This window comes from Stigmatopora nigra, chromosome 23 (assembly GCF_051989575.1).
Source record: "Stigmatopora nigra isolate UIUO_SnigA chromosome 23, RoL_Snig_1.1, whole genome shotgun sequence".
Classification (NCBI taxonomy): Eukaryota; Metazoa; Chordata; class Actinopteri; order Syngnathiformes; family Syngnathidae; genus Stigmatopora; species Stigmatopora nigra.
In genome coordinates, this window is record NC_135530.1 from 7868619 (window position 1) to 7940707 (window position 72089).

Sequence of the window (72089 nt, forward strand, 5' to 3'; positions counted from 1 at the left end):
CAAACCATAACCCAAACCATAACCCAAACCATAACCCAAACCATAACCCAAACCATAACCCAAACCATAACCCAAACCATAACCCAAACCATAACCCAAACCATAACCCAAACCATAACCCAAACCATAACCCAAACCATAACCCAAACCATAACCCAAACCATAACCCAAACCATAACCCAAACCATAACCCAAACCATAACCCAAACCATAACCCAAACCATAACCCAAACCATAACCCAAACCATAACCATAACCCTAACAGTAACCATAACCCAAACCATAACCCCTAACAATAACCCTAACCCAAACCATAACCTCAACCACATACAATAACCCTAACCCAACCCATAACCATAGCCATAACCCAAAACATAACCCCTAGCAATAACCCTAACCCAAACCATAACCCCAACCCCTAACAATAACCCTAACCCAAATCATAACCCAAACCATAACCCAAACCATAACCCAAACCATAACCCAAACCATAACCCAAACCATAACCCAAACCATAACCCAAACCATAACCCAAACCATAACCCAAACCATAACCCAAACCATAACCCAAACCATAACCCAAACCATAACCCCAACCCCTAAAAATAACCCTAACCCAACCCATAACCATAACCCAAAACATAACCCCTAGCAATAACCCTAACCCAAACCATAACCCCAACCCCTAACAATAACCCTAACCCAAACCATAACCCCAACCCCTAACAATAACCCTAACCTAAACCATAACCATAACCCTAACCCAAACCATAACCCCAACCATAACCAGATTCCCAACCAAAAACATAACCCCAACCAAAACCATATTCCCAACCATAGCCATAACTCCAACCATAACCCCAACCCTAACCATAACCCCAACCATAACTCCAACCATAACCATAACCATAACCCCAACCATAACCCTAACCATAACCCCAACCATAACCCCAACCATAACCCCAACCATAACCCCAACCATAACCCCAACCATAACCCCAACCATAACCCAAACCATAACCCCAACCCCTAACAATAACCCTAACCCAAACCATAACCCCTAACCCCTAACAATATCCCTAACCCAAACCATAACCCCTAATAATAACCCTAACCCAAACCATAACCCCAACCCCTAACAATAACCCTAACCTAAACCATAACCCCAACCATAACCATAACCCAAACCATAACCATAACCCAAAACATAACCCCTAACTCCTAACAATAACCCTAAACCAAACCATAACCCAAACCCCCAACAATAACCCTAACCCAAACCATAACCCCAGCATTAAACAAAACCCAAACCATAACCCCTAATCCCTTAAAATAACCCTAACCTAAACCATAACCCCTAAAAATAACCCTAACCCTAACCCAAACCATAACCCCAACCCCTAACAATAACTCTAACCCAAACCATAACCATAACCCTAACAGTAACCATAACCCAAACCATAACCCCTAACAATAACCCTAACCCAAACCATAACCCCAACCACAAACAATAACCCTAACCCAACCCAAAACCATAACCATAGCCCAAAACATAACCCCTAGCAATAACCCTAACCCAAACCATAACCCCAACCCCTAACAATAACCCTAACCCAAACCATAACCCCAACCCCTAACAATAACCCTAACCCAAACCATAACCCAAACCATAACCCCAACCCCTAACAATAACCCTAACCCAAACCATAACCATAACCCAAACCATAACCCCTAACAATAACCCTAACCCAAACCATAACCCCAACCACAAACAATAACCCTAACCCAACCCATAACCATAACCATAACCCAAAACATAACCCCTAGCAATAACCCTAACCCAAACCATAACCCCAACCCCTAACAATAACCCTAACCCTAACCCAAACCATAACCCAAACCATAACCCAAACCATAACCCAAACCATAACCCAAACCATAACCCAAACCATAACCCAAACCATAACCCAAACCATAACCCAAACCATATCCCAAACCATAACCCAAACCATAACCCAAACCATAACCCAAACCATAACCCAAACCATAACCCAAACCATAACCCAAACCATAACCCAAACCATAACCCAAACCATAACCCTAACAGTAACCATAACCCAAACCATAACCCCTAACAATAACCCTAACCCAAACCATAACCTCAACCACATACAATAACCCTAACCCAACCCATAACCATAGCCATAACCCAAAACATAACCCCTAGCAATAACCCTAACCCAAACCATAACCCCAACCCCTAACAATAACCCTAACCCAAACCATAACCCAAACCATAACCCAAACCATAACCCAAACCATAACCCAAACCATAACCCAAACCATAACCCAAACCATAACCCAAACCATAACCCAAACCATAACCCAAACCATAATCCAAACCATAACCCAAACCATAACCCAAACCATAACCCCAACCCCTAAAAATAACCCTAACCCAACCCATAACCATAACCCAAAACATTACCCCTAGCAATAACCCTAACCCAAACCATAACCCCAACCCCTAACAATAACCCTAACCCAAACCATAACCCCAACCCCTAACAATAACCCTAACCTAAACCATAACCATAACCCTAACCCAAACCATAACCCCAACCATAACCAGATTCCCAACCATAAACATAACCCCAACCAAAACCATATTCCCAACCATAGCCATAACTCCAACCATAACCCCAACCCTAACCATAACCCCAACCATAACTCCAACCATAACCATAACCATAACCCCAACCATAACCCTAACCATAACCCCAACCATAACCCCAACCATAACCCCAACCATAACCCCAACCATAACCCCAACCATAACCCCAACCATAACCCAAACCATAACCCCAACCCCTAACAATAACCCTAATCCAAACCATAACCCCTAACCCCTAACAATATCCCTAACCCAAACCATAACCCCTAATAATAACCCTAACCCAAACCATAACCCCAACCCCTAAGAATAACCCTAACCTAAACCATAACCCCAACCATAACCATAACCCAAACCATAACCATAACCCAAAACATAACCCCTAACTCCTAACAATAACCCTAAACCAAACCATAACCCAAACCCCCAACAATAACCCTAACCCAAACCATAACCCCAGCATTAAACAAAACCCAAACCATAACCCCTAATCCCTTAAAATAACCCTAACCTAAACCATAACCCCTAAAAATAACCCTAACCCTAACCCAAACCATAACCCCAACCCCTAACAATAACTCTAACCCAAACCATAACCATAACCCTAACAGTAACCATAACCCAAACCATAACCCCTAACAATAACCCTAACCCAAACCATAACCCCAAAGACAAACAATAACCCTAACCCAACCCAAAACCATAACCATAGCCCAAAACATAACCCCTAGCAACAACCCTAACCCAAACCATAACCCCAACCCCTAACAATAACCCTAACACAAACCATAACCCCAACCCCTAACAATAACCCTAACCCAAACCATAACCCAAACCATAACCCCAACCCCTAACAATAACCCTAACCCAAACCATAACCATAACCCAAACCATAACCCCTAACAATAACCCTAACCCAAACCATAACCCCAACCACAAAAAATAACCCTAACCCAACCCATAACCATAACCATAACCCAAAACATAACCCCTAGCAATAACCCTAACCCAAACCATAACCCCAACCCCTAACAATAACCCTAACCCTAACCCAAACCATAACCCAAACCATAACCCAAACCATAACCCAAACCATAACCCAAACCATAACCCAAACCATAACCCAAACCATAACCCAAACCATAACCCAAACCATAACCCAAACCATAACCCAAACCATAACCCAAACCATAACCCAAACCATAACCCAAACCATAACCCAAACCATAACCCAAACCATAACCCAAACCATAACCCAAACCATAACCCAAACCATAACCCAAACCATAACCCAAACCATAACCCAAACCATAACCCAAACCATAACCCAAACCATAACCCAAACCAGAACCCAAACCATAACCCAAACCATAACCCAAACCATAACCCAAACCATAACCCAAACCATAACCCAAACCCTAACCCTGACCCTAACCCTAACCCTAACCCAAACCCTAACCCAAACCATAACCCAAACCATAACCCAAACCATAACCCAAACCATAACCCAAACCATAACCCAAACCATAACCCAAACCATAACCCAAACCATAACCCAAACCATAACCCAAACCATAAACCAAACCATAACCCAAACCATAACCCAAACCATAACCCAAACCATAACCCAAACCATAACCCAAACCATAACCCAAACCATAACCCAAACCATAACCCAAACCATAACCCAAACCATAACCCAAACCATAACCCAAACCATAACCCAAACCATAACCCAAACCATAACCCAAACCATAACCCAAACCATAACCCAAACCATAACCCAAACCATAACCCAAACAAAAACCCAAACCATAACCCAAACCATAACCCAAACCATAACCCAAACCATAACCCAAACCATAACCCAAACCATAACCCAAACCATAACCCAAACCATAACCCAAACCATAACCCAAACCATAACCCAAACCATAACCCAAACCATAACCCAAACCATAACCCAAACCATAACCCAAACCATAACCCAAACCATAACCCATACCATAACCCAAACCATAACCCAAACCATAACCCAAACCGTAACCCAAACCATAACCCAAACCATAACCCAAACCATAACCCAAACCATAACCCAAACCATAACCCAAACCATAACCCAAACCATAACCCAAACCATAACCCAAACCATAACCCCAACCCCTAACAATAACCCTAACCTAAACCATAACCATAACCCTAACCCAAACCATAACCCCAACCATAACCAGATTCCAACCATAACCATAACCCCAACCAAAACCATATTCCCAACCATAGCCATAACCCCAACCATAACCCCAACCATAACCCCAACCATAACCCCAACCATAACCCCAACCATAACCCCAACCATAACCCCAACAATAACCATAACCCTAACCATAACCCCAACCATAACCCCAACCATAACCCCAACCATAACCCCAACCCTAACCCAAACCATAACCCCTAACAATATCCCGAACCCAAACCATAACCCCTAACAATAACCCTAACCCAAACCATAACCCCAACCATAACCATATCCCCAACAATAACCATAACCCAAACCATAACCCCTAAATCCTAAAAATAACGCTAACCCAAACCATAACCCCTAAATCCTAAAAATAACGCTAACCCAAACCATAACCCCAACCAAACCTTAACCATAACCGTAAACCAAACCATAACCCCTAAACCCTAACAATAACCCTAACACAAACTATTACCCTAACCCCTAACAATAACCCAAACCATAATCCCATCCATAACAGTAAACCCAACAATAACCATAACCCAAACCATAACCCCTAACCCCTAAAAATAACGCTAACCCAAACCATAACCCCAACCATAACCTTAACCATAACCGTAAACCAAACCATAACCCCTAAACCCTAACAATAACCCTAACACAAACTATTACCCCAACCCCTAACAATAACCCTAACCCAAACCATAACCCAAACCATAACCCAAACCATTACCCCAACCCCTAACAATAACCCTAACCCAAACCATAACCATAACCCAAAACATAACCCCTAGCAATAACCCTAACCCAAACCATAACCCCAACCCCTAAAAATAACCCTAACCCAAACCATAACCCAAACCATAACCCAAACCATAACCCAAACCATAACCCAAACCATAACCCAAACCATAACCCAAACCATAACCCAAACCATAACCCAAACCATAACCCAAACCATAACCCAAACCATAACCCAAACCATAACCCAAACCATAACCCAAACCATAACCCCAACCCCTAAAAATAACCCTAACCCAAACCATAACCCAAACCATAACCCAAACCATAACCCAAACCATAACCCAAAACATAACCCAAACCATAACCCCAACCCCTAAAAATAACCCTAACCCAACCCATAACCATAACCCAAAACATAACCCCTAGCAATAACCCTAACCCAAACCATAACCCCAACCCCTAACAATAACCCTAACCCAAACCATAACCCCAACCCCTAACAATAACCCTAACCTAAACCATAACCCTAACCCAAACCATAACCCCAACCATAACCAGATTCCCAACCATAAACATAACCCCAACCCCTAACAATAACCCTAACCCTAACCAAAACCATATTCCCAACCATAGCCATAACCCCAACCATAACCCCAACCCTAACCATAACCCCAACCATAACTCCAACCATAACCATAACCCCAACCATAACCCCAACCATAACCCCAACCATAACCCCAACCATAACCCCAACCATAACCCCAACCATAACCCCAACCATAACTCAAACCATAACCCCAACCCCTAACAATAACCCTAACCCAAACCATAACCCCTAACCCCTAACAATATCCCTAACCCAAACCATAACCCCTAATAATAACCCTAACCCAAACCATAACCCCAACCCCTAACAATAACCCTAACCTAAAACATAACCCCAACCATAACCATAACCCAAACCATAACCATAACCCAAAACATAACCCCTAACTCCTAACAATAACCCTAAACCAAACCATAACCCCAACCCCCAACAATAACCCTAACCCAAACCATAACCCCAGCCATAAACAAAACCCAAACCATAACCCCTAATCCCTTAAAATAACCCTAACCTAAACCATAACCCCTAAAAATAACCCTAACCCAAACCATAACCCCAACCCCTAACAATAACTCTAACCCAAACCATAACCATAACCCTAACAGTAACCATAACCCAAACCATAACCCCTAACAATAACCCTTACCCAAACCATAACCCCAACCACAAACAATAACCCTAACCCAACCCAAAACCATAACCATAGCCCAAAACATAACCCCTAGCAATAACCCTAACCCAAACCATAACCCCAACCCCTAACAATAACCCTAACCCAAACCATAACCCAAACCATAACCCCAACCCCTAACAATAACCCTAACCCAAACCATAACCAAAACCCAAACCATAACCCCTAACAATAACCCTAACCCAAACCATAACCCCAACCACAAACAATAACCCTAACCCAACCCATAACCATAACCCAAAACATAACCCCTAGCAATAACCCTAACCCAAACCATAACCCCAACCCCTAACAATAACCCTAACCCTAACCCAAACCATAACCCAAACCATAACCCAAACCATAACCCAAACCATAACCCAAACCATAACCCAAACCATAACCCAAACCATAACCCAAACCATAACCCAAACCATAACCCAAACCATAACCCAAACCATAACCCAAACCATAACCCAAACCATAACCCAAACCATAACCCCAACCCCTAACAATAAACCTAACCTAAACCATAACCATAACCCTAACCCCTAACAATAACTCTAACCCAAACCATAACCATAACCCTAACAGTAACCATAACCCAAACCATAACCCCTAACAATAACTGTTACGACTCCCCCTGGGGTATGATATACCAGAGAGTCGCAACTATCACAGCAGACAGGTTCGGTCAAAGATGAGTTCGGACACACACTGCAAGTAGCCTTCAGTTATTTTTATTTACAATAAAGTCAACAAAACAGACTACGGGATAACATAGGGGAAGCACGAGATATTAAAGTGGCACCCTCAAATAAACACGGTAAAACCCCCTCCCAGACAGGTGTTCAAATGAACACCCACAAAATACAGGAAATCAGACCGAAGGATGCCACTGTTAAACTGATGTAATATAATCTAGACAGGGGAATAACTGTGTCTAAATGCACAAACTATATGTATACCCATGGGTGTCTAAACTTATCTCAAGTCCCCCTATGCAACCCAAAATCATTAACAACACATACAAAATATAACGGAGTAACATACTCACAAGCCTGCAACTCAGCAAGGCAAGGGCCAGGGCAAGAAGGGGTGAACTGACTACTGAAAAGGCTTTTAAATAAGGGCAGGAGGGATGATTGGGGAATTAATTACAGCTGTGTTTGGCCTGGGCAGGGCTCTGTCACAGGGGTGGAGCCAGAGCTGGAGATAAAACACCTCCTACTGGTGTGTCCAGGCTGCCAGCCGTAACACCTCCCCCCTCAAGAGTCAACCTGTTGACGAAACCGAACCACCAACCTGTCCCAATCAATCAATACACTCCTGTTAAAACTCTCCTAAACTTGAGATAGGGCATTGTCCGGTGGGCGTCCGCGCCAGCCGATGACAAGGCGTGGCCGGTCTGGCGGGCGTCCGCGCCGGCCGGTGATGAGCCGTGGCCGATCTGGCGGGCGTCCATGCCAGCCAGAAACGAAACGAGGAAGAGGTCGGTCCGGCGGGCGTCCGCGCCAGCCGATGACAATGCGTGGCCGGTCTGGCGGGCGTCCGCGCCGGCCGGTGATGAGCCGTGGCCGATCTGGCGGGCATCCATGCCAGCCAGAAACGAGACGAGGAAGAGGTCGGTCCGGCGGGCGTCCGCGCCGGCCGGTGATGAGCCGTGGCCGATCTGGCGGGCGTCCATGCCAGCCAGAAACGAGACGAGGAAGAGGTCGGTCCGGCGGGCGTCCGCGCCAGCCGATGACAATGCCTGGCTGGTCTGGCGGGCGTCCGTGCCGGCCGGTGATGAGCCGTGGCCGATCTGGCGGGCGTCCATGCCAGCCAGAAACGAGACGAGGAAGAGGTCGGTCCGGCGGGCGTCCGCGCCAGCCGATGACAATGCCTGGCCGGTCTGGCGGGCGTCCGTGCCGGCCGGTGATGAGCCGTGGCCGATCTGGCGGGCGTCCATGCCAGCCAGAAACGAGACGAGGAAGTGGTCGGTCCGGAGGGCGTCCGCGCCGGCCGGTGATGAGCGGTGGCCGATCTGGCGGGCGTCCACGCCAGCCGAGGACAAGGCGTGGCCGGTCTGGTGGGCGTCCGCGCCGGTCCTTTAAGTCTTGGCCAAGCCCCCTTCCTTTAGGAGACACTAGAATTTTAGAACGGTCAGGCACCTTACCCTGGTTGTTCGGAGGGTCGCCAACTCCCTCGTCCAGGGGTGCCAGAGCTTTGCCGCTCTTGCAGTCGCCGGCACCATCATCCAGGGGCGCCGGAGCATTGCTACCACTTCTGGGCGGGCAGTCGCTGGCCAGAACGGTGCTGGGCAGAACAGTGCTAGAAAGAACTGTGCCTGGAAGGCCGGCCGGCACCGGAAGCCTGGTTAGTGGCTTCGGCACGGGTGCGACTGGCGGCCCCAGGGGCGACAGGAGTACTTTGCGTGGCCTCGGCACCGAAACTTGGGGTGCTTTCTGCAGGCTGATCTCCGCGGCGGACATTTTCTTCTTGCTTTGTTCTTTTTCAAGCCGCTCTTGCTCCAATTTTTTTCTTTCTAAATTTTCCTGCTCCAAAATATTTTCTCTTTCAATCAGTTCTTTTTCTTTTCGCTCTGCTTTCAAGGCCTTTTCTCTTTCTAGTCGATCTTGCTCTAAGGCCTTTTCTCTTTCTAGTCGATCTTGCTCCAAGGCTTTTTCTTTCTCTTGCCTCTTAAATTCCAAAACTCTTTCTTTCTCAAGCCGTTCTTGCTCAAGACGTGCTTTCTCTAAACGTGCAAACTCCAAAGCTTTTTCTCTCTCTTGCCTCTTAGATTCCAAAACTCTTTCTTTCTCAAGCCGTTCTTGCTCAAGACGTGCTTTCTCTAGACGTGCAAACTCCAAAGCTTTTTCTCTCGCAAGCCATTCTTGCTCCACACGTGCTTTCTCTACACGCTCTAACTCCAAAGCTTTTTCTTTTGCAAGCCATTCTTGAGCTACACGTGCTTTCTCTACACGCTCAAGCTCCAAAGCTTTTTTTTTCTCAAGCCATTCTTGAGCTACACGTGCTTTCTCTACACGCTCAAGCTCCAAAGCTTTTTCTTTTGCAAGCCATTCTTGAGCTACACGTGCTTTCTCTACACGCTCAAGCTCCAAAGCTTTTTTTTTCTCAAGCCAATCTTGAGCTACACGTGCTTTCTCTACACGCTCAAGCTCCAAAGCTTTTTCTTTCTCATGGCCAAACTCAGCCACGGCCTGTCCAGGCTTTAATTTGTGATTTCTGAACTTTTGGCGGTACGCCTCAGGCACCAGTTCGTAAACGCGCAACACTGCTCTATTTACCTTATCATATACCAACCTGTCTTCTATCGACAGTGTACTTAAAGCTTCAAGGCCTTTCCCTGACAGTTTCCTTTGTAAGACTAGAGCCCAGCCCTCTTCTGGCCATTTATTGGACAGTGCTATCCGTTCAAACGCACCAAACCACGCCTCGACGTTCGTCTCACTGAAAGGCTGTACAAGCGGAAGGCTTTCACTAACTTTAAACCCCCTACTTTCTACCATATTAGAACTCTTTAAGAGTTCAATCTCCCGCCTTTTTAGTTCAATCTCAAACTCCATTTTCTTGAGGGCCAGCTGATGAGCATACTCCCTATCCCTAGCCTCATTTTGCATACGTAATATCTTTAGAGCAATGGGGGCATTTTCCCCAATAGATACAGCACCATATCCCTCTGGTTTTCCTTTTAAACAAGCCCTGGGATTTATAACTAGAGCCTTTACATTCAAGGTGGCACCATCCCTGCCTACCTCATCTTTCTCCATCCTGCCTGATTCCTCAGAATCGACCAGAGACAGAGAGGAAACACCCGCAGATGCTCCTCCTGTGGCTTCTAAGTACTGCGCTGCTATTAATATATGGATAACCTCCTGCTTCAATTCAGCTAGCCTGGTAGTCCTGGACAGAGTGAACCCTAGATGAGCGGCAAGACCTAACAGATCTCTCTTCTTACATTGGTCAACCTGATCTACAGTGCCAAGTTAAAAAAAAGGAACTCTTCCGCATCAAAGTCCATCCTGCTAGTTACAGCACTACACTAGACTGAATGATAGCTATTAACTGTGCCTACCTCAACTCTGCTTGCCCAGCCTTCACCGGCCTACTGCACATGCAGTCCGTACCACCAATGACCAAACCGCTGCTGTGATAACAGATCTTAATGATCTCCCGGACGAGCCCCCACTTGTTACGACTCCCCCTGGGGTATGATATACCAGAGAGTCGCAACTATCACAGCAGACAGGTTCGGTCAAAGATGAGTTCGGACACACACTGCAAGTAGCCTTCAGTTATTTTTATTTACAATAAAGTCAACAAAACAGACTACGGGATAACATAGGGGAAGCACGAGATATTAAAGTGGCACCCTCAAATAAACACGGTAAAACCCCCTCCCAGACAGGTGTTCAAATGAACACCCACAAAATACAGGAAATCAGACCGAAGGATGCCACTGTTAAACTGATGTAATATAATCTAGACAGGGGAATAACTGTGTCTAAATGCACAAACTATATGTATACCCATGGGTGTCTAAACTTATCTCAAGTCCCCCTATGCAACCCAAAATCATTAACAACACATACAAAATATAACGGAGTAACATACTCACAAGCCTGCAACTCAGCAAGGCAAGGGCCAGGGCAAGAAGGGGTGAACTGACTACTGAAAAGGCTTTTAAATAAGGGCAGGAGGGATGATTGGGGAATTAATTACAGCTGTGTTTGGCCTGGGCAGGGCTCTGTCACAGGGGTGGAGCCAGAGCTGGAGATAAAACACCTCCTACTGGTGTGTCCAGGCTGCCAGCCGTAACAATAACCCTAACCCAAACCATAACCCCAACCACAAACAATAACCCTAACACAACTCATAACCATAGCCCAAAACATAACCCCTAGCAATAACCCTAACCCAAACCATAACCCCAACCCCTAACAATAACCCTAACCCAAACCATAACCCAAACCATAACCCAAACCATAACCCAAACCATTACCCCAACCCCTAACAATAACCCTAACCCAAACCATAACTATAACCCAAACCATAACCCCTAACAATAACCCTAACCCAAACCATAACCCTAACCCCAACCATAACCCCAACCACAAACAATAACCCTAACCCATCCCATAACCATAACCATAACCCAAAACATAACCCCTAGCAATAACCCTAACCCAAACCATAACCCCAACCCCTAACAATAACCCTAACCCAAACCATAACCCAAACCATAACCCCAACCCCTAACAATAAACCTAACCTAAAACATAACCATAACCCTAACCCCTAACAATAACTCTAACCCAAACCATAACCATAACCCTAACAGTAACCATAACCCAAACCATAACCCCTAACAATAACCCTAACCCAAACCATAACCCCAACCACAAACAATAACCCAAACCCAACCCATAACCATAACCCAAAACATAACCCCTACCAATAACCCTAACCCAAACCATAACCCCAACCCCTAACAATAACCCTAACCCAAACCATAACCCAAACCATAACCCAAACCATAACCCAAACCATAACCCAAACCATAACCCAAACCATAACCCAAACCATAACCCAAACCATAACCCAAACCATAACCCAAACCATAACCCAAACCATAACCCAAACCATAACCCAAACCATAACCCAAACCATAACCCAAACCATAACCCAAACCATAACCCAAACCATAACCCAAACCATAACCCAAACCATAACCCAAACCATAACCCAAACCATAACCCAAACCATAACCCAAACCATAACCCAAACCATAACCCAAACCATAACCCAAACCATAACCATAACCCTAACAGTAACCATAACCCAAACCATAACCCCTAACAATAACCCTAACCCAAACCATAACCCCAACCACATACAATAACCCTAACCCAACCCATAACCATAGCCATAACCCAAAACATAACCCCTAGCAATAACCCTAACCCAAACCATAACCCCAACCCCTAACAATAATCCTAACCCAAACCATAACCCAAACCATAACCCAAACCATAACCCAAACCATAACCCAAACCATAACCCAAACCATAACCCAAACCATAACCCCAACCCCTAAAAATAACCCTAACCCAACCCATAACCATAACCCAAAACATAACCCCTAGCAATAACCCTAACCCAAACCATAACCCCAACCCCTAACAATAACCCTAACCCAAACCATAACCCCAACCCCTAACAATAACCCTAATCTAAACCATAACCATAACCCTAACCCAAACCATAACCCCAACCATAACCAGATTCCCAACCATAAACATAACCCCAACCAAAACCATATTCCCAACCATAGCCATAACTCCAACCATAACCCCAACCCTAACCATAACCCCAACCATAACTCCAACCATAACCATAACCATAACCCCAACCATAACCCCAACCATAACCCCAACCATAACCCCAACCATAACCCCAACCATAACCCCAACCATAACCCCAACCATAACCCCAACCATAACCCCAACCATAACCCCAACCATAACCCCAACCATAACCCAAACCATAACCCCAACCCCTAACAATAACCCTAACCCAAACCATAACCCCTAACCCCTAACAATATCCCTAACCCAAACCATAACCCCTAATAATAACCCTAACCCAAACCATAACCCCAACCCCTAACAATAACCCTAACCTAAACCATAACCCCAACCATAACCATAACCCAAACCATAACCATAACCCAAAACATAACCCCTAACTCCTAACAATAACCCTAAACCAAACCATAACCCCAACCCCCAACAATAACCCTAACCCAAACCATAACCCCAGCCATAAACAAAACCCAAACCATAACCCCTAATCCCTTAAAATAACCCTAACCTAAACCATAACCCCTAAAAATAACCCTAACCCTAACCCAAACCATAACCCCAACCCCTAACAATAACCCTAACCCAAACCATAACCATAACCCTAACAGTAACCATAACCCAAACCATAACCCCTAACAATAACCCTAACCCAAACAATAACCCCAACCACAAACAATAACCCTAACCCTAACCCAACCCAAAACCATAACCATAGCCCAAAACATAACCCCTAGCAATAACCCTAACCCAAACCATAACCCATACCCCTAACAATAACCCTAACCCAAACCATAACCCAAACCATAACCCCAACCCCTAACAATAACCCTAACCCAAACCATAACCATAACCCAAACCATAACCCAAACCATAACCCAAACCATAACCCAAACCATAACCCAAACCATAACCCAAACCATAACCCAAACCATAACCCAAACCATAACCCCAACCCCTAACAATAACCCTAACCTAAACCATAACCATAACCCTAACCCCTAACAATAACTCTAACCCAAACCATAACCATAACCCTAACAGTAACCATAACCCAAACCATAACCCCTAACAATAACCCTAACCCAAACCATAACCCCAACCACAAACAATAACCCTAACACAACCCATAACCATAACCATAGCCCAAAACATAACCCCTAGCAATAACCCTAACCCAAATCATAACCCCAACCCCTAACAATAACCCTAACCCAAACCATAACCCAAACCACTACCCCAACCCCTAACAATAACCCTAACCCAAACCATAACCATAACCATAACCCAAACCATAACCCCTAACAATAACCCTAACCCAAACCATAACCCCAACCACAAACAATAACCCTAACCCATCCCATAACCATAACCATAACCATAACCCAAAACATAACCCCTAGCAATAACCCTAACCCAAACCATAACCCCAACCCCTAACAATAACCCTAACCCTAACCCAAACCATAACCCAAACCATAACCCCAACCCCTAACAATAAACCTAACCTAAACCATAACCATAACCCTAACCCCTAACAATAACTCTAACCCAAACCATAACCCTAACAGTAACCATAACCCAAACCATAACCCCTAACAATAACCCTAACCCAAACCATAACCCCAACCACAAACAATAACCCTAACCCAACCCATAACCATAACCCAAAACATAACCCCTACCAATAACCCTAACCCAAACCATAACCCCAACCCCTAACAATAACCCTAACCCAAACCATAACCCAAACCATAACCCAAACCATAACCCAAACCATAACCCAAACCATAACCCAAACCATAACCCAAACCATAACCCAAACCATAACCCAAACCATAACCCAAACCATAACCCAAACCATAACCCAAACCATAACCCAAACCATAACCCAAACCATAACCCAAACCATAACCCAAACCATAACCCAAACCATAACCCAAACCATAACCCAAACCATAACCCAAACCATAACCCAAACCATAACCCAAACCATAACCCAAACCATAACCCAAACCATAACCCAAACCATAACCCAAACCATAACCCAAACCATAACCCAAACCAAAACCCAAACCATAACCCAAACCATAACCCAAACCATAACCCAAACCATAACCCAAACCATAACCCAAACCATAACCCAAACCATAACCCAAACCATAACCCAAACCATAACCCAAACCATAACCCAAACCATAACCTAAACCATAACCCAAACCATAACCCAAACCATAACCCAAACCATAACCCAAACCATAACCCAAACCATAACCCAAACCATAACCCAAACCATAACCCAAACCATAACCCAAACCATAACCATAACCCTAACAGTAACCATAACCCAAACCATAACCCCTAACCCAAACCATAACCCCAACCACATACAATAACCCTAACCCAACCCATAACCATAACCATAACCCAAAACATAACCCCTGGCAATAACCCTAACCCAAACCATAACCCCAACCCCTAACAATAACCCTAACCCAAACCATAACCCAAACCATAACCCAAACCATAACCCAAACCATAACCCAAACCATAACCCAAACCATAACCCAAACCATAACCCAAACCATAACCCAAACCATAACCCAAACCATAACCCAAACCATAACCCCAACCCCTAAAAATAACCCTAACCCAACCCATAACCATAACCCAAAACATAACCCCTAGCAATAACCCTAACCCAAACCATAACCCCAACCCCTAACAATAACCCTAACCCAAACCATAACCCCAACCCCTAACAATAACCCTAACCTAAACCATAACCATAACCCTAACCCAAACCATAACCCCAACCCCTAACAATAACCCTAACCCAAACCATAACCCCAACCCCTAACAATAACCCTAACCTAAACCATAACCATAACCCTAACCCAAAACATAACCCCAACCATAACCAGATTCCCAACCATAACTCCAACCATAACCATAACCATAACCCCAACCATAACCCCAACCATAACCCCAACCATAACCCCAACCATAACCCCAACCATGACCCCAACCATAACCCCAACCATAACCCCAACCATAACCCCAACCATAACCCCAACCATAACCCCAACCATAACCCCAACCATAACCCCAACCATAACCCCAACCATAACCCAAACCATAACCCCAACCCCTAACAATAACCCTAACCCAAACCATAACCCCTAACCCCTAACAATATCCCTAACCCAAACCATAACCCCTAATAATAACCCTAACCCAAACCATAACCCCAACCCCTAACAATAACCCTAACCTAAACCATAACCACAACCATAACCATAACCCAAACCATAACCATAACCCAAAAAATAACCCCTAACTCCTAACAATAACCCTAAACCAAACCATAACCCCAACCCCCAACAATAACCCTAACCCAAACCATAACCCCAGCCATAAACAAAACCCAAACCATAACCCCTAATCCCTTAAAATAACCCTAAACTACACCATAACCCCTAAAAATAACCCTAACCCTAACCCAAACCATAACCCCAACCCCTAACAATAACTCTAACCCAAACCATAACCATAACCCTAACAGTAACCATAACCCAAACCATAACCCCTAACAATAACCCTAACCCAAACCATAACCCAAACCATAACCCCAACCACAAAAAATAACCCTAACCCAACCCAAAACCATAACCATAGCCCAAAACATATCCCCTAGCAATAACCCTAACCCAAACCATAACCCCAACCCCTAACAATAACCCTAACCCAAACCATAACCCAAACCATAACCCAAACCATAACCCCAACCCCTAACAATAACCCTAACCCAAACCATAACCATAACCCAAACCATAACCCCTAACAATAACCCTAACCCAAACCATAACCCCTAAAAATAACCCTAACCCAAACCATAACCCCAACCACAAACAATAACCCTAACCCAACCCATAACCATAACCATAACCCAAAACATAACCCCTAGCAATAACCCTAACCCAAACCATAACCCCAACCACTAACAATAACCCTAACCCTAACCCAAACCATAACCCCAACCCCTAACAATAACCCTAACCTGAACCATAACCATAACCCTAACCCCTAACAATAACTCTAACCCAAACCATAACCATAACCCTAACAGTAACCATAACCCCTAACAATAACCCTAACCCAAACCATAACCCCAACCACAAACAATAACCCTAACACAACCCATAACCATAACCATAGCCCAAAACATAACCCCTAGCAATAACCCTAACCCAAACCATAACCCCAACCCCTAACAATAACCCTAACCCAAACCATAACCCAAACCATAACCCCAACCCCTAACAATAACCCTAACCCAAACCATAACCATAACCCCTAACAATAACCCTAACCCAAACCATAACCCCAACCACAAACAATAACCCTAACCCATCCCATAACCATAACCCAAAACATAACCCCTAGCAATAACCCTAACCCAAACCATAACCCCAACCCCTAACAATAACCCTAACCCTAACCCTAACCCAAACCATAACCCCAACCCCTAACAATAACCCTAACCCTAACCCTAACCCAAACCATAACCCAAACCATAACCCAAACCATAACCCAAACCATAACCCAAACCATAACCCAAACCATAACCCCAACCCCTAACAATAAACCTAACCTAAACCATAACCATAACCCTAACCCCTAACAATAACTCTAACCCAAACCATAACCATAACCCTAACAGGTAACCATAACCCAAACCATAACCCCTAACAATAACCATAACCCAAACCATAACCCCTAACAATAACCCTAACCCAAACCATAACCCCAACCACAAACAATAACCCTAACCCAACCCATAGCCATAACCCAAAACATAACCCCTAGCAATAACCCTAACCCAAACCATAACCCCAACCCCTAACAATAACTCTAACCCAAACCATAACCATAACCCTAACAGTAACCATAACCCAAACCATAACCCCTAACAATAACCCTAACCCAAACCATAACCCCACCCACATACAATAACCCTAACCCAACCCATAACCATAACCATAACCCAAAACATAACCCCTAGCAATAACCCTAACCCAAACCATAACTCCAACCCCTAAAAATAACCCTAACCCAAACCATAACCCAAACCATAACCCAAACCATAACCCAAACCATAACCCAAACCATAACCCAAACCATAACCCAGACCATAACCCAAACCATAACCCAAACCATAACCCAAACCATAACCAAAACCATAACCCAAACCATAACCCAAACCATAACCCAAACCATAACCCAAACCATAACCCAAACCATAACCCAAACCATAACCCAAACCATAACCCAAACCATAACCCCAACCCCTAAAAATAACCCTAACCTAAACCATAACCCCAACCATAACCATAACCCAAACCATAACCATAACCCAAAACATAACCCCTAACTCCTAACAATAACCCTAAACCAAACCATAACCCCAACCCCCAACAATAACCCTAACCCAAACCATAACCCCAGCCATAAACAAAACCCAAACCATAACCCCTAATCCCTTAAAATAACCCTAACCTAAACCATAACCCCTAAAAATAACCCAAACCATAACCCCACCCCCTAACAATAACTCTAACCCAAACCATAACCATAACCCTAACAATAACCCTAACCCAAACCATAACCCAAACCATAACCCAAACCATAACCCCAACCCCTAACAATAACCCTAACCCAAACCATAACCATAACCCAAACCATAACCCCTAACAATAACCCTAACCCAAACCATAACCCCTAAAAATAACCCTAACCCAAACCATAACCCCAACCACAAACAATAACCCTAACCCAACCCATAACCATAACCATAACCCAAAACATAACCCCTAGCAATAACCCTAACCCAAACCATAACCCCAACCACTAACAATAACCCTAACCCTAACCCAAACCATAACCCCAACCCCTAACAATAACCCTAACCTGAACCATAACCATAACCCTAACCCCTAACAATAACTCTAACCCAAACCATAACCATAACCCTAACAGTAACCATAACCCCTAACAATAACCCTAACCCAAACCATAACCCCAACCACAAACAATAACCCTAACACAACCCATAACCATAACCATAGCCCAAAACATAACCCCTAGCAATAACCCTAACCCAAACCATAACCCCAACCCCTAACAATAACCCTAACCCAAACCATAACCCAAACCATAACCCCAACCCCTAACAATAACCCTAACCCAAACCATAACCATAACCCCTAACAATAACCCTAACCCAAACCATAACCCCAACCACAAACAATAACCCTAACCCATCCCATAACCATAACCCAAAACATAACCCCTAGCAATAACCCTAACCCAAACCATAACCCCAACCCCTAACAATAACCCTAACCCTAACCCTAACCCAAACCATAACCCCAACCCCTAACAATAACCCTAACCCTAACCCTAACCCAAACCATAACCCAAACCATAACCCAAACCATAACCCAAACCATAACCCAAACCATAACCCAAACCATAACCCCAACCCCTAACAATAAACCTAACCTAAACCATAACCATAACCCTAACCCCTAACAATAACTCTAACCCAAACCATAACCATAACCCTAACAGGTAACCATAACCCAAACCATAACCCCTAACAATAACCATAACCCAAACCATAACCCCTAACAATAACCCTAACCCAAACCATAACCCCAACCACAAACAATAACCCTAACCCAACCCATAGCCATAACCCAAAACATAACCCCTAGCAATAACCCTAACCCAAACCATAACCCCAACCCCTAACAATAACTCTAACCCAAACCATAACCATAACCCTAACAGTAACCATAACCCAAACCATAACCCCTAACAATAACCCTAACCCAAACCATAACCCCACCCACATACAATAACCCTAACCCAACCCATAACCATAACCATAACCCAAAACATAACCCCTAGCAATAACCCTAACCCAAACCATAACTCCAACCCCTAAAAATAACCCTAACCCAAACCATAACCCAAACCATAACCCAAACCATAACCCAAACCATAACCCAAACCATAACCCAAACCATAACCCAGACCATAACCCAAACCATAACCCAAACCATAACCCAAACCATAACCAAAACCATAACCCAAACCATAACCCAAACCATAACCCAAACCATAACCCAAACCATAACCCAAACCATAACCCAAACCATAACCCAAACCATAACCCCAACCCCTAAAAATAACCCTAACCTAAACCATAACCCCAACCATAACCATAACCCAAACCATAACCATAACCCAAAACATAACCCCTAACTCCTAACAATAACCCTAAACCAAACCATAACCCCAACCCCCAACAATAACCCTAACCCAAACCATAACCCCAGCCATAAACAAAACCCAAACCATAACCCCTAATCCCTTAAAATAACCCTAACCTAAACCATAACCCCTAAAAATAACCCAAACCATAACCCCACCCCCTAACAATAACTCTAACCCAAACCATAACCATAACCCTAACAGTAACCATAACCCAAACCATAACCCCTAACAATAACCCTAACCCAAACCGTAACCCCTACCACAAACAATAACCCTAACCCAACCCAAAACCATAACCATAGCCCAAAACATAACCCCTAGCAATAACCCTAACCCAAACCACAACCCCAACCCCTAACAATAACCCTAACCCAAACCATAACCCAAACCATAACCCAAACCATAACCCAAACCATAACCCAAACCATAACCCAAACCATAACCCAAACCATAACCTAAACCATAACCCAAACCATAACCCAAACCATAACCCAAACCATAACCCAAACCATAACCCAAACCATAACCCAAACCATAACCCAAACCATAACCCAAACCATAACCCAAACCATAACCCAAACCATAACCCAAACCATAACCCAAACCATAACCCAAACCATAACCCAAACCATAACCCAAACCATAACCCAAACCATAACCCAAACCATAACCCAAACCATAACCCAAACCATAACCCAAACCATAACCCAAACCATAACCCAAACCATAACCCAAACCATAACCCAAACCATAACCCAAACCATAACCCAAACCATAACCCAAACCATAACCCAAACCATAACCCAAACCATAACCCAAACCATAACCCAAACCATAACCCAAACCATAACCCCAACCCCTAAAAATAACCCTAACCCAACCCATAACCATAACCCAAAACATAACCCCTAGCAATAACCCTAACCCAAACAATAACCCCAACCCCTAACAATAACCCTAACCCAAACCATAACCCCAACCCCTAACAATAACCCTAACCTTAACCATAACCATAACCCTAACCCAAACCATAACCCCAACCATAACCAGATTCCCAACCATAAACATAACCCCAACCAAAACTATATTCCCAACCATAGCCATAACCCCAACCATAACCCCAACCCTAACCATAACCCCAACCATAACTCCAACCATAACCATAACCATAACCCCAACCATAACCCCAACCATAACCCCAACCATAACCCCAACCATAACCCCAACCATAACCCCAACCATAACCCCAACCATAACCCCAACCATAACCCCAACCATAACCCCAACCATAACCCCAACCATAGCCCCAACCATAACCCAAACCATAACCCCAACCCCTAACAATAACCCAAACCATAACCCCTAACCCCTAACAATATCCCTAACCCAAACCATAACCCCTAATAATAACCCTAACCCAAACCATAACCCCAACCCCTAACAATAACCCTAACCTAAACCATAACCCCAACCATAACCATAACCCAAACCATAACCATAACCCAAAACATAACCCCTAACTCCTAACAATAACCCTAAACCAAACCATAACCCCAACCCCCAACAATAACCCTAACCCAAACCATAACCCCAGCCATAAACAAAACCAAAACCATAACCCCTAGTCCCTTAAAATAACCCTAACCTAAACCATAACCCCTAAAAATAACCCTAACCCAAACCATAACCCCACCCCCTAACAATAACTCTAACCCAAACCATAACCATAACCCTAACAGTAACCATAACCCAAACCATAACCCCTAACAATAACCCTAACCCAAACCATAACCCCAACCACAAACAATAACCCAAACCCAACCCATAACCATAACCATAACCCAAAACATAACCCCTAGCAATAACCCTAACCCAAACCATAACCCCAACCCCTAACAATAACCCTAACCCTAACCCAAACCATAACCCAAACCATAACCCAAACCATAACCCAAACCATAACCCAAACCATAACCCAAACCATAACCCAAACCATAACCCAAACCATAACCCAAACCATAACCCAAACCATAACCCCAACCCCTAACAATAACCCTAACCTAAACCATAACCATAACCCTAACCCCTAACAATAACTCTAACCCAAACCATAACCATAACCCTAACAGTAACCATAACCCAAACCATAACCCCTAACAATAACCCTAACCCAAACCATAACCCCAACCACAAACAATAACCCTAACACAACCCATAACCATAGCCCAAAACATAACCCCTAGCAATAACCCTAACCCAAACCATAACCCCAACCCCTAACAATAACCCTAACCCAAACCATAACCCAAACCATAACCCAAACCATTACCCCAACCCCTAACAATAACCCTAACCCAAACCATAACCATAACCCAAACCATAACCCCTAACAATAACCCTAACCCAAACCATAACCCCAACCACAAACAATAACCCTAACCCATCCCATAACCATAACCATAACCATAACCCAAAACATAACCCCTAGCAATAACCCTAACCCAAACCATAACCCCAACCCCTAACAATAACCCTAACCCTAACCCAAACCATAACCCAAACCATAACCCCAACCCCTAACAATAAACCTAACCTAAACCATAACCATAACCCTAACCCCTAACAATAACTCTAACCCAAACCATAACCCTAACAGTAACCATAACCCAAACCATAACCCCTAACAATAACCCTAACCCAAACCATAACCCCAACCACAAACAATAACCCTAACCCAACCCATAACCATAACCCAAAACATAACCCCTACCAATAACCCTAACCCAAACCATAACCCCAACCCCTAACAATAACCCTAACCCAAACCATAACCCAAACCATAACCCAAACCATAACCCAAACCATAACCCCTAACCCAAACCATAACCATAACCCTAACAGTAACCATAACCCAAACCATAACCCCTAACCCAAACCATAACCCCAACCACATACAATAACCCTAACCCAACCCATAACCATAACCCAAAACATAACCCCTGGCAATAACCCTAACCCAAACCATAACCCCAACCCCTAACAATAACCCTAACCCAAACCATAACCCAAACCATAACCCAAACCATAACCCAAACCATAACCCAAACCATAACCCAAACCATAACCCAAACCATAACCTAAACCATAACCCAAACCATAACCCAAACCATAACCCAAACCATAACCCAAACCATAACCCAAACCATAACCCAAACCATAACCCAAACCATAACCCAAACCATAACCCAAACCATAACCCAAACCATAACCCAAACCATAACCCAAACCATAACCCACACCATAACCCAAACCATAACCCAAACCATAACCCAAACCATTACCCAAACCATAACCCAAACCATAACCCAAACCATAACCCCAACCCCTAAAAATAACCCTAACCCAACCCATAACCATAACCCAAAACATAACCCCTAGCAATAACCCTAACCCAAACAATAACCCCAACCCCTAACAATAACCCTAACCCAAACCATAACCCCAACCCCTAACAATAACCCTAACCTAAACCATAACCATAACCCTAACCCAAACCATAACCCCAACCATAACCAGATTCCCATCCATAAACATAACCCCAACCAAAACCATATTCCCAACCATAGCCATAACCCCAACCATAACCCAACCCTAACCATAACCCCAACCATAACTCCAAACATAACCATAACCATAACCCCAACCATAACCCCAACCATAACCCCAACCATAACCCCAACCATAACCCCAACCATAACCCCAACCATAACCCCAACCATAACCCCAACCATAACCCCAACCATAACCCCAACCATAACCCCAACCATAACCCCAACCATAACCCAAACCATAACCCCAACCCCTAACAATAACCCTAACCCAAACCCTAACCCCTAACCCCTAACAATATCCCTAACCCAAACCATAACCCCTAATAATAACCCTAACCCAAACCATAACCCCAACCCCTAACAATAACCCTAACCTAAACCATAACCCCAACCATAACCATAACCCAAACCATAACCATAACCCAAAACATAACCCCTAACTCCTAAGAATAACCCTAAACCAAACCATAACCCCAACCCCCAACAATAACCCTAACCCAAACCATAACCCCAGCCATAAACAAAACCCAAACCATAACCCCAGCCATAAACAAAACCCAAACCATAACCCCTAATCCCTTAAAATAACCCTAACCTAAACCATAACCCCTAAAAATAACCCTAACCCAAACCATAACCCCACCCCCTAACAATAACTCTAACCCAAACCATAACCATAACCCTAACAGTAACCATAACCCAAACCATAACCCCTAACAATAACCCTAACCCAAACCATGACCCCAACCACAATTAATAACCCTAACCCAACCACAAACAATAACCCTAACACAACCCATAACCATAACCATAGCCCAAAACATAACCCCTAGCAATAACCCTAACCCAAACCATAACCCCAACCCCCCTGGTTCTAATACAACCACTATTTTTGTCGCAGAATGCATGTTTTTGACACTATTTATGGTGGGAAATAGTCTCAGAACATCCCTGGATCTTTATTCTTACAGAGAATAGTGAAAATACATCCACCCACACAATCGACACTGATTGTGGGTAAAGCACCAACCAGAACCGACTGGGCCTGGTTCTAAACAACCACTTGTAAATAAAGTGCCCAAATTGAGGTCGTTGATTCGGGCATAACAGAATTTCTGAACATCCCTAGAATATTATTTTTATAAAGAATAATCAAAAATACATCCCCATCATCATTGGACACAATTTCTGGGTAAAAACACGAACCAGAACCGACTGGGCCTGGTTTTAATACAACCACTACTTGAACCGCAAAATGCCTGTTTTGGACACTGTTTGTGGTGGGAAATAGCTCCAGAACCATCCTGGATCATTATTGTTATACAAAATAGTGAAAATACATCCACTCACACAATAAACACAAATTCTGGGTAAAAGCACCAACCAAAACCGACTGGGCCTGTTTCTAAACCACCACTTGTAAATAAAGTGACCAAATGAAAGTAATTCATTCGGGCATAGCAGAACTTCTGAACATCGCTAGATGATTATTTCTTTACAGAATAGTCAAGTATACATCCCCATCATAATTGGACACAAGTTCCGTATACAAACACCCACCAGAACCGACTGGACCCTGTTATAATGCAACCACTATTTTGTATCGCCTGTTTTGGACACTGTTTATGGTGGGTGATAGCTCCAGAATCACCTAGAATGATGCCAATGAATGACTTACTTGAAATGGACGATTTTACACTATATACACAGGAACTATGTGTCTCTGACAGTGTGTTTGGCAGCAGGGGAACGTTTCAGTTTTTATAGCCTTAATGTGCTTTTCATGGCCTGATAATCACATTTTGGCCAAGTGTGATAGTTTTCATTGTAACTTAATTTCTATCACTTTGAACGATGCCAAATAAAAAACTTACTTGAATTGGACGATTTTTCACTATATACACAGTAACTGTGTCTCTGACAGTTTGTTTGGCAGCAAGGGAACTTTTCAGTTTTTATTGCCTTAATGTGCTTTTCATGCCCTGAAAATCACGTTTTGGCCAAGTATGATTGTTTTCATTATAACTTAATTTCTAGCCATGAGAACGATGCCAAATGGATAACTTACTTGAATTGGACGATTTTACACTATATACACAGTAACTATGTGTCTCTGACAGTTTGTTTGGCAGCAGGGGGACATGTAAGATTAGACAAAGTATCTTTGCAAAGGCTTGTTCATATTGTATACGTTTTTGTGAGTATAACAGCATCGTAGTCATCCTTATGGTGACATGTTAGCATAAACACCCAACTGTCTGACTGAATAAACAATCTTAGTCTTGTGATTGGGGTGACATGTCAGCACAAATACTCAACTGTCCGACACTGATCAATTACTTTTTGCGCTGCAAATGACTAAAATGTATCTGTCCAAAGTCCTAGTGAAAACTGTCAGTTTTTCCTGTATTTAAGACACACACACTGGTCATTCGACTAGAGTTGCAGGAACATCGCGTTGAACATGACCCTACTGTAGGAACATTACATGTCACCATGAAGTTCATGGGAGACCGGACGACAAGTGGTTAAACCAATTCTCACAGTTGCCCACTCAACGAATCATAATTAACCACATATATGCAAATGACCTAATGGACAACCCATTGCCCCCCGGACACATTGCCTATGGGGATGGATCATCATCCAAAACCCTGGATGGAGAAAAACACAACGTATATGCCGTGGTGACTCAAAAAGACAACCTCAAGACAGGACGACTCCCCGGCGACTGGTCTGCACAAGCCGCAGAAATAGTGGCACTGACAGAGGCATGTAGACTATTCCTAGAACAAGACTTGACGGTGGAAAGACACAGCCCAATCCCTGCTGAATTCCTAAGAGAAATGCAAAATCATGCCCCAGAAAAAGAGAAACTGCAATGGGAAACAGAAGGAGCCATTCAACACAAGAACGGACTCTATGCAGTAGAAAACAAGCCATGCGTGACACGATCATTGTTTGAAGTAATTGCCAAATTGAGCCATGGGGGGAGCCATGTCTCAACAGAAGGGATGATCAGTACAGTACAACAAACAATGCATGTTCCCAGAGGTCTCCAAACTTACTTCAATTTTTTTTGCAGAAACTGTCTAAACTGCTGTAGAGACAACTCTCAAGGCAACGAACGACCCAAGCATGGAACAAGGCAAACAGGAACATATCCCTTCGAGCTTCTGAACATGGATTTCATCAAACTGAACCAAAGTGCTGGACTCGTCGAACATACCATTAGAACAGTAAAACTCAGACTCAGAAAAACCATGGAAGACACAGAAAACGATGGCAAGAATGCCTGAGCCTGGTAGAAACGTACATGAAAATCATTCCAACAGCACAGGGATGCACACCATTTGAGGCAGTGAACGACAAACCCTTCCACTTAACAATGTGGGAAAAAGATCTGGTGGTAGAAGAGAAAGGAGAAACAGAATCCCTCACTAAGTGGTTATGCAAAATGTTCCAAGAAAGAACTGTGATGAATGCAAAATAATCTGCCGACATCTTCTCTGTCTCCCACAGAGGAGGTCCTGTCCCCAGGAGACGTGGTACTCGTCGAGGTGATAAAAAGAAAGTGCTGGTCTTCTCCACGTTGGGACGGACCTCACCGTGTGATTTTGGCCATCATCATCACCGCTCTGTGTTCAACCACATGGGGGGAACGTACCAGAACCTTGGTACACTCCCACTGGAGGAGAATGCCCCACTAGCTGGTTCAGGAAACGATCAGGGGCCCCCAGATCTGCATCCCATTAACCAAGACACCAATCGTCGTTCAAGTCCCTTTGCTCAGCCTACAGCTTACTCACTTGGGATTACACAGGACTGACTCCAGTTATTTTTATTGGTACCTACAAGCTCCCAGAGTCTGAGTGGTCTGGCCAGACACCTGGGACCAGGTCCTCCTCCATACAGGCTACAAAACCATCACATGGCCCCTTTCCAAAGAAGCTACCACCATGACCGCTAACTTCACCAAGTTAGCCACCACCATCAAAGATGGTAAACATATGCTAGAGCTCACGACCAATATCCAACAAAAAGGCTGCATCAACCTATGCCTCCGACCGGACCGACCAGGAAAAGGCCCCCTCTTTACTATCACCATCCGCACTACTAGCCAAGCCATGGTCCCCAAAGTGATTCGTGTGAACCCCTTCGTACAACCATCCGCCACACGCCTACTCAAAATCCGTCCGGCAGGAACACCTAAGCCTGAGTAGATACACCTTATTCTCGCCCATGTCCAAACACAGGAAGAAAACGACTACAACCCGATGATGAGGAACAGTTGGTACAGATACACCGCACTCACAGCCCGCGCCACAACCAATGAGTTGTTATGTCTGTTCCCTCATGCCTACTGCCGTAGCCCAACCACAGCTATGGTCCAACCGACAGAACGAAGAACTCGCCAACCTCACCTACAACTGTATCCTGGGTAATCTGAGAGAATCCTTCCAGCAAAGCTCGATCGCCTACATACCATGGTCGCAGTACCATTAGCAGCTACAGTCAATGGAAGGGAACAAGCACAGCCTCTTCGTGGCCCCTTCCATTCAACCAGACCTCTGGGCGAATGTGCTTCGTCAGGCGCGCACCCGACGACTCGGACCATCGGCCCGGTCAGGGAGCTGGCGCCACCGAGACCCTGGAGTCTCCCCCCCTCCCCTTTTTGAGATGGGGGGCCTGGTATCTGGCACTGGCCACCCGCCTCCTTGCCGGAGATGTCGAAACGAACCCGGGACCTGACGGACATTGCCACCACTGCCGCCGTCCGATCCGTCGCGGCCAACCTCCGCTCCATTGCTCCGCCCCTACCTGCCCCGCCCTATGCCACAAACAGTCGGCCTGCAGCGGCCTCTCCCGGCGGTTGCAGACCGGCCCTTGGAGGTGCGTGGCCCACGGAGGCCAACCTCCCGGCCCTTCCCCATCGGGAGGGCGGATTTGTTGCTTCTGCAACAAGGCATTCAAGACTGGGATCCGCTTCCTTGCTTGCGCGGAAACCAGTTGTGGAGCGACCCACCGCGGAACGCGCTGCCGTGGAGACACCCCCGAGGCGTCCCCATGGAGATGCCCACTGCACAGGCCCCGAATCGAGACAGTCGCCGGCCGCGTTGCGGCCGGCCTTGCAGTACAACCCCTGTCTGACTCCCAGCACAAAGTGAAATGCACCGGCTGCCAGCGTACCATCGCCAAGACGACCCAGCCCCTCACCTGTCGAGTCTGCAGAGCCCCCTACCACCGGTCCTGCTCAGGCACTACCCGTGATGCTGCGGCAACTATGAGGCCATCTGACACCTGGTCCTGCCCACAATGTGCCACCACCCCGACACCAGTTACCTCCCAACCCCAACCCAACCCCCCAAACCCCCTCCTACCCTTCCCAAAACCAAAGACGGACATCCCCGACGTAGCCAAGAGATCCACGCTGCGCATCTTGCAGTGGAATGCTGACGGCGTGAAGACAAAGTCTGCCGAGCTGGAAAAGCGGATGGTCGAAGGCAAGTACGACATTTGCTTGATCCAGGAAACCAAGCTGCGGGCCAAAGACTCCACCCCGACCTTCCCGGGGTGTGCTGTCGTCCGTGCCGACCGCCCCAAAGACCAACCCGGGGGCGGACTCATGACCCTGATCGAAGACGACCTCTCCTTCATGAACCTGGGCGCCTCCCTGCGGGGGCCTCCTGGAGTCATCCACGATCAAGGTACGTGTGACCCGGCACCGCTGGCTGACGGTGCACAACCTCTACGCACCCCCATGCCGAGATCCGGGACCAAATTCCGAACTGGACCTCACCTGGATCGGGGCGAACACCGACGTGATCATCGGCGGTGACCTAAACGCACACTCCGGCCTCTGGGACTACAACCAGCCAAGCGACAAGCGTGGGGCCGACATCGAGGACTGGCTGCTGAGGAACTCCATCACACTCCTTAACAACGGGTCGGCAACAAGGGTGAACCGAAGCACCGGCGGGCTTAGCACACCCGACCTCACGTTTGCCCACCCGCGGCTCGCCAACCATGCCGAATGGACTGTTGATGAGGACCTTGGATCCGACCACCTACCCTTGTCCATCTCAGTGGCCTGTGTCGTCCGCCCGTCGTGCCCGCCCCTACCAACGGCATGGTGGAACCACAAAGACGTCGACTGGGCAACCTTCACTCAAGACGTAGAAGATGCAGTACTGAGTTTTGGAACCAACACGCCCCCGCCGCTGACCAACCGCCTCTCCCGCTTCACGACCCTGTTGAAGGAGGTGGGGAAGCGCGTCGTTGGCAAATCCCGGAGAGGCAAGACGAGCAATACCTGGATGTCGGATGACGTGAGATCTGCTATCAAAGACCGCAATCGCCTACGCCGCTCCATAAGCACCCACAGAGAAGACTGGCTGGCCGCTTGCAGGAAAGTGAACTCACTCACCCGGTCGGCCAAGGAAGCAAAGTGGGCTGCCCTATTGGAGGACCTGGAGTTCAACCCGGACACCAGCAAAACGTGGCGTTTGATCCGCACTCTCAGCGGATCACCCGATAACTGCGCGCTCACTGAGTCCTTGCAACACAACGGCCGCCTCTACACCACCAATGTGGGGAAAGCCGATGTTTTTGCAAAGCACTATGCCGCAGTGTGCAGACTCTCCTTCTCCAAAGAAGAACGACACCGCATCCGAGAAGCGAAGCAACGGCTGGATGCCCCATCAGCTGACGGCGAGAGCTGCGCGGATTTCAGCGAGCGGGAGCTCAAAACTGCGATCCATCAGATGCGACCGACGGGCGCCCCAGGCCCGGACGATATCCCCCCATCCTTCATCAAGGCGCTGGGACCTGCGGCTAGGCGGGAACTCCTGGGAATCTTCAATGAATCCTTCAGATCCGGTTCCTGCCCGCAGGCATGGAGAGAGGCAACCATCCTACCTCTCAGGAAGACTGGCAAACCTGCCAGTGACATCTCTTCCTATCGTCCAATCAGCCTGACCTCGTGCGTGGTGAAGACCCTCGAGAGAATATCCACAACCGAGTGTACTACGAGGCAGAAACCGGAGGTTGGATCTGCAGAGAGCAGGCGGGCTTCCGCAAACTGAGGAGCTGCGAAGACCAGATCCTCCACGTCATGCAGACCATTAGCGACGGCTTCCAACGGAAAAAACCGCTCCGCGGAGTGATGGCCCTGCTGGACTACAGCAAAGCCTACGACCGTGTCTGGAAGGAGGATCTCCTCCTGACGGCGCTGGACGTAGGCATGCCAGCCCAAACTGCCCGGTGGTTAAAGAGCTTCCTCTCCGACCGCCGAGCCAGGGTCCTAATAAACGGGGAGCGGGGAAAGTCCGTTCCACTGCGCCAAGGTCTCCCCCAAGGCTCTGTCCTTGCACCCCTCCTCTTCGTGTTATACATCAACAACCTCCGAAGAGTCATCCCAGCAGGGGTCGACATCACGCTTTATGCCGACGATGTTGCCCTGCTGGCACAGAGTACACGCAAAGAAGACGCTGAGGCGGCGATCCAGAACGCAGTCGGAGCTGTCTGCGAGTGGAGCTGCAAAAAGAAGATGAAGTTGAACGCCTCGAAGAGTGAGGTCACTTTCTTCTCAACCGACCCAAGGGAGGCTTCCTGGACCCCGTCCATCACTGTGGGAACAACGAGCCTGCGCTTCAACCCCACCCCCAAATTCCTTGGGGTAAAGCTCGACAGGTGCCTGAGTTTCGGGCCACACGTGAAGGCCGTCACCAAGACAGTGGCTTCCCGAAACCGCATCCTTGCCTCTCTGACCACAAAAGACTGGGGTTGGCAGAAAAACAGCCTACGCTCTGTCCACCTTGCCCTTCAGCGGAGCGTCATGGACTATGCCGCCCCAGCATGGCAACCCTTCCTGTCGCGGTCCCGACTCGACGACCTTGGTCGCGCCCAGAACAGTGCCCTGCGCATCGTGACGGGCCAACTGAGGACTAAACCAGTCGAGGCGCTGCAGCTAGAAGCGGGCGTGTGCTCCTACTCCTCACGAGTAAACCAACTAGCAGCCATCTCCTTTGAAAAAGCCCTCCGCCTTCCTCCTGATCACCCTCGGCACGAACTTGCTACTAAGACAGTCGTGCACTGTCTCCAGCGTTCCAGCTGGCGCAAGACCGCGTCGGGAATTATGTCCGCCCTCCCCCACGCCCTGTCCAACCAACGAGAGGTCCTCCCGCCCCCCATCGAGTGCCCATGGGTGAACGACACCGACCTCTGGACGGTCTCTGCAACCCTTGGGAGTGCCACAAAACTCGATCCCCTGCCAGTCCTTCGGGAACGTGGCATCTCCGCCATCCGTGCAGTCGCACCAGAGGTCACCATCTACACCGACGGCTCTGCTACCGATGGAACAAGGGCCGGCGGGGTGGCAGTGATCGTCACCACTGGAGATCCGGCAGACCCAATCACCAAGCACTCAAAGCCGATGCGTGAGGCCCCTTTCACGTCCTCCTTCGAGGAAGAGAAGGCGGCCATGATGATGGCCCTGCAATGGCTAACTGACACGAACATAGCTGGTGACGTCGCAGTGTGCTCGGACAGTCAATCACTACTGACTGCCATCGCCAGCCACTCGGCCGACACCGGCGAAATCCGTCGTCTGCTGAACCAGCGCAGGGCTCGGACAGCCCTCCTGTGGACCCCAGGTCACTGCGGGTTGCCTGGGAACGAGATGGCAGACGCCCTAGCGAAGGAAGCCGCCTCCTCCAAGGTCGACGAGCCACGACCAATCTCATTCGCCCCAGCCAAGGCAGCCATCAGACGACTAATTCGCGACAATCCACCTAGACCGGATCATCGCGCAGCGGTCGTCTACCCAAAATATAACTGGCGCCTAGACTGTGCGCGCGTGAAGAACCGGAGCGACGCGGTTCTCATCGCCCGCCTCCGCTCGGGCCACCACCCAAGCCTGAGAGCCTACCGTCACCTTCTCAACCCCACCCTCGACCCAACCTGCCCCCTCTGCCGGGAAGAGACGCAAGACCTCGAACATTGGCTCCAGCGTTGTCCCGGCCTTTCTCCCCTCCGCCTCCAGATCTTCGGTGTCGCCTCACCCCCCCTGGACGTGCTGGTGACTGAGCCGTCGAAGGTGCTAGCGCTAGCCAGGCGTACCCTATGTTAGGGACACCTGGGCGCTGCCTCTACAACAACAACAACAGCTACAGTCAATACCGCAACGTATGTCCAGTGCAACAACCGGACAGACTGTTATTCATCCTGTTTCAACTTCAGCGGACCGGATCCGAAGACCCCTTTGGACCAAGTTCACGTCACCAGGTGCGCCGAGATCAGACACTTTCCTTCCCAATCATGGACAGTACTGGACCAAATATGGTGGCTCTGCGAATGGCAAGTGTATATGATCATCCCCACCAATACAACTGGGCTCTGTGTCCTACATCTGCATCCGACCACACGTACGTTCTAACAGCAGACTCGATTCCAACTGTCGACGCCAACCCACATCTACCCACCAGGCGTCAACGACGGAGCTTTGATTTCTTCCCCCATGATTCAGTTTGGGGCTCGGATGTCCCCCTCTAATACAAACACTGGTCAGTCTCCTCCAAAATCATGATGGCGGTGTTCCCCAGGGTAGGAACAGCGAAGAACACCCTACGTCTGGAAACAATTGACTACAGATTCCAGGCAATTACTTGTTGCCCTGCAAATGACTGAAACGTATCTGTCCAAAGTCTTAGGGACAACTGTCAGTTTTGCCTGTATTTAAGACACACTCACTGGTCATTCGACTAGAGTTGCAGTAACATCGCAGTGAACAGGACCCCACTGTAGGAACTCTCACTGTCCACTTTGCAGTCTGGTAATACATATTTTTTATTTAAATTTATCTCACTCTTTCTTAGCCTGCTCCTGAAGTTGTATTTTCAGACCTAACAAACATTTCAATTTTTTGCCCTAATGTGCGTTTCATGCGCTGAAAATCACGTTTTGGCCAAGTATCATAGTTTTCACTATAACTTAACTTAACCTAACCCTAACCCTAACCCTAACTCTAACTCTAACTCTAACTCTAACTCTAACCCTAACCCTAACCCTAACTTCCATCACTTAGAATGATATCAAATGAAAAACCTACTTAATTTGGACGATTATACACTATATACACAGTAACTATGTGTCACTGACAGTTTGTTTCGCAGCGGGGGAACATTTCAGTTTTTATTGCCTTAACGTGCGTTTCATGCGCTGAAAATCACGTTTTGGCCAAGTATCATAGTTTTCACTATAACTTAATTTCTAGCACTTAGAATGATGCTAAATGCAATACTTACTTGAATTGGAAGATTTTACACTATAGACACAGTAACTATGTGCCTCTGGCAGTTTGTTTCGCAGCAGGGGAAGATTTCAGTTTTTATTGCCTTAACGTGCGTTTCATGCGCTGAAAATCACGTTTTGGCCAAGTATCATAATTTTCACTATAACTTAATTTCTATCACTTAGAATGATGCTAAATGCAAAATTTACTTGAATTGGACGATTTTACACTATATACACAGTAACTATGTGCCTCTGACAGTTTGTTTCGCAGCAGGGGAACATTTCAGTTTTTATTGCCTTAACGTGCGTTTCATGCGCTGAAAATCATGTTTTGGCCGAGTATGATAGTTTTCACTATAACTTAATTTCTATCACTTAGAATGATGCTAAATGCAAAACTTACTTGAATTGGACTATTTTACACTATATACACAGTAACTATGTGTCTCTGACAGTTTGTTTCGCAGCAGGGGAACATTTCAGTTTTTATTGCCTTAACGTGCGTTTCATGCGCTGAAAATCATGTTTTGGCCCTGTATGATAGTTTTCACTATAACTTAATTTCTATCACTTAGAATGATGCTAAATGAATGTTAGGTTCATTAATAATTACCTTCGTCCGTAATTATCAATAACTGCAGGCAGACACCTTATTCAATTATTGACATTTAATTAAATAGAAATGGATAACAATGGGTAAAAGCCTCCGAAGGGGAGAGTCAGCAAGTGTCACCTTACAACTTCCGAACGTCTCCTCGAATAGACGTTTGCGTACGCCTCTTATTGCCATGAATCAAAACAATTTACAGAGTTGTTGATCATTCCATCACGTATGACTAAAAACAACATCTGGGACTACAATAACAATCAAAGTATTTTACCAATAGCAAAAACAGGAGACTAGACCTAACAACATTTAGATTAGAGTAATTATACAACTTCCTTGACCTAAGAATCATATAATATAATCATAATAATATAATGGTTACATACAGAAAAACCCGAAGTGCACGGTTACATAACGATAACAGCATTCTTGTTATTGGCCGAATAGCCCTGGCCTCGTCACCAAGGGCCCACCAAATCTCAAGGACCCAGATTGGGTGGATTGTTTGTATAACCATCCTGGAACAGGCCGTCCAGGTTAAAGATGACTTGGCAATACTCGTGACCTCGCAACACTTTGAAAATAGAAAGAGAATGATTTAACAAAGAAATTAAATAATACAAATATATTTATAATAGCAATACAGAATAAACCCAACAATGAAAAACTTACTTGAATTGGACGATAATACACTATATAAACAGTAACTATATGTCTGTGACAGTTTGTTTCGCAGCAGGGGAACATTTCAGTTTTTATTGCCTTAACGTGCGTTTCATGCGCTGAAAATCACGTTTTGGCCAAGTATCATAGTTTTCACTATAACTTAATTTCTAGCACTTAGAATGATGCCAAATGCAAAACTTATTTGAATTGGATGATTTTACACTATATACACAGTAACTAAGTGCCTCTGACAGTTTGTTTGGCAGCAGGGGAACATTTCAGTTTTTATTGCCCTAATGTGCTTTTCATGCGCTGAAAATCATGTTTAGGCCAAGTATCATAGTTTTCATTATAACTTAATATCTAGCCATTAGAATGATGCCAAATGAAAAACTTATTAAATTATAAAATTTGATGATATTACACTATGTATAGAGAGACATTTGTGTCTCTGACAGTTTTACACAGTTTTACAAGTTATGACTCCAGACTCTTAATTTACAATTTTGCCTTTATGGATACATAGCATCACCACCCCCTGAGTGGATCACTTACCTCTCACTGTCTTTCACTTACCTTCATTCAGCATGTAGGTGTTAGATCACCTTGTACCTAATGTCTATTCATATTACCTCACCCGAAGTTATTACACAGAAGGGATTGTGTTGTGTTACCCCAAGTTTAGAGTCCCAACGGATGTGAGAAACTTACAGCGTCTGTCTGCCAGAGAGCAGCAGCTGGAACCGATTGTGACCAGGGTGGCATGGGTCCCTGATCATGTCCCTGGCTCTGCTGAGGTAACGAGGGCTGGCCATGTCTTCCAGTGAGGGCAGAGTAGCCGACGATCTTCTGCGTAGTGGTGATACCTTTCTAAATAGCCTTTTTGTCTGCTGCCGTTCTTTCCGCGTACCACCAAATGTGCTTTTTATGCGCTGATAAGCACATTTTGGTCGAATATGAAAGTTTCCAAGTGTGCACTTGACCCTGGATGACCTGGAGAGTGACAGTTACTCCTGAAGTTGAACCCTTTTTTCATCCCACAATTCAAGGAAACAATTGCAAACCCTGTTAGCCAGCCTTTCTTATATTTCGCGAGGCAAACAAACAATTGCAAGGCCAACTAGTTAGTCTTTCTTAGATTCCACGATCTTTTAATTCAATTGTAAAACCAGTTTGGCTAGTCTACCTTGCATTCTACGATCTTATCAAACAAAGGTAAAACCAGTATGACCACATGGTAAGACAAGAATAAACAATTATTAAGCCAGTTAGCCAGTCCATCCCACAATTCCCTCCTTTTGTGTCTGTGAAAATATCGAAATATTGAAATGGCTGTTTCCATGAGCCAGAGAAGAACCAGTCAAGCCATCCTCGTTGTGAAACCGAATCTCCGGTCACAGCTCTCTGCATGTTCCTAATAGCCTGCAGGGCATCATGGACCGAGCAGGACATGCCGGCAGGGATGAAGGGGCAGCAGGAGTCTCCCACCATGGCACACACACAGCCCCGCTGGGTGGCCACTCCGTCAAGAGCAGGGCAGCCCTGGAAAATCACCTGGGCCATGGCGGCTACCCAGCCTGACTGATGCGCCGACACAGGCCCGGAACCTGCCTTCAATGGTCTTCAAATGCAGGGCGTTCCTTGCCGCTCCCACTCAAGGGAACTGAGCCATTACGATTTTGGATGAGACTGACCAGTATTTGTGTTTGAGGGACACATCCGAGCCACACACTGGATCATGGTCGTGAGCTCCGTCAATAATGTGCCCAAATGGAGGTCATTGATTCGGGAATAACAGAACTTCTGAAGATCCCTAGATGATTATTTTTATACATAATAATCAAAAATACATCCCCATCGTCAATGGATACAATTTTTCGGGTAATTTCACTAACCAGAACAGACTGGGCCTGGTTCTTATACAACCACTATTTTAATCCCAGAATGCCTGTTTTGGACACTGTTTATGGTGGGAAAATAGCTCCAGAACCATCCTGGATCATTATTTTTACACAGAATAGTGAAAATACATCCATCTACACATTCAACACTAATTATGGGTAGAAGCACCAACCAGAACCGACTGGGCCCGGTTCTAATACGACCACTATTTTAATCGCAAAATGCCTGTTTTGGACAATGTTTATGGTGGGAAACATTATTTTTTAAGAAAATAGTGAAAATACATCCATCTACACATTCAACACTAATTATGGGTAAATACACCAACCAGAACCGATTGGGCCTTGTTCTAATACAACCACTATTTTTATCGCAAAATGCTTTGGACACTATTGACGGTGGGAAATAATCCCAAAACATCCCTGCATCTTTAATTTTACACATAATAGTGAAAATGCATCCATCCACACAATTGACACTAAATCTGGGTAAAAGCGGCAACCAGAACCGACTGGGCCCGGTTCTAATACGACCACTATTTTAATCGCAAAATGCCTGTTTTGGACAATGTTTATGGTGGGAAACATTATTTTTATAGAAAATAGTGAAACTACATCCACCTACTCAACCAACACAAATTCTGGGTAAATACACCAACCAGAACCGATTGGGCCTTGTTCTAATACAACCACTATTTTTATCGCAAAATGTTTTGGACACTATTGACGGTGGGAAATATTCCCAAAACATCCCTACATCTTTAATTTTTCACATAATAGTGAAAATGCATCCATCCACACAATTGACACTAAATCTGGGTAAAAGCGGCAACCAGAACCGACTGGTCCCGGTTCTAATTCAACAACCATGCAAAATTAAGATCCATTGGAGGTTTTTTATTCTTGTATAAAAAAAGCCCCAAAACATCCCTGCAAGATTATTTTTAAACAGAATAGTAAAATATACATCCCAATCATCTTTGGACACAAGTTTCAGATATAAACAGCAACCAGACCCGACTGGACCCAGTTATAATGCAACTACTATTTTTTATCGCAAAATGCATGTTTTGGAGAAAATTAATGCTGGGAAATAGCCCTAGAACCATCCTGGATCTTTAATTTTAGACAGAATTGTGAAAATACATCCACCTACACAATCAATACTAACTCTGGGTATAAGACCCAACCAGAACCGACTGGGCTTGGTTCTAATACAACCACCATGCAAAATAAAGTGCCCAAATGGAGGTCATTTATTCGGGCATAAAATAACTTCTGAACATCCCTAGATGACGATTTTTATACAGAATAGTGAAAAATACATCCCCATTATCATTTGACACAAGTTCCGGCTACATACATCAACCAGAACCGACTGGGCCTGGTTCTAATAGGACCACTATTTTAATCGCAAAGTGCCTGTTATGGACACTATTGACGGTGGGAAATATTCCCTGAACCTCAAGGTCTTTAATTTCACACAGAATAGTGAAAATGCATCCATCAAATCAATTGACACTAATTCTTGGTAAAAGCACCAACCAGAACCGACTGGGCCCGGTTCTAATTCAACAACCATGCAAAATAACGATCCATAATGGAGGTTTTTGATTCTTGTATAAAAAAAGCCACAAAACATCCCTGCATGATCATGTTTAAACAGAACAGTAAAATATACATCCCCATCATCTTTGGACACAAGTTTCGGATATAAACAGCAACCAGAACCGAGACGACCCAGTTATAATGCAACTACTATTTTTTATCGCAAAATGCATGTTTTGGAGACTATTTATGGTGGCAAATACCCCTAGAACCATCCTGGATCTTTATTTTTAGACAAAATAGTGAAAATACATCCGACTACACAATCAACACTAACTCTGGGTAAAAGCACCAACCAGAACCGACTCAGCTTGGTTCTATACAACCACCATGCAAAATAAAGTGCCCAAATGGAGGTCATTTATTCGGGCATAGAAAAACTTCTGAACATCCCTAGATGATATTTTTTAATACAGAATAGTCAAAAATACAACCCCATTCCTATTGGACACACGTTACGGGTGTAGACACAAACCAGAACCGACTGGGCCTGGTTCTAGTACAACCACTACTTTTGTCGCAAAATGCATGTTTTTGACACTATTTATGGTGGGAATCAGTCTCAGAACATCCCTGGATCTTTATTCTTACAGAGAATAGTGAAAATACATCCACTCACACAATCGACACTAATTGTGGGTAAAGCACCAACCAAAACCGACTGGGCCTGGTTCTAAACAACCACTTGTAAATGAAGTGCCCAAATTGAGGTCATTGATTCGGGCATAACAGAACTTCTGAACATCCCTAGAATATTATTTTTATAAAGAATAATCAAAAATACATCCCCATCATCATTGGACACAATTTCTGGGTAAAAACACGAACCAGAACCGACTGGTCCTGGTTCTAATACAACCACTACTTTAACCGCAAAATGCCTGTTTTGGACACTGTTTGTGGTGGGAAATAGCTCCAGAACCATCCTGGATCATTATTGTTATACAAAATAGTGAAAATACATCCACTCACACAATAAACACAAATTCTGGGTAAAAGCACCAACCAAAACCGACTGGGCCTGTTCTAAACCACCACTTGTAAATAAAGTGACCAAATGAAAGTAATTCATTCGGGCATAACAGAACTTCTGAACATCGCTAGATGAATATTTCTATACAGAATAGTCAAGTATAAATCCCAATCATAATTGGACACAAGTTCCGTATACAAACACCCACCAGAACCGACTGGACCCTGTTATAATGCAACCACTATTTTGTATCGCAAAATGCCTGTTTTGGACACTTTTTGTGGTGGGAAATAGCTCCAGAACCATCCTGGATGTTTATTGTTATACAAAATAGTGAAAATACATCCACTCACACAATACACACAAATTCTGGGTAAAAGCACCAACCAAAACCGACTGGGCCTGTTTCTAAACCACCACTTGTGAATAAAGTGACCAAATGAAAGTAATTCATTCGGGCATAACAGAACTTCTGCACATCGCTAGATGATTATTTCTATACAAAATAGTCAAGTATACATCCCCATCATAATTAGACACAAGTTCCGTATACAAACACCCACCAGAACCGACTGGACCCTGTTATAATGCAACCACTATTTTGTATCGCAAAATGCTTGTTTTGGACACTATTTATGGTGGGAAATAGCCCCAGAACTGTCCTGGATCTTTATTTTTAGACAGAATAGTGAAAATACATCTACCCACACAATGGATAAAGCACCAACCAGAACCGACTGGGCCTGGTTCTTAAAAAACACCACTTGTAAATAAAGTGCCCAAATTGAGGTCATTGATTCGGGCATAACAGAACTTCTGAACATCCCTAGATGATTATTTTTATACAGAATAATCAAAAATACATCCTTATCATCATTGGACACAATTTCTGGGTAAAAACACCAACCAGAACCGCCTGGGCCTGGTTCTAATACAACCACTATTTTAATCGCAAAATGCCTGTTTATGGTGGGAAATAGCTCCAGAATCACCTGGAATGATGCCAATGAATGACTTACTTGAATTGGACGATTTTACACTATATACACAGGAACTATGTGTCTCTGACAGTGTGTTTGGCAGCAGGGGAACGTTTCAGTTTTTATTGCCTTAATGTGCTTTTCATGGCCTGATAATCACGTTTTGGCCAAGTATCAGAATTTTCACTATAACTTAATTTCTATCAATTAGAATGATGCTAAATGAAAAACTTACTTGAATTGGACGATTTTTCACTACATACACAGTAACTGTGTCTCTGACAGTTTGTTTGGCAGCAGGGGAACTTTTCAGTTTTTATTGCCTTAATGTACTTTTCATGCCCTGAAAATCACGTTTTGGCCAAGTATGATTGTTTTCATTATAACTTAATTTCTAGCTTGAGAATGATGCCAAATGGATAACTTACTTGAATTGGACGATTTTTCACTTTATACACAGTAACTATGTGTCTCTGACAGTTTGTTTGGCAGCAGGAGAACATGTGAGATTAGACAAAGTATCTTTGCAAGTGCTTGTTCATATTGTATAAGTTTTTGTGAGTATAACAGCATCATAGTCATCCTTATGGCTGACATGTCAGCATAAACACCCAACTGTCTGACTGAATAAACAATCTTAGTCTTGTGATTGGGGTGACATGTCAGCACAAATACTCAACTGTCCGACACTGATCAATTACTTTTTGCCCTGCAAATGACTGAAATGTATCTGTCCAAAGTCCTAGTGACAACTGTCAGTTTTTCCTGTATTTGAGACACACACACTGGTCATTCGACTAGAGTTGCAGGAACATCGCGTTGAACAGGACCCTACTGTAGGAACTCTCACTGTCCACTTTGCAGTCTGGTAAAAAACCAATTGGTCCGGGACCAATGAAAGTAGAACAATAATTAGCAAGGGCTTTATAGTCTTGGTCTGTTAATAGAGTCAGGGACTTAACTAAGACAAAGTCAGGGACTTTTGGTCTTTGTTTGTTCAGAGATATTGTTAATCACAAAGTAGAGATCACTTTTGGGTAATTTAGAAAATAATTGTTGTTTAAACTATTAAGTAGGTGATTAATATGGGTCAGAAAGCAACAAAAGGAATGGGTTTATTGTCAGAATGCAAAATGAAAATCGGAGAGTTACCGGGACGAGATATCATGGTCCAGCTTGGGCTAAGCCTAGTGGCCACCCAAAATGGCCTCCGACCCAGGGAATTACAGACCAAAAATATCTTCCACACCAACACATCTAACAGCTTCTACTCTCTCGACATTGTCGGGAATGATTCTGCCAAAGTAGCTGAAAGTCTAAGAGAACAGTCTGAAGATATCTGCCCAGCAGCACCAGGACAGGAACAACAAACATGGCCATTACATGTCACCCTGAAGTTCATGGGAGACCGGACGACAAGTAGTTAAACCAATTCTCACAGTTGCCCACTGTTAGACTATAAATATTTTACCTGACTCCAATTCCTTAACTCTGTAGTCTCCAGTCTAACAATGGAGCGTGTTCAGCATCGGAGGAGACAAACCAGGGTTGAGCGAGTTTCTCCACAGATGATTTATTCCATTCAAATTGATTCATACAGAGCTCCAGGTCTCCCTCCCATAGAATAAGCCCGCTGAGTGTTGAAGCGGAGGATGGAAAAGACATTGTCCAAACCCGCGTTTGGCCAGTTATAGTCCAACAAAAATGCATATTCATTCGCTGATTAATAATGAGATGTGGGCTGGTCCAGGGCTGCTGTGAGGGGGGGTTTCTCTGGGCTCCACATCTTCCAGCCTTGAATCCACATCATCCAGACCTCTGTCTCCGCTGGTCCTATAAAGTCCCGACCCTCCGCCCTGCTCTTTGTTCCTCTGCCCTTTGAAGTCCTCCATCTGGTCTCTTATCAGTGTGGATCCCACCTTGAAATAAGAATCTCAGGAAGAGCCTTTTGTTAACATTATAGTTGAGGAGTCTCAGACCCATCCTTCTGTTCATATTGTATTTGAGTTGGGAACCAGTGGCGACTCTAAAACAAGACCGCCACAACAAAAGGAATGAGTAAAATGTGATATCAAAATGAAACAGCTATACTAAAAAGAATGAGTAAAATATTATATCAAAATGAAACAGCTATACTAAAAAGAATGAGTAAAATATGATATAAAAATGAAACAGCTATACTAAAAAGAATGAGTAAAATATGTCATATTCTTCATTCCCTCTCTTGGTCTCCTAAAGAGACCACATCAACAACACCACACAGGTTAGTGTCAAATGAAATGTAAAACTATATTAGTATAAAAACAAAGAAGCACTACATTAGTATATCCATGAACACGTGCCCAGCGGGGGGTCCAGAGGGGTCAGTTTGGCGCAACTGGACATACTGACCTCTAGGGCCTGGTCCCACTGCTTTATCGATCAGTCGAGTGACTAGAGTACGAGCTAAGGGGAAGATACAACAGCTACAGAGAATAAGCAGAGTAATGAGCACTCCAGCAGATATGAGGATGTTGCCTATCAAACCTTTCCAGGCACCAAAATAATCCATCCATTGGTCCCAGATTGAGGTGTCCACACCTGACTGATCGGCCGTCTTATTAGTCAGGGTTCGGAGGCCTTCTAAAGCTTTGGTGAGACGTCCATTTGGAGCAGTGTTATTAGGAATGAAAGTACAACAGGCATCACCAAAGATAGCACACACACCACCCTTCTCAGCCAATAACATGTCTAATGCTATACGATTATGGAAGGCCATGAGGGATGTTGCCGCTAGCTGGTCACGTACCGCCTCTAACGACTCAACCGTGTAATTGCCAAGTCGCTGGACATTGTAATGAATATAATTGATGCGATCAACATTTTTGTTGGGAGTTACCCAAATTAGAATACTTTCGAATCCCGCTGAAACCTGATTAGCAAGTTTATACTCATTAGGTACGCCACGGGGGACGCCTATGGCGTCAATTTAGGTGGGATCGGAGTTACCCATCCAGGTGTGGGGTGCTCTCTTTTGGCGATGCAAGACCTCCTTCAGGTTTGGAGGTAACCTTGTTTCAGCTGTGAGATTCACTGAGGAAACAGAAACAGGAAGTAACAGAGACACCACAGAACACACACCCGCAGCATTTGTGGGCAATCTATCATACAACTTATCACTTCCACACTTTAACCAGATGTCAGCTCGGGATAAGGGGTATGGTACCGGAAAGAACATGTTTGATACACACCAGTCAGACGGAATGCTTCCCAATGATGTTCCAGTCCCTTGTAATTTGAGGCAGGTAAAATTTTGGCGTGCTACTGATTTGTCAAAAATTGGTTTTTCTTTGTTCTCTCGGGTATGTGGGAATATCGAATCGTATTTAGAGCACTTAAAGGTTGGATTGGTGTTTTTTAGGAGGTCCACAATACATTCTTCATCAATTGGGGCCGAAATGATACGGAGTACGGGTCGGGCACCCATACATACGAGACAATCATTTCGGGTTTCGCTGGCAGCTTGTTCCGCCATTAACAGCCAATTGTTAGATAACGCTGAAACACCTGTAGTCATTCTAAACCACTCGTCCACTGATGGTTTGCCATGAATTATCTGGACTTTACTCGATCTAGGGGATACAAATGACGGAATCACCTTGCCGGTTGTCGCCTGAGTAATATTGGGGTTTTTACATATCCCCACTGACCAGCATGGATCGTTGTCCGAACACCATACACACAGGTTCAGGAAGCTACACTTTGTGGACGATGAAGTCCAGTCCCCCTCCCTCCACAGAGGTAAAGTGCCTTCCGACTCATTTATCCTGAGATACAAACCAGAATTATCAACAGAAAAATTTGAAACCCTCTTTTGCCATTCTTTAGCTATTTTTGACCAGCCATAAGTACCAGGTGACCAGCGGGTCGACTGATCCATTACAAAGGTGTGTGCCCAATTACCCCCTGTGTCCTGGTACGGCCTAGCATCAATATACCATTGATATCTGTTTCCCCAATCCGAACCTCTTCCATTATTTGTTGAGTATAACGCTGCGTATGGAATAAACATGCGAATTTCGAACGTACCGTTGTAACAAAACCATAGCCTATTGTCATATAATATCCTTTGATTTACTGTGTCCGTCCAGTATCTTGTCCGACCCGGGGCACACGGATCATAGCTTACCAGCGAAAAATTCCCAAACACTACTTTGGATGGGTGTCTTCTAAGACCTCCATACCGTACTGAGGTTGCAGGTCTTTTAAATCGCTTGTGTACCAATGGTGTCCCTTTCGTTGGAGATGTCAATGTCATTGGAGCCGCATTCGTCTGATTGTAGATTGCCCAACAGGTGTATGACATACACATATGAAGTGCTCCTTCAAAAAATAACAAGAGAAAGATTAAAACAATAATCACTAAGCAAACACATCCTATACAACACTTCCCTCTCTTGGACTGGGTTAAGCCCAGTCCAGAGCAGGAACTAGGTTTCATGCTTAGATATATGCGTGTCCGGATCCCGGGAGAATCAAAAGTCCCCTTTGGAGGATCCTGTGGTGGAGTGTGTAGTTATGGGTTAGGTGGATCCACAGGTCTAGTCTGGGAATAATGAAACCACTTCTTTCCCTTATGTTCAAGTTGAACCGCCTTTGATGTACGTGCAGTCACTTTGAAGGGACCTGTCCACTTGGGCTCAGACCACTTCCGGGATAGAACTTTGAGAAGAACGTGGGTTGAAATTGTGGGTTCCTCCTGTGGGTGATCCCGTGCAGCCGCAGTAGTCCCCTCCACCTGTGCAGAAATACTAGATACCAGAGAATGCAATTGAGACCAATATGCTGCGTGTGAGAGATCGGGTAACGGTACTTCTTCGTACGGGGTGAGTGAGGAACTGGGACCGGGCATCAACCGGCCCGTAAGCAATTCGAATGGGGCAAAATTTGTGGTTTTGTTGATGGTTTGACGGATAGAGAGTAAAGCCAATGTGAGGGCTTGAAGCCAAGACATTTTGGTGTTGTACATTATTTTCGCCAATTTCTCTTTCAATGTACGGTTCATTCGTTCAACTTTACCTTGGCTTTGTGGGTGGTAAACACAACCGAAACGATGTTTAAGGCCCAGCATGCTTTCAACCTTCTGTAGGGCCTTATTGTTAAAGTGAGTACCATTATCCGATCTAATGAGTGCAGGAAAACCATGTGAAGGAATATAATGAGTCACTAAAGCCTTAATGACTGCTGTTGAGTCCTCTTTAGCACACGGGTACGCCTCTGGCCAATGAGAGAATGAGTCTACAATGACCAGTAGATATCTTTTCCCGTTTGCTCGTTGAGTCATGTCCGTAAAGTCAATGGTGATCTCAGCCCCTGGCCAGAGGGCTGGATGAAAATCACCAGGTCTGGGTTTAAGGGTCGGTTTGGCGTTAAAAAACATACATGTCTTACAGTCGTTAACGTGCCGCCACACAAGGGAAGACAAGTGTGGGTGCCACCAGTTAGTCAATTTAGTCATCATCGCCTGGGGGCCCACATGAGCAGGTGAGTGGGCCTCCGTCAAGACAGACACAGATAATGGTCCCATGGGAATTACCGGACATCCCGTGGGACCCACCCATACACCATCCACACGTTTCACAGCACCCGCATGCGCCCACACAGTCCGTTCCTCCGGAGAAGCAGACTGCTGGGCTTCCAGAATCACATCCACAGACAAACTCTCATGCACCGGCTCTGAGTGGTGGTGGTCCGATGTCAATACAACCATATTAGAAGGATTATCTACCCCGTACCCCGCTATTGATTTTGCTAATTGATCAGCCGCATGATTACCCCTAGATGCAAACGATGTAGATTTGGAGTGACCAGGAACTTTAACAATCGCCAATTGAGACGGAAGTAACATGGCTTCGCGCAAACGCAAAATGATATCTTTGTGTGCAATGATTCGACCTTTGGCCGTGGTGTAAGCATTGCGTTCCCATTCAGGGAGGTCAATGACAGCGGCCGAAACGGCATAAGCCGAGTCACTATAAATAGTAACTGGATGACCTGTTGCGGTCTCCAAGGCCAAACAGAGTGCCAACAGTTCAGCCGCTTGGGCAGACTGGTTAGTGGTCTGTATAGAAGATGCACAAGGCACGAAGTCATCCCCCTTGCTCTCCACTACGGCAGCCGCCGCACGGAGACGTCCTGAATGGTCTCTCCAACAACAACCATCTGTAAACATGATGCGACCAAATGTAAGCGGTTTAGTATTGAGATCAGGCCGAACGTACCTTTGGTGATTAACCCTCATAGCACATTCATGTGGTCCTAGCTGAATGTTATCCGCCAAATTGATACCTGTGTGAACGTAATTGATGTTTGGAGCTGTGAGAATACGTAAAAGTCTAGACTGTCGAAGCGATGATAAGGTAAATGCTGATGAAGCCACATACGCCGATACCCCATGATCAGTCAGAACATATATGGGATGTCCCATCACTGTATGAGCTGTTTTAAGAAGCACTTTAGCGAGCCCTGCTGCATAACGAGTACACTCTGGTTGAGAAGCTCAACACCATCTAGTGTTACGCTACAATACATCAATACCCGCCTAGTCGTCGAAACCTTCTGAAATAAAACAGCATTTACTGTAGTCGCCGAGTTAGACACATCAAGATGAAAAGGTTTGTCGAAATCAGGGTTGGCCAGGGCAGCCGCAGAGGCCAGTTCTTGAACCAGAGACACAAAGGTTTCATCTGCTTCTTTCGTCCAATCAAGTTGTGCTCTAAGATTCTTAACACCTTTGTCTTTTACCAGAACGCGAAGTGTATGTGTCTTGTCCACATAACATGGTATATAGGTCCTACTGTAGCCACAGAGACCCAGAAATGACAACATGTCTTTGACGGTTTGGGGCCTGGAATGAGACAAAATGGTTTTTCGATGTTCAGGTGACATAGACAGTCCTTTGGCTGACACAACACGGCCTAGAAAAGTTACTTCTCTTCGACAACACCGAAGCTTCTTCTTTGACACTTTGAAACCAATATTATGAAGTTTTAGCAGGACCATCTTAGTGACCGCCAGACAGATTTCAGAAGTGGTTGTCGCAATGCAAAGGTCATCCACATACTGTAAAAGAACAGAGTTTTCAGGTAACGTTAGGTCTTGTAACAGGTCCTTCAGACACTGATTAAAAATACCAGGTGAGTTTTTAAACCCTTGTGGCAGGCGCTGATACTGCATGTGGACACCACGATAGGTGAACGCAAAGTACTGTCTGGCTGAATAATGCAAAGGTACACAAAAAAAGGCGTTAGCTAGATCAATACAAGTAAACCATTGATACACTGGACTGAGCGAAGTCAACATTCTATGGGGGTCGGGTACTGGTAGGATCGGAGTCACCGTCGCGTCGTTCACAGGTCTAAGGTCATGTGCCATACGGTAACTCTGTCCATCCGCCTTAAGTACTGGTCGCAATGCCGTGTTCCATCGTGAGTTAGAAAGTTCTATCACACCTGCGTCCCACAGTCCACCTAGAGTGTCTTCCATACCTTTGTCCGCATCTGGAGTCCATCTATATTGTGGCCTGTGGATGATGGCACTCTCATCTATTTTTAACATTACAGGTGGAATTTTAACACAATGTCATACATCAAATGGTCCTGATGACCACAATGTGTCCGGAATAGTTTTCAGTACCTCCTCTGTCTGGTGGTGATCAGTCAATTCCCTACCATGTTCTCGAGTCAAGATTTGTTCCTCCAAAATGGAGGAGTTTATCAATGGGGCATGTGGGTCAACCTGATAAGAGTCATGCAATTTGGAATAAGTCAGCCCTGGTAGGTCAGTGGACTGCCAGTCAGTGACTTTAAGAAGTTTCTTGACCATGGGACCGAGTTGACGAGCTTCGTGACCATGAGACAGAGCCAAAGAAATGTGGGGGTCAGCTGTATCCGACATTTTGTACCACACATTTTGCGATTCGTCCAAATCAACATATGAAGCTACGCCTTCTGGACCCACAATATTTTGGTGGATTTCAATTGCCAGGGTGTTCCAAGAACCTTCTGAAAACGGTCTCGATAGACTAAGTCATCTTCTGTGTCATAAAACAAAGTACAATGAAAGTCATCCTTGGGCGGATGGTAAGGCCGGAGTGAATCAATGAATGATTTCCACTGGTGATAAACAAACAACAGTCCCCCAGTGGCCGGAGTTTCAGGCTCAAGACATGACCAATAGATTGTTGCTACCTCGGTGTCTTGTTGCAAGGGACACATCAACCATTGTCCACATGTTCGTACTGGTTGCGAACACGGAATCTTTGCACCATTTGGTAAAGTCACTGTGAGGCCATCCGGCCCACATAAGATGGTAGCTCCAATAGACATCAACAAGTCTCTTCCCATTAAATTCACAGGTGTTTGGGGTGAATGGATGTAGGAATGAAATAGAGTCTGTTTTAGGTGGGGTATTTCCGTTTGCAGCGGTCTGGTAATAGGCAGAGCTTGAGGAGATCCCGAGAAGCCGACCAAAGTTATGGTTGAAGAGGAGAGACAACCGGCTGTGAGCGGCATGTTCAAAGATGAGTATGTTGCTCCCGTTTCCACCAAAGCTGATGTTTGGACGCCGTTGATTCTCATATGAAGCATTGGGTCTGCCGTTCCCCTGCTTACCGAGCCTCTCGGGCACCCCTATTCGGAGTGTGGAGGATCCCATGGACTGTGAGGATCATCTCCACCCTGGTAATATTGTCCAGTTGACTGAGCTGGCTGCTTTGACCGCCATGGTCTGCCAGTGCCTCTTGCTCCTCCGCGCGTGGGCCGCTGTTGATGTGGTGGCCCCCCCTGTTGTGTTGGGGGTTGCCGCGGGTACTGTCGCTGACTGGGACACTCATGTCTCCAGTGTCCAGGACGGCCACATGTAAAACAGTTGTCTTGTTGGCCCGGTCTCGAGTACCCTTTTCCCCGGCCACCAGAGAAACCACCCCTGCGACCACCGTATCCATCATGGAACTGACCACCATCTCGAGCCCGACCATGGCCCTGGAACATCTGGGCAGATTGGTTTGTCTTTTCCTGTTTAGATTTTTTGGATTCACTATAAAATTTGGAAAGTTGTAATTTTACCAGAGCAGAATTCATATTTAGCGACTCGGCTTTTTCTTTTACCTTCTCGTTATCATACATCTTACAATGGTGAGACAGGTGACGTTTAAACCTTGGTTCATCACCAGTCAACAAGTCAGGGTCCTTTTTCAACTCCTTTTTCACAGGTTCTGGAAGAGCCTCGACAACAGCTGTTCGGAATAAGAGGATAATATCTAATCTGCCCGATGGGTGTCGGCCGGTACTATCTATCCAGGCATTAATGCACTTTTCATAGTGTACCGGACCTCCCACTCCATCGATGTATGGAAACACGGTTGGAGCCATGTCATGGGATCTTGGGAAGGTATTTTTAATTGCCGTAAATAAGGCGCCCGATACCTGGGACAATGGGGTTTCGTGTGGGTACCTGATAGTTTCTGCTTCCTCCTCTATCATTTGAAATTGATGATGAGAGCAGGAAGCTGATATGGCCTGTCTCATGTCACCAAGCGCACAATTCTGTCCGCTCATTCGGGCCAAAAACTTCATCAGCCATGTATTCCTCCATTCGCCATTGGAGGGAGTTGGTCAGCCAATGTAGCCACATCTCTAAGACCAAGAGGTTCAAATATCATTTCTGCTCCCTGAGGGCGGAGGGGATACATACCTCCAGATGTAGCTTGTACCCGCTTTGCGCTGGGCTTTGGTTTTGGCGCGGCAGTCTTGTCTGGTGTCTCTTTTGCCCCATTGTTACGTGGGCGAAGGGCGTAATGAGATCCCAAATCTGGTAGAGCCTGTTTATACATGTCCACACTCTCATTCTCCTGTTCACCTGCAATGTCTGAATCATTATCTGAGTTATAGTCTGATTGTCGATTCGCGTCCTCAAACAGTATACGATTGTCAGTCAAGTCATCTTTTCCTTTTTTCCTACCTTTCTTTATTTCATTTTTCTGTCGAGTCCCTTTGGTCATTTCTTTTTCATCATTGTCCTCTCGGTCAGTCAAGTCAACTCTGGATCGTTCTGTCCTATCTATCGCGTGTTCAAGATTACATGCTTTTCCTATGAGGCCTTTTGCCTCGGAGGACATAGCTTCCTCCTCATTCTCAACGTCAAGGATCAATCATCCACCTAAAGTCACTATTGGTGCTTGTATGGGTATACCGTGAGGTTTTAATGGAGCTTTATTATTCAGTGGAGGCGCTGAAGGTACAAGAGTCAAAGTTGGTTCGATCTGGGTGGGGGCCCTCACCGCAGCCAAAGCTATTGACGCAATTACCAGGTTGTGTATTGCCAATCTATGCTGTTCCAACTCCTCCTCCTTTCTCAGTATCGACCCCCGCCTCCACCTCCACACCTCCTCTTTTCTCCTTCGGAGTTCCACCTCCTTAGCTGTGACGTCACGCTCTACTTTCCGCAAAGCAATGGACAAGTTATTCATATTCCATTCATGCTTTTGACCTACAAAAAGTACATTTTCTTTTAAAGTACTAAATTGTTTCACCAACTCGCGTCTTATTTTTGGTTGTTTTTTAACTTGAACACCACTCAGAACCTGTGCTTCCACATCTGCATACAAAATTGTCAATTCATTCCATTCTCCACATTCTCCCGCACTCTCACATCCTTCCATTTTCACCAATTCAATCTATATCAAGTCTCCGGATAAATTTGGAATTTTAGTATGTTCAATTCTAGGAATTATTGTTACTTTTTTTTTTTTTTTTTTTTTTTAGAATCAATTCTAGGAATCAAACATCTGTGGACCCAGTCGTTTCCCTGCTGAAGACTTTAAAATAACTCCTGCATACAACTCTTTCCGGAATCTCTTGTTCCTTTGTTTCATACGACCGTTTTCTCTATCTCAAAACGACCGTTCTTGGATCGTCATTAATTCCGACTCTAGGTATATTACAACCTTTTCGGAATCTCCTATTCCCGATATCCCCTTTCTATAGTCACTTCTCCATAATTTAAAAATCCAATAGCAGAATTTTAACGTTTCAGTAATAGGTATTCTGCTTACCTTTCAGTTGATCAGGCGCCTGTCGGAGAAGTCCCAAGAGAAAGGTCTCACGCTCGCCGGCGTGCCCTCACGTTCGCTGACGTGGTTAACTTTTCCTTATTCCCACGTTCGCTGACGTGTTTTAACTTTTCCTTATTCCCACGTTCGCTGACGTGTTTAACTTTTCTTTATTCCCACGTTCGCTGACGTGTTTCGATAACCGCGACTCCACGTTCGCCGACGTGTTTTAGAGTCCGCGGCTGGCCTTAACCCATATGTCTACGCAGTCTCCTCCCTGGTTCACGGACAGAGTTATCGGCCTTAACCCCTATCTGTCTACGCAACCGACTCACGGACTGGGTCACCAAAACTGTTAGACTATAAATATTTTACCTGACTCCAATTCCTTAACTCTGTAGTCTCCAGTCTAACAATGGAGCGTGTTCAGCATCGGAGGAGACAAACCAGGGTTGAGCGAGTTTATCCACAGATGATTTATTCCATTCAAATTGATTCATACAGAGCTCCGGGTCTCCCTCCCATAGAATAAGCCCGCTGAGTGTTGATGTCCCAAAGCGGAGGATGGAAAAGACATTGTCCAAACCCGCGTTTGCCCAGTTATAGTCAAACAAAAATGCATATTCATTCGCTGATTATTAATGAGATGTGGGCTGGTCCAGGGCTGCTGTGAGGGGGGGTTTCTCTGGGCTCCACATCTTCCAGCCTTGAATCCACATCATCCAGACCTCTGTCTCCGCTGGTTCTATAAAGTCCCGACCCTCCGCCCTGCTCTTTGTTCCTCTGCCCTTTGAAGTACTCCATCTGGTCTCTTATCTGTGTGGATCCCACCTTGAAATAAGAATCTCAGGAAGAGCCTTTTGTTAACATTATAGTTGAGGAGTCTCAGACCCATCCTTCTGTTCATATTGTATTTGAGTTGGGAACCAGTGGCGACTCTAAAACAAGACCGCCACAACAAAAGGAATGAGTAAAATGTGATATCAAAATGAAACAGCTATACTAAGAAGAATGAGTAAAATATGATATCAAAATGAAACAGCTATACTAAAAAGAATGAGTAAAATACGTCATATTCTTCACCACTCAACGAATCATAATTAACCACGTATATGCAACTGACCTAATGGACATCCCATTGCCCCCGGACACATTGCCTATGGGGATGGATCATCATCAAAAACCCTGGGTGGAGAAAAACACAACGTATATGCCGTGGTGACTCAAAAAGACAACCTCAAGACAGGACGACTCCCCGGCGACTGGTCTGCACAAGCCGCAGAGATAGTGGCACTGACAGAGGCTTGTAGACTATTCCTAGAACAAGACGTGACGGTGGAAAGACACAGCCCAATCCCTGCTGAATTCCTAAGAGAAATGCAAAATCATTCCCCAGAAAAAGAGAAACTGCAATGGGAAACAGAAGGAGCCACTCAACACAAGAACGGACTCTATGCAGTAGAAAACAAGCCATGCGTGACACGATCATTGTTTGAAGTAATTGCCAAATTGAGCCATGGGAGGAGCCATGTCTCAACAGGAGGGATGATCAGTACAGTACAACAAACAATGCATGTTCCCAGAGGTCTCCAAACTTCATTTTTTTTTTGGCAGAAACTGTCTGAACTGCTGTAGACACAACTCTCAAGGCAACGAACGACCCAAGCATGGAACAAGGCAAACAGGAACATATCCCTTCGAGCTTCTGAACATGGATTTTATCAAACTGAACCAAAGTGCTGGACTCGTCGAACAAACCATTAGAACAGTAAAACTCAGACTCAGAAAAACCATGGAAGACACAGGAAAACCATGGCAAGAATGCCTGAGCCTGGTAGAAACGTACATGAGAATCATTCCAACAGCACAGGGATGCACACCATTTGAGGCAGTGAACGACAGACCCTTCCACTTAACAATGTGGGAAAAAGATCTGGTGGTAGAAGAGAAAGGAGAAACAGATTCCCTCACTAAGTGGTTATGCAAAATGTTCGAAGAAAAAACTGTGATGAATGGAAAATAATCTGCCGACATCTTCTCTGTCTCCCACAGTGGAGGTCCTGTCCCCAGGAGACCTGGTACTCGTCAAGGTGATAAAAAGAAAGTGCTGGTCTTCTCCACGTTGGGACGGACCTCACCGTGTGATTTTGGCCATCATCATCACCGCTCTGTGTTCAACCACATGGGGGGAACGTACCAGAACCTTGGTACACTCCCGCTGGAGGAGAATGCCCCACTAGCTGGTTCAGGAAACGATCAGGGGCCCCCAGATCTGCATCCCATTAACCAAGACACCAATCGTCGTTCAAGTCCCTTTGCTCAGCCTACAGCTTACTCACTTGGGATTACACAGGACTGACTCCAGTTATTTTTATTGGTACCTACAAGCTCCCAGAGTCTGAGTGGTCTGGCCAGACACCTTGGACCAGGTCCTCCTCCATACAGGCTACAAAACCATCACATGGCCCCTTTCCAAAGAAGCTACCACCATGACCGCTAACTTCACCAAGTTAGCCACCACCATCAAAGATGGTAAACATATGCTAGACCTTACGACCAATATCCAACAAAAAGGCTGCATCAACCTATGCCTCCGACCGGACCGACCAGGAAAAGGCCCCCTCTTTACTATCACCATCCGCACTACTAGTCCAGCCATGGTCCCCAAAGTGATTGGTGTGAACCCCTTCGTACAACCATCCGCCACACGTCTACTCAAAATCCGTCCGGCAGGAACACCTAAGCCTGAGTCTGGAACACCCTACGTCTGGAAACCATTGACTACAGATTCCAGGCCCGACACTAATCAATTACTTGTTGCCCTGCAAATGACTGAAACGTATCTGTCCAAAGTCTTAGGGACAACTGTCAGTTTTGCCTGTATTTAAGACACACTCACTGGTCATTCGACTAGAGTTGCAGTAACATCGCAGTGAACAGGACCCCACTGTAGGAACTCTCACTGTCCACTTTGCAGTCTGGTAATACATATTTTCTATTTAAATTTATCTCACTCTTTCTTAGCCTGCTCCTGAAGTTGTATTTTCAGACCTAACAAACATTTCAGTTTTTTTGCCCTAATGTGCGTTTCATGCGCTGAAAATCACGTTTTGGCCAAGTATCATAGTTTTCACTATAACTTAACCTAACCCTAACCCTAACCCTAACCCTAACCCTAACCCTAACCCTAACCCTAACCCTAACCCTAACCCTAACCCTAACCCTAACCCTAACCCTAACCCTAACCCTAACCCTAACCCTAACCCTAACCCTAACCCTAACCCTAACCCTAACCCTAACCCTAACCCTAACCCTAACCCTAACCCTAACCCTAACCCTAACCCTAACCTTAACCCTAACCCTAACTTCCATCACTTAGAATGATATCAAATGAAAAACCTACTTAATTTGGACGATTATACACTATATACACAGTAACTATGTGTCACTGACAGTTTGTTTTGCAGCGGGGGAACATTGCAGTTTTTATTGCCTTAATGTGCATTTCATGCGCTGAAAATCACGTTTTGGCCAAGTATCATAGTTTTCACTATAAGTTAATTTCTATCAATCAAAATGATGTCAAATGAAAAACTTACTTGAATTGGATAATTATACACTATATACACAGTAAATATGTGTCTCTGAGAGTTTGTTTCGCAGCAGGGGAACATTCAGTTTTTATTGCCTTAACGTGCGTTTCATGCGCTGAAAATCACGTTTTGGCCAAGTATCATAGTTTTCACTATAACTTATTTTCAAGCACTTAGAATGGATGCCAAATGCAAAACTTACTTGAATTGGATGATTTTACACTATATACACAGTAACTATGTGCCTCTGGCAGTTTGTTTCGCAGCAGGGGAACATTTCAGTTTTTATTGCCTTAACGTGCGTTTCATGCGCTGAAAATCACGTTTTGGCCAAGTATCATAATTTTCACTATAACTTAATTTATATCACTTAGAATGATGCTAAATGCAAAACTTACTTAAATTGGACGATTTTACACTATATAAACAGTAACTATGTGTCTTTGACAGTTTGTTTCGCAGCAGGGGAACATTTCAGTTTTTATTGCCTTAACGTGCGTTTCATGCGCTGAAAATCACGTTTTGGCCAAGTATCATAATTTTCACTATTACTTAATTTCTAATCACTTAGAATGATGCCAAATGAAAAAAAAATACTCGCATTGGACAATTATACACTATATACACAGTAACTATGTGTCTCTGACAGTTTGTTCCGCAGCAGGGGAATATTTCAGTTTTTATTGCCTTAACGTGCGTTTCATGCGCTGAAAATCACGTTTTAGCCAAGTATCATAGTTTTCACTATAACTTAATTTCTATCACTTAGAATGATGCTAAATGCAAAACTTACTTAAATTGGACGATTTTACACTATATACACAATAACTATGTGCCTCTGACAGTTTGTTTCGCAGCAGGGGAACATTTCAGTTTTTATTGCCTTAACGTGCGTTTCATGTGCTGAAAATCACGTTTTGGCCAAGTATCACAATTGTCACTATAACTTAATTTCTATCACTTAGAATGGATGCTAAATGCAAAACTTACTTGAATTGGACGATTTTACACTATACACACAGTAACTATGTGCCTTTGACAGTTTGTTTCGCAGCAGGGGAACATTTCAGTTTTTATTGCCTTACCGTGCGTTTCATGCGCTGAAAATCACGTTTTGGCCAAGTATCATAATTTTCACTATAACTTAATTTCTATCATTTAGAATGATGCCAAATGAAAAAAAAATCTTGAATTGGACAATTATACACTATATACACAGTAACTATGTGTCTCTGACAGTTTGTTTCGCAGCAGGGGAACATTTCAGTTTTTATTGACCTAACGTTTGTTTCATGCGCTGAAAATCACGTTTTGGCCAAGTATCATAATTTTCACTATAACTTAATTTCTATCACTTAGAATGATGCTTAATGCAAAACTTACTTGAATTGGACGATTTTACACTATATACACAGTAACTATGTGCCTCTGACAGTTTGTTTCGCAGCAGGGGATTATTTGAGTTTTTATTGCCTTAACGTGCGTTTCATGCGCTGAAAATCACGTTTTGGCCAAGTATCATAATTTTCACTATAGCTTAATTTCTATCACTTAGATTGATGCCAAATGAAAAACTTACTTGAATTGGACAATTATACACTATATACACAGTAACTATGTGTCTCTGACAGTTTGTTTCGCAGCATGGGAACATTTCAGTTTTTATTGCCTTAACGTGCGTTTCATGCGCTGAAAATCACGTTTTGGCCAAGTATCATAGTTTTCACTATAACTTAATTTCTATCACTTAGAATGATGCTAAATGCAAAACTTACTTGAATTGGACGATTTAACACTATATACACAGCAACTTTGTGCCTCAGACAGTTTGTTTCGCAGCAGGGGAACATTTCAGTTTTTATTGCCTTAACGTGCATTTTATGTGCTGAAAATCACGTTTTGGCCAAGTATCACAATTTTCACTATAACTTAATTTCTATCACTTAGAATGATGCTAAATGAAAAACATACTTGAATTGGACGATAATACACTATATACACAGTAACTATGTGTCTCTGACAGTTTGTTTCGCAGCAGGGGAACATTTCAGTTTTTATTGCCTTAACGTGCGTTTCATGCGCTGAAAATCACATTTTGGCCAAGTATCATAGTTTTCACTATAACTTAATTTCTATCACTTTGAATGATGCTAAATGCAAAAGTTACTTGAATTGGACGATTTTACACTATATACACAGTAACTATGTGCCTCTGAGTGTTTGTTCCGCAGCAGGGGAACATTTCAGTTTTTATTGCCTTAACGTGCGTTTCATGCGCTGAAAATCACGTTTTGGCCAAGTATCATAATTTTCACTATTACTTAATTTCTAATCACTTAGAATGATGCCAAATGCAAAACTTACTTAAATTGGACGATTTTACACTATATACACAGTAACTATGTGTCTCTGACAGTTTGTTTCGCAGCAGGGGAACATTTCAGTTTTTATTGCCTTAACGTGCGTTTCATGCGCTGAAAATCACGTTTTGGCCAAGTATCATAGTTTTCACTATAACTTAATTTCTATCACTTTGAATGATGCTAAATGCAAAAGTTACTTGAATTGGACGATTTTACACTATATACACAGTAACTATGTGCCTCTGACAGTTTGTTCCGCAGCAGGGGAACATTTCAGTTTTTATTGCCTTACCGTGCGTTTCATGTGCTGAAAATCACGTTTTGGCCAAGTATCACAGTTTTCACTATAACTTAATTTCTATCACTTAGAATGATGCTAAATGAAAAACTTACTTGAATTAGACGATAATACACTATATACACAGTAACTATGTGTCTCTGACAGTTTGTTTGGCAGCAGGGGAACATTTCAGTTTTTATTGCCTTAACGTGCGTTTCATGCGCTGAAAATCACGTTTTGGCCAAGTATCATAATTTTCACTATTACTTAATTTCTAATCACTTAGAATGATGCCAAATGACAAAAAATACTTGCATTGGACAATTATACACTATATACACAGTAACTATGTGTCTCTGACAGTTTGTTCCGCAGCAGGGGAATATTTCAGTTTTTATTGCCTTAACGTGCGTTTCATGCGCTGAAAATCACGTTTTAGCCAAGTATCATAGTTTTCACTATAACTTAATTTCTATCACTTAGAATGATGCTAAATGCAAAACTTACTTAAATTGGACGATTTTACACTATATACACAATAACTATGTGCCTCTGACAGTTTGTTTCGCAGCAGGGGAACATTTCAGTTTTTATTGCCTTAACGTGCGTTTCATGTGCTGAAAATCACGTTTTGGCCAAGTATCACAATTTTCACTATAACTTAATTTCTATCACTTAGAATGATGCTAAATGCAAAACTTACTTGAATTGGACGATTTTACACTATACACACAGTAACTATGTGCCTTTGACAGTTTGTTTCGCAGCAGGGGAACATTTCAGTTTTTATTGCCTTACCGTGCGTTTCATGCGCTGAAAATCACGTTTTGGCCAAGTATCATAATTTTCACTATAACTTAATTTCTATCATTTAGAATGATGCCAAATGAATAAAAATCTTGAATTGGACAATTATACACTATATACACAGTAACTATGTGTCTCTGACAGTTTGTTTCGCAGCAGGGGAACATTTCAGTTTTTATTGACCTAACGTTTGTTTCATGCGCTGAAAATCACGTTTTGGCCAAGTATCATAATTTTCACTATAACTTAATTTCTATCACTTAGAATGATGCTTAATGCAAAACTTACTTGAATTGGACGATTTTACACTATATACACAGTAACTATGTGCCTCTGACAGTTTGTTTCGCAGCAGGGGAACATTTGAGTTTTTATTGCCTTAACGTGCGTTTCATGCGCTGAAAATCACGTTTTGGCCAAGTATCATAGTTTTCACTATAACTTAATTTCTATCACTTAGAATGATGCTAAATGCAAAACTTACTTGAATTGGACGATTTAACACTATATACACAGTAACTATGTGTCTCTGACAGTTTGTTTCGCAGCAGGGGAACATTTCAGTTTTTATTGCCTTAACGTGCATTTTATGTGCTGAAAATTACGTTTTGGCCAAGTATCACAATTTTCACTATAACTTAATTTCTATCACTTAGAATGATGCTAAATGAAAAACATACTTGAATTGGACGATAATACACTATATACACAGTAACTATGTGTCTCTGACAGTTTGTTTCGCAGCAGGGGAACATTTCAGTTTTTATTGCCTTAACGTGCGTTTCATGCGCTGAAAATCACGTTTTGGCCAAGTATCATAGTTTTCACTATAACTTAATTTCTATCACTTTGAATGATGCTAAATGCAAAAGTTACTTGAATTGGACGATTTTACACTATATACACAGTAACTATGTGCCTCTGACAGTTTGTTCCGCAGCAGGGGAACATTTCAGTTTTTATTGCCTTAACGTGCTTTTCATGCGCTGAAAATCATGTTTAGGCCAAGTATCATAGTTTTCATTATAACTTAATATCTAGCCATTAGAATGATGCCAAATTAAAAACTTATTAAATTATAAAATTTGATGATATTACACTATATATAGGAGACATTTGTGTTTTTGACAGTTTTACACAGTTTTACAAGTTATGACTCCAGACTCTTAATTTACAATTCTGCCTTTATGGATAAATTGCATCACCACCCCCTGAGTGGATCACTTACCTCTTACTGTCTTTCACTTACCTTTATTCAGCATGTAGGTGTCAGATCACCTTGTACCTAATGTCTATTCATATTACCTCACCCGAAGTTATTACACAGAAGGGATTGTGTTGTGTTACCCCAAGTTTAGAGTCCCTACGGATATGGGAAACTTACAGCGTCTGTCTGCCAGAGAGCAGCAGCTGGATTCGATTGTGACCAGGGTGGCATGGGTCCCTGATCATGTCCCTGGCTCTGCTGAGGTAACGAGGGCTGGCAATGTCTTCCAGTGAGGGCAGAGTAGCTGACGATCTTCTGCGTAGTGGTGATACCTTTCTAAATAGCCTTTTTGTCTGCTGCCGTTCTTTCCGCGTACCACCAAATGTGCTTTTTATGCGCTGATAAGCACATTTTGGTCGAATATGAAAGTTTCCAAGTGTGCACTTGACCCTGGATGACCTGGAGAGTGACAGTTACTCCTGAAGTTGAAACTTTTTTTCATCCCACAATTCAAGGAAACAATTGCAAACCCTGTTAGCCAGCCTTTCTTATATTTCGCGAGGCGAACAAACAATTGCAAGGCCAACTAGTTAGTCTTTCTTACATTCCACAATCTTTTAATTCAATTGTAAAACCAGTTTGGCTAGTCTACCTTGCATTCTACGATCTTATCAAACAAAGGTAAAACCAGTATGACCACATGGTAAGAAAAGAATAAACAATTATTAAGCCAGTTAGCCAGTCCATCCCACAATTCCCTCCTTTTGTGTCTGTGAAAATATCAAAATATTGAAGTGGCTGTTTCCATGAGCCAGAGAAGAACCAGTCAAGCCATCCTCGTTGTGGAACCAAATCTCCGGTCACAGCTCTCTGCATGTTCCTAATAGCCTGCAGGGCATTATGGACCGAGCAGGACATGCCGGCAGGGCTTAAGGGGCAGCACGAGTCTCCCACCATGGCACACACACAGCCCCGCTGGGTGGCCACTCCGTCAAGAGCAGGGCAGCCCTGGAAAATCACCTGGGCCATGGCGGCTACCCAGCCTGACTGATGCGCCGACACAGGCCCGGAACCTGCCTTCAATGGTCTTCAAATGCAGGGCGTTCCTTGCCGCTCCCACTCAAGGGAACTGAGCCATTAGGATTTTGGATGAGACTGACCAGTATTTGTGTTTGAGGGACACATCCGAGCCACACACTGGATCATGGTCGTGAGCTCCGTCAATAATGTGCCCAAATGGAGGTCATTGATTCGGGCATAACAGAACTTCTGAAGATCCCTAGATAATTATTTTTATACATAATAATCAAAAATACATCCCCATCGTCAATGTATACAATTTTTCGGGTAAATTCACTAACCAGAACAGACTGGGCCCGGTTCTAATACAACCACTATTTTAATCGCAGAATGCCTGTTTCGGACTCTGTTTATGGTGGGAAAATAGCTCCAGAACCATCCTGGATCATTATTTTTACACAGAATAGTGAAAATACATCCATCTACACATTCAACACTAATTATGGGTAGAAACACCAACCAGAACCGACTGGGCCCGGTTCTAATACGACCACTATTTTAATCGCAAAATGCCTGTTTTGGACAATGTTTATGGTGGCAAACATTATTTATATAGATAATAGTGAAACTACATCCACCTACTCAACCAACACAAATTATGGGTAAATACACCAACCAGAACCGATTGGGCCTTGTTCTAATACAACCACTATTTTTATCGCAAAATGTTTTGGACACTATTGACGGTGGGAAATATTCCCAAAACATCCCTGCATCTTTAATTTTACACATAATAGTGAAAATGCATCCATCCACACAATTGACACTAAATCTGCGTTAAAAGCGGCAACCAGAACCGACTGGGCCCGGTTCTAATACGACCAATATTTTAATCACAAAATGCCTGTTTTGGACATTGTTTATGGAGGGAAACATTATTTTTATAGAAAATAGTGAAACTACATCCACCTACTCAACCAACACAAATTCTGGGTAAATACACCAACCAGAACCGATTGGGCCTTGTTCTAATACAACCACTATTTTTATCGCAAAATGTTTTGGACACTATTGACGGTGGGAAATATTCCCAAAACATCCCTGCATCTTTAATTTTACACATAATAGTGAAAATGCATCCATCCACACAATTGACACTAAATCTGGGTAAAAGCGGCAACCAGAACCGACTGGGCCCGGTTCTAATTCAACCACCATGCAAAATTAAGATCCATTGGAGGTTTTTGATTCTTGTATAAAAAAGCCCCAAAACATCCCTGCATGATTATTTTTAAACAGATTACTAAAATAGTAAAATTAGAATAGTACTAGAATAGTAAAATATACATCCCAATCATCTTTGGACACAAGTTTCAGATATAAACAGCAACCAGACCCGACTGGACCCAGTTATAATGCAAATACTATTTTTTATCGCAAAATGCATGTTTTGGAGAAAATTTATGCTGGGAAATAGCCCTAGAACCATCCTGGATCTTTAATTTTAGACAGAATTGTGAAAATACATCCACCTACACAATCAATACTAACTCTGGGTATAAGCACCAACCAGAACCGACTGGGCTTGGTTCTAATACAACCACCATGCAAAATAAAGTGCCCAAATGGAGGTCATTTATTCGGGCATAAAATAACTTCTGAACATCCCTAGATGACGATTTTTATACAGAATATTGAAAAATACAACCCCATTCCCATCAGACACAAGTTACGGGTGTATACACAAACCAGAACCGACTGGGCTTGGTTCTAATACAACCACTATGGAAAATAAAGTGCCCAAAGGGAGGTCATTGATTCGGGCATAAAAGAACTTCTGAAAATCCCTAGATGATTATTTTTATAGAGAATAGTCAAAAATACATCCCCATTATCATTTGACACAACTTCCGGCTACATACATCAACCAGAACCGACTGGGCCTGGTTCAAATAGGATCACTATTTTAATCGCAAAGTGCCTGTTTTGGACACTATTGACGGTGGGAAATATTCCCTGAACATCCCTGCATCTTTAATTTCACACAGAATAGTGAAAATGCATCCATCAACACAATTGACACTAATTATTGGTAAAAAGCACCAACCAGAACCGACTGGGCCCGGTTCTAATTCAACCACCATGCAAAATAACGATCCATAATGGAGGTTTATGATTCTTGTATAAAAAAAGCCACAAAACATCCCTGCATGATTATGTTTAAACAGAATAGTAAAATATACATCCCAATCATCTTTGGACACAAGTTTCGGATATAAACAGCAACCAGAACCGAGACGACCCAGTTATAATGCAACTACTATTTTTTATTGCAAAATGCATGTTTTGGAGACTATTTATGGTGGCAAATACCCCTAAAACTATCCTGGATCTTTATTTTTAGACAGAATAGTGAAAATACATCCACCTACACAATCAAAACTAACTCTGGGTAAAAGCACCAACCAGAACCGACTCGGCTTGGTTTTACTAAAACCACCATGCAAAATAAAGTGCCCAAATGGAGGTCATTTATTCGGGCATAGAAGAACTTCTGAACATCCCTAGATGATATTTTTTAATAGAGAATAGTCAAGTATACATCCCCATCATAATTGGACACAAGTTCCGTATACAAACACCCACCAGAACCGACTGGACCCTGTTATAATGCAACCACTATTTTGTATCGCAAAATGCATAATTTGGACACTATTTATGGTGGGAAATAGCCCCAGAACTGTCCTGGATCTTTATTTTTAGACAGAATAGTGAAAATACATCTACCCACACAATGGATACTAAATCTGGGTAAAAGCACCAACCAGAACCGACTGGGCCTGGTTCTAAACAACCACTTGTAAATAAAGTGCCCAAATTGAGGTCATTGATTCGGGCATAACAGAACTTCTGAACATCCCTAGATGATTATTTTTATTCAGAATAATCAAAAATACACCCTTATCATCATTGGACACAATTTCTGGGTAAAAACACCAACCAGAACCGCCTGGGCCTGGTTCTAATACAACCACTATTTTAATCGCAAAATGCCTGTTTTGGACACTGTTTATGGTGGGAGATAGCTCCAGAATTACCTAGAATGATGCCAATGAAAGACTTACTTGAATTGGATGATTTTACACTATATACACACAGGAACTATGTGTCTCTGACAGTATGTTTGGCAACAGGGGAACGTTTCAGTTTTTATTGCCTTAATGTGCTTTTCATGGCCTGATAATCACGTTTTGGCCAAGTATGATAGTTTTCATTGTAACTTAATTTCTATCACTTAGAACGATGCCAAATAAAAAACTTACTTGAATTGGACGATTTTACACTATATACACAGTAACTGTGTCTCTGACAGTTTGTTTGGCAGCAGGGAAACTTTTCAGTTTTTATTGCCTTAATGTACTTTTCATGCCCTCAATAATGTGCCCAAATGGAGGTCATTGATTCGGGAATAACAGAACTTCTGAAGATCCCTAGATCAGGGGTGGCCAACCAGTCAGAGACCAAGAGCCACATTTTTTACTGTTACCGCAAAGAGCCACATTTTTTACTGTGTTACCGCAAAGAGCCACATCACACACATACCTTTGCTCAGCCAGATTTTTTGTGAATGTCACACACCAGCATAGTAATGACATAAATTGACTCCTACAGTACTAACAGCACAGGCCAGTCATTATCAACAATGAATATTGTGTGCACTGTCTCACACAGACAAACTCTCAGTTCAACCAAGTCCACAAACAAAAATATTATAATTTACAATAGCGTTTTTCTTTTACTATGCATGTTACTTAGTGGGACTTCTGTCATAAAATCAGAGCCTATTTTTGCGCAACATTCGCTCCTTGTGAGCTGTCATTTATTATGAATGGCTTTTAACTAGCACGCCCACCACGTGGGTGTACACCTCGCTCTCCTATTGGCTGCTCCTGGCTGAGCACTCTCGCCTTGGTCTGCCTCGCAGGGGGTGTGGCTTTTTCAGCCGACGCTCGATCTTTGGGATACTTTTTGTTTGCGAGACGCCGTTCATTGTCGCTTCTGGTTCACGGGAGCTCTCCCACTCTGTTAAAAACGTTTAATCAAATGGCCTCAAACTTTGAGGTATTTTCATCCCAAGCACATGCGCATTGGACGAAAATACCGTATTGAACTCAAGCGAAGCGCACACGCAAATAAAAATAAAACACAAATACAAACTATGATATGGACGTAAGAGCTGCATGAAACCGGGCAAAGAGCCGCATGCGGCTCGGGAGCCGCGGGTTGGCCACCCCTGCCCTAGATGATTATTTTTATACATAATATTCAAAAATACATCCCCATCGTCAATGGATACAATTTTTCGGGTAAATTCACCAACCAGAACAGACTGGGCCCGGTTCTAATTCAACCACAATGCAAAATAAAGATCCATTGGAGGTTTTTGATTCTTGTATAAAAAAGCCCCAAAACATCCCTGCATGATTATTTTTAAACAGAATAGTAAAATATACATCCCTATCATCTTTGGACACAAGTTTCAGATATAAACAGCAACCAGACCCGACTGGACCCAGTTATAATGCAACAACTATTTTTTATTGCAAAATGCATGTTTTGGAGAAAATTTACGCTGGGTGTGAAATATATTTGCATGCATATATATATAATCTTGCACCCATTTCACTATGATATATTAAAGGTTACTAGAATAGAATATTAATTTACACCTATTGGTTAAAATGTGCACTACACCTTTTGTACTCCACCTCCTTCATTTGTATTGACGCCTACCATTTTTATGACTTGTCTTATCTCTAATAAAACCACCGTTGAAGCAAATCTTCAGCGAGAAACAGCCTTGAGGAGCTTGGAGAGTAGTCACACTCTCGGGCCTCTGATTTGTCCACTCCCCCGCCTCTGTAGACGCGGCCTTTAACTTTCATTCCATCCACATCAGTGTGTGTTCCTGTGTTCGAGTTTATTTAAGTGTTGGCTGGTAGCTCCAACATTCTGGTGCCCGAAATCCAGAAGGTTTCGCATCCTGATTTTGGATCGCGAATAATTAATCAAAAAATCTGACGTCAGCTGTCTCCCCATTGAGGAGAAGGGTGATCGATTCTCCGCTGTTCAGAAGAAGGAAGCGAATCCATCCCACCGGACACAGAGCACATCTGAGCGGTAAGGCACTTTTAAAATTAATTTAATTAATCCAATCCAGTATTGAGACCCTGTCTTTCTAGAGAAGAAAGATGCTCCGTGTGTCGGAGAAAAATGTTTCTTTACCGCTCCCCGTAAGTTAGGGGAAACGTTATCGGGATTTGAGAAGTTAGGTAAATTAAACGGGAGATCAAGTAAGGATCTCGAGATTTCTGGTTTGAGTTCTAATGCGTGAATCACCAGACAAAGAGGAGGAGGTCGCAACTCTCCGCCAGGGACTCCGAGGATTGCGTTAAAGATATAGAAAAAATATTATTATACTGTGCCAAGAGAATGAAAGCTCAAAATAAAGAATATATATATATATATATATATATATATTTATATATATATATATATATATATATATATATATATATATATATATATATATATATATATATATATATATATATATATATATATATATATATATATATATATATATATATATATATATATATATATATATATATATATATATATATATATATATTTATATATATATGTAGAATAATAAATATAAAACTTGCAAGTAATCTCCCTAAGGAGAAATTTAAACCAGAACACTTGTGACACGCTCGTAAATCACGTCGTTTGCCGCGCAAAATAAGAGTATAAATGACTATCTAGGCGGGAAAATAAGATAGTAAATTAAACGGGACGTCCCTAGAGAAGGTGAGTAAACACTAAATAAAAACTAATGAATACATTATAAGAATAACGAAATATATCAATATAATTTTTGAATAAGCAGAAATCTTCAAACAAAAGAAAAGTTGCAAAAATGGGTTTAACAAACAGCAAAGAACTCTCAACCGACATGAAGTTTATGCTGAAGCATTTTCCTGATAATTGCACATATATGAAAGAATGGAGGAAGAATAAAGACAAAGAGTGGGATGGGAGACTGTTGGAGGAGCCATTACAGGCCATAAAGCGTAAATTACAAGTCGAGAAGGCTATTGAAAGAGGAAAAAAAGAGAAGATATGTAAAGAACTTCAAGATGTTCAAGTTTGGATCGGTCAAGCCCAATTAAGACAGAAACAAAAAATTATGAAGAAAATTAAACAAGCTGAAAAAAAAACAAGTATGGCAGCTTTGATTAATATTAGGCCCCACGAAGAGACACTGGCCCCCTCCAGTGCACTCACTTCGGACAGGCTGTGCGAGGCACCTTTTACGAGCCAAGGGCACAAAGAGGGAGGGGGACCTGAGATGCAGACACAAGAACAACATCTCAAGTTACAAAGGGCCTCTTACAATCCACACGATGAAGAAAGGAGGGGTGAGCCAGAGTCCACAGGTGCCGCTGCAGAACCAGCAGGAGTAATCAAAATGCAGACAAGAGCACAAAGAGAAAAAATGGGAGGAGGACAACTCTATCCTCCCTTGATAGCATTTCAAGGACCTTACACTGGCCCACAGCCATGGGCACCACCAAGCCAAATGTATCCCATAGTTGAAGTTGCAAACCCACACTTCCAAGTGAATGGAGATCGTGATCAAACCATTCTCGTCCACCGTCCATGGACCGAGTCTGAATGTACTGAAGCATGAAAGGGACTGGGAGACCCAATAAAAAACCCAACTGAATGGTCCAATAATTTTGAACAGCTAAGGCAGTTTTCACCTGAATGGAGCTGAGACAAGAAAAGCGTTCACCATGAGTCTGGGACACAACTGGGCAAGAGTGAGAGGAAACTTCGATGAAAAAAACAACCAAGGAAAAATTCACCCCCATGATTCACCAGACCTAACGATGCTAGTAGAAAGAGTCCTGAGTCGAGTTCGAGAGACGTGGCGCCCAACACCATGTTATGACAAAATTAGAGCCACAAGACAGGAACAAGGAGAAGGAATTCATAAATTCAGAGCAAGATTTGAAGAAGTGTTCAAAGCCCACAGTGGGATAACGGAAGACCAAAATGAGCAAGGGGCGTACCAAGCCCAACTGAGACAAGGGTTCCTGGAAGGGCTCCAGCCCCATATCAAAGGGTTCGTGCAGAAGTACTGTGTCACATACCGAACCATGCCAATGAACCAACTCATGGAGTGGGCGATTCATGCTGAGGAGAGACACTGCCAAAAACAGGTAAGTTCAGGAGTTAACGCTCTAACCCAAGCCATGGCCGCATTGGTGGACGAAGAGTCATCAGAAGTATACTACCAACGAGGACATGGAAGAGTAAGTGGCCGAGGAAGACACGGGCGACCAAGAAGAAGAAGCCCAGATGACAAGTGTTTCAAGTGTCAAGAGAGAGGACATTTTGCTCGAGACTGCAAAAATACACACAGGTGGAACCAGAGACCCCCACCGTTCAACCCTGAAAATCAATATCAAGAATGACGCCAGAAGAAATGGAAGTCTAACACAGAAGAGGAAACTGAAGAAAGCGTTTGGGAGGACGAAGAAACCCCCTGCTCGCCAGTAGAAGTGTTAGACTTAACCGAAATCATGTCCACCCTCTGGGAGAGAGATAGCAAACCATACTACACCTTACTGGTGGGACAAAGTCAAACACCAGTAAGATTCTTATGCGACACTGGAGCAGATAAATCAGTCATCAAAGACAAAGTGTCAGGATTGATACCAGGAAAGGAGTGGATCACTGTGATAGGAGCAGGAGGACACATGGAGCTATTGAAGAAGTCGAAGAAAACAAAAATAACTGATGAAAATGGACAAAATCATGAAGCAAAATTTGTCCTGAGTAAAAACTGTCCTGTGAACCTCATGGGAAGAGATCTACTCCGTAAACTGGGAATCAGCCTTATCCCCACAGACGATGGTATGAAACCAGTACACAGATGGGAGGAAGCGGAAATCCAAATAGTTGAAGATCAAGAGGAACCTCATACGTTCTACTCCCTAGATTTAGCAACACAAGGGCCCTCATCCGTAATCCGACAGTTAAAATCCAAAGTCGAAAATATTAATGGCCAAACACAAACCCACTGGCCACTACACATCACCATGAAATTTGGAAAAGCCAGACCAGAATTTGTTAAACAGTTCGAGCGACTGGGACCCCAACTAGTCCGACTGGAGTACCTGTATTCCACAGCAGAGGGAGATGCAGCCACTTCGGTGGACTTGCCGCCACAAGCGAAAAAACTACTACAGTTTGAGATAACACCTCATGTGTCCATAAAGAGAAAACACCACAGGTCCTGGAAAGACCTAGGACGCATGGTGCAATTTTTGGAGACCAGAAACGAGGAGTCGTGGTCACATCAGACTCACACAGTCAGCGTACTAATAAACACCCCATATGGAACAGTGACAAGACAGAAGCTGAAGTGGATGACCCAAGCAAGTCCGAAGACGCATTTAACTGCATGACAAGACTACATACGACTACAAGCTGAAGATTTCCCTACAGTACCGAGTTCACTGTGGTCCAAATCAAAAGCAGATGTAGGAAAAATGACCACAGCAAGAGAAGTAAGAATTGAGCCCAAGACATCATTTCGACCACGGGCTAAACAATACCCCCTTAAACCAGATGCTATAAATGGCATCAGACCAGTAATTAAAGAAATGCTCGAAGCAGGCATTCTAATTGAAAGTCCATCAAGCGAATGTAACACACCTATCTTTCCCGTGAAGAAAACGGAGACGGGAACGTGGAGATTGGTCCAAGACCTAAGACGGGTCAATGAAGCAGTGAAGTCCAGAGCACCCTGCGTACCCGACCCACACATACTGTTGAACGAGTTAAAGCCAAATCAGAAATTCTTTACAGTAATTGACCTAAGCAATGCATTTTTCTCTATACCATTACACAAAACAGCACAAGACTGGTTTGGTTTCACATTCGAAGGAACCAAATACACATACACAAGGCTGCCACAGGGATTCTGCGACAGCCCCACAATATTCTCACAAGAGATTGCAGTATGTATAAATCAGCATGAACACAGACACCACACAGATCCTAGTATATGTAGACGATATACTGATAGCCAGCCCCACCGAAGAGGAAAACAAAGAGGAGGCAATCAGATTATTCAAACATCGAGAGCAAACTGGGAACAAGGCGTCGCTGAAGAAACTGCAGTACTGTCAGGAGTCAGTCATCTTCTTGGGACACCGAGTCTCACAGAAAGGAAGGGAACTAACGGATGGAAGACGAGAAGCCATCCAGCAATGTCCGAAACCACAGACGAAAAAACAAATGATGGCCTTCTTAGGCCTAACTAACTACTGCAGGAGTTGGATTCCAAATTATGCAGAACTAACTCCGCCACTTCTAGACATGATCTATGCCACTGAGATGACAATGAGAGACCCAGTGACATGGACTGAAGAAGGAAACCGAACATTCATGGAAGTGAAGCAACACATCTTGGAATCAGGAGTCCTAGCATTTCCTGACTATGAAAAACCATTCACCCAAACAGTGACTTGCAAAGGAGCGTTCATGACATCAGTGTTACTACAACCACATGGAACAAAGATTAAACCAGTAGCGTTCTACCCAAAACGACTGGACCCAGTTGCAGCTGCCCTACCCCCGTAAGTACGAGCAGTGTGCGCAGCAGCATTAGCGGTCCAGATGACAGCTGAACTTGTACTGTTCCATCCACTCACACTCCAAGTCCCCCATGAAGTGGATCTACTGATAACACAAACCAAAATGTCATTCCTGTCACCAGCAAGACACCTGGCCGTAACAGCCACATTGTTATCGCAACCCCATCTCACGATTCAGCGATGCAATACCTTGAACCCAGCAACGTAAATACCAACTGAAGAAGACGGAGATCCACACCAATGTGATGAAAGAACCAGTGAAAGCTGTAAACCAAGACCAGATCTAAAAGACACTCCAATTCCAGACAGCACTTATGTGTACGTAGATGGATCCGCATCCAAATCAGAACAAGGAAAAAATCAAGTAGGATTTGCAGTCGTCACAGACAACAAAGTCTTATGTGCAGAAAAATTGCCATCTAATTTCTCAGCGCAAGATGCAGAAATTATAGCATTGACAAAGGCGTGCACATTGTTTAAAGGTATGAAGGTCACGATTTATACAGACAGCCAATATGCACACTCCACTCTACATGTATTTGCTGCACAATGGATTAGAAGAGGGATGAAAACATCCACAGGCAAATCAGTAGAGCATGCCGAACTGCTGAAACAATTACTTAATGCAGTACTACTTCCCAGCCACATAGCTGTATGCAAATGTAAGGCACATACTAACAGCAGCGACAGAATTAGTAGAGGAAATAC